Source organism: Polypterus senegalus, chromosome 4 (genome assembly GCF_016835505.1).
Source record: "Polypterus senegalus isolate Bchr_013 chromosome 4, ASM1683550v1, whole genome shotgun sequence".
Lineage (NCBI taxonomy): Eukaryota > Metazoa > Chordata > Cladistia > Polypteriformes > Polypteridae > Polypterus > Polypterus senegalus.
This window is the reverse complement of record NC_053157.1, coordinates 134,141,913-134,214,001: the sequence shown is the minus strand read 5'-3', so window position 1 is coordinate 134,214,001 and position 72,089 is coordinate 134,141,913.

Genomic DNA, 72,089 nt, shown 5'->3' with positions numbered 1-72,089 from the left:
ATTGTAGTTGAGTAAGTTTTCTTTAGTTAACTATTGTAAGTGTTATTAGCTTCAACTTTTATTCCAAAATTCTCTTCACAATTTTCTATTGCCTTTCTTTTATAAAGTTTGGACAGATTTCCATTATAGCACAAAATCTCATGATCATGTCATTCACTGAAACACTTTTTAAATATGCGTAACACCCTTCTACTACTCGACAAATAACGTGTCACACAGGCTCTGTCCAACTGAACATCTGTGGAATGATGTAAAATGAGCTCTTTGAAGTAGAGATACACTGTGTCACGAGGCAACGTCAGCTATGGGGAGAGAGTTAACTGAACCCAAGATTCATGTGCCACACTTTCTAGGTCTTGTTGAGTCTATGCCTTAGTTGTTCCAAAGGCAACATGGTTACTCAGTGCCTGTACTCTACTTTCCTCCTTTATTAGAGATCTTTGGTTCTTGACTGTTTTTTAATGTAGCAAGTGACACTTATTTCGACAAAAATATAATGTGTATGAAAACCTCAAGAGATAGCTTTGACCAGTGAACAATGTTTGATTACTAGCTGGGTCACCATCCATGGTGATTTATCACATTGTTAACACTTTAGTGTAGTTATGAAAATGCATCTATTACTTTTGTTACTTTTATGTAACAAAACCTTACATGCACTTCTTTGGGTCTTTATAACACTTACAAAGCATCAGTGAAGCATATATTTATCTCTGTAATGTGGCCTACTAACACAACTTTACTTTGGAGTGGACTCAAGTGGCTTAACTGACGCACATTTCTCTTGATATTACATATTTAGTATAAGACCTGTGAATCCTTCATATTGACAAATGATTTTACCATCATGCCAATATGCCACACTGCACTGAGATGAAGAACCTATCCACTGAGGTTTCAGAAGTGTCATGAAGACCAAAAGAAGTCGTTGTTAAGGTCTTATTACAGAAGAGAAAATGAGCAATAGACACCTTTTTGCAGTACCTAAAGTGTTACCAAAATGTTCTGCATGTGATCATTTTTGTTTTCTCTGTGTACTTCAGTTTCCTCTTAAAGTTAAAAGAAATGTATGTTAGTTTCATTGGCAGCTCTAAATCTATACTAATAAAAGGCAAAACCTCACTCACTCACTCATCACTAATTCTCCAACTTCCCGTGTAGGTAGAAGGCTGAAATTTGGCAGGCTCATTCCTTACACCTTACTTACAAAAGTAAAGCAGATTTCATTTCGAAATTCTATGCGTAACGGTCATAACAGTCGACAACGTCCGCCATGTTGAACTTTCTTATTTATGACCCCATCTTCACGAAATTTGGTAGGCGGCTTCCCTGCGCTAACCGAAACCAATGTACGTACTTATTTCAGTGGTATGATGCCACTGTCAGCCGCCATATTGAACTTTACAACGGTCTTTGTTACTTATGGGCCCATCTTCAAGAAATTTGGTACGTGGGTTCTCAGCGCTAACTGAATCCTACTTACGTACATATATATGTCCATAGCCTGCAGCTCGGTCACCATGTGAGACGGCCCACGTTGTTGGCTGCCTGCCTATATAAGGCCGTCTGTCGCTCTAGTCTCTACATTCCCTTCCTTTCTTCACCACAGGATTCATGTCTCCCTGCTGATAACTACAGCCTTTTTATTTAATCTACGGCTTCTCCGCTGATTTATTGTTTATTTATTACGATTATGGTTATGGTGTAGGTATTTTAGACTTACTTTACATTGTTCAGGTACCCATTTCCTTTATCGTTCCAACCATACCCCTATTAGCATGTCTATCGTGGTGATCACCATCGATCAAAGAACTGTCACTTACCGACTGGTTTCCATGCCCGGAGATGGCTCACTCTTGATATCCGAAGGAACATTGTGTCTTATGTATTGAATGACTGGGACAGGTTCAAAGTGTGAATTGATGACAGTACAGGAGATAATTATTCTACACAGGAGCACTATAAGAGTGAAATGCTTAAGCCCTTCACCTATGGTTCTGCATGTGAGTTGATGGCTGCCGCTGAATTGTTTGGTTGTCGCTTTCAAGTGTACTGAAATGGCCAAATATTTTACACCTTTGGACAACCACCAATGCCTCTTAAACATCTTAGATTCACAGGTGACGATTTCAGTAGTGGACACTTTGATGTTTATGAATGTTTAAACTCTCAAAAGCTGGATGTGAAGTTATCGATGAAACTGATTGTATACTTACAACTCTTGACAGATGCCGAATGTCACTTCAACACAAGTCCTACAAATACTGTCGTAATTGAAACAAACCATGAAACTCAAACCGATTATGACAGCAGCAATCCAAGCTGTGAGATCTGAAACAAGATTACTGTTCACATGGCCAACTGTACGTTGCATGCTCAAGAGTAAGCTCAGCGCACAGCTTGGTCATATTACAACCGGAGGGCCGAACTCACAATGTGGTATACAAAGAGATCCTTAACAAATAATTATTGGTATGTTTTCCCTCAGTTTAAAAAGGTTTAATTTTCTTCTTAATAAAAATTATTAAGGCAGTACTTTGCCACTGCGAAGCGCGGGTATTTTGCTAGTTAGCCTTATAAATGTGACTGCTACTGTGAAAAAAAAAAATCTGAGCACATTTCTCCGGTTTTAGCATTGTTAAATTGGTTAACTATGTCATGCAGAATTGACTTTAAAATACTACTAATGATTTATAAAGCCTTAAATAATCTGCCTATGTCCTATATCTTGGAGTATCTGTCCCCCTACACCCCAAATTTAAACCTTTAATCTTCAAATGGAGGTCTGGTTTAAAAGAAGTGGTTAGGCAGCCATTTGCTGTTATGCACCTAAAATCTGGAAAATTTTACCTACAAAAATTCACCAGGCTAATACTGTGAAACATTTTAAAAAACTGCTAAAGACCCATTATTTTAATATGGTATTTTCGTAGCAAACTTTCAGTTGTATTCCTAATTGACTCTATGGGTACAGAATTATCATATTCTTCAGGGATCCACAATCTGTACTAATCTCAACTATTCTCTGTTGCCTTTTCCGGTTGTTCTGTGGTGGCGATCTGCACCATCACCACCTGATTAAGGCACCTGCAGCCCCCTGAGATGAAGGAATGAAGGCGGGTGTCTCATATCTATGAGACCAATTTCATCAGAATCATATAGTATGAAGCACAAAAACAAATAGGATTGATTTAGGAACATATATAACTAGTTTCCAAATTTTTATATTATTTGAAATTTGGCAAAATAGTATGGATTTGCTACTTTTAACATTTTGTGTAGTACAGTTTCCTGTGTTCAATTCCAGATCATGTGCTGTGTATACTTTGGATGTTTTTCCTGTGTTCCAGTTTACTCTCACATCCTGCAGACATTCTAGTTAGTTGAATATGAGCTCTGTAAGGAAGTTTTTTCTATTAGTGAACCCTGCAGTGGAAGTTCCTATATTGCACAATTTGCTGTTGAAGTAAGTGCAAGCTTTCCAGAGAACATTGTATTTGAATAAATGGTGAGAGAAAGTAGATGGATGGATTTTGTAAAGGATTGTTTTGGTACTTTTGTCACTTTACAGTACACTCACTGTCATTGAGTATGCTGTTACTCTAATTCACTTTACTGAATTTCAATTTAGTTTATTCATACGTAGAGCATTAAAACCAATTTATACTTTGTGAAAAGATAGGTGCAAAGATAATATGTTGGGGTCCATTGTGAATTCCCTGTTTAATGATTTTACGAATGTTGTAACCAAAACAAGAGCAAGGATCCATCTCTTTCAGTTGCTGACGTCCAGTCTAAAATTTCTGTTTCTTAAATAATGGATGGGGCAGGACTTCAGAGGCTGAGGGGGAAATAATGCCTCGGGGGTCTGCTGGCCACCCTCCACTTTGGAATTAAAAAGGATGTTAACGATTTTGCCACCCCACTCTCTATTTCTGCATATTTTACCAGTGTGGAGCCTGCAAAAATCTCTCTGGGTGCATGTCTGACAACATATAACAAGTTATATAACAGTTATATAACATTGATATACCTTACTTTACTAGATTTGTAGTTAATAAACACTACAATGTCTTTGTTATAAAAAAATAAGTCCCAGTGCACAAAAAAAAGATATTACTAGTTGACAGCAGTAGAGAGCAAAACAAAACAGAGTTTCTAGAGAAAATAAACAATAAGAGGTGGCAGCCATCCATCTTCTGGTCTTTCAGCAACTTCTTACTGAAATCCAGCATACTGAAATTACTGTCAATAAGTATGCTGTTAGTCTAATTGACAATACTAAGTGTTCCTACGGTATAAACAGGAATAAAAGAAAGTGGTTTTGTGTGAGTACCTGATGATTCCTAAGGGTCCTAATCAATCTTATGCTTCAAGGGCAGGAAAGGTATCCTGGTCAAGGAAAAATGGCACCAAGTGCTTCTGACAAATGTTAACAGGAGAGAAGTTAAATTTAAAACAGCAGCAGTTCATGGTATTTACAGTGATTTTATTCTTTTGGAAAAATAACTAATCAGTGTTGTTGCAAAAGGAACAGTCTAATCAGCAGTGGTAATAAGGGAGTGTCAGGCAGTGTGGCACTTTGGTTAAAGCTTGGGACTTCAAACCCAGCAGTTGTGGGTTCAAATCCCACTGCTGACAGTGTGTAACCCTGAACAAATCACTTGACCTGCCTGTGCTCCTAATTGGAAACCCAAAAAGAAGTGTAACCAATTGTATCATAAATGGAAGTCATTCTTGATAAAGGTGTCAGCCAAATAAGTAAATGCATTGTTATATGAAAATGTACTATATTAATAAAAGATGATGTTTTATTATTTTATCATTTTTAAATTTTACTTTTGGTTTATAAGTCACTAAATGGTGTTGCCCCATCCTATTTGGTCGAGTTCCTGGTTCCATATACACCAGTCGGCTCTTTACGTTCCTCTCAACAGCAATTGTTGGTTGTGCCAAAGTCTAAAATGAAGACAAGGGGTGATCGTGCCTTTGTAGTACTAACACCAAAGTTATGGAATGCTCTGCCAATTGAAATTAGGTCAGCATCATCAACTGAAATGTTTAAATCAAGACTTAAAACACACTTGTTTTCGATTGCTTTTAACTGTATATGAGTAACTCTGGTATCAATTTTATTAATAATTTATCAATTTTTTTCATATCCATTGTTTTTCTGTAAATGTTTTATCTTCTAATCGGTTCTTTTAACTTATTTGTTTTAGTATTTATGTAATTTTTGTACTTTGTTTACTGATTTATTATTGATATTTTTGATTTTATTGTACAGCACATTGGTTTACACTTATGGTGTTTTACAATAGTGCTTTATAAATAAATTTTGATTTGATTATTTTTGCTCCTTTCTTTACATTTTTTGTTGTAAATGTCACAGTCTTTATTGTTATCATCATGCAAATGTACATATAGTTAAAGTGCATTTGCATTGACACTTGATGACACTTTTAGAAATGCTTGTATTGCATATTTCACTTATCTAAACTTTGTTTCAAAAGAAAGATAAATATTCTGTGAAATACCTAATTCTTCAGTGAATAAATGAACATTTCATTGTTTGACCTTCTAAAAATTCCTTTATTGACACAACTTACTTTACTTTTCACACTGCTGGACATATGTCTAACAACTTACTTATTAGTGTTTTATTAATAAAACTCTACAAAAATGATCAGTGCCATATTATTTTATTTTTGAGACAAAAACACTTTTACAAGGACAAACTGTTGAGATAGCAAAATTAAAACTGAAGCAAAACACAACAAAAATGAGAAGTCCAAACCAGAAATTAACATTTTATCAATTGCTGCAAGGCAGCAAACTATGAATGATAAAGTAAATAAAAAGCCAACACAACAGTAAGCATTGCGTTTAAATCCCGACATCTTTATGGTCACGACAAAGACTCTCAGCCCACATTTCTTTTGGAGTTTTGGTCCGAGTCTGTCTTTACTTGGTGCCTACATGATTCACATGCTTTTGTTATTTTACATTTCCGCTCCTGCCTTACCTTGGTTTTGAATGGACTTAATGTTCAAAAGCTCCTATACACACAAGTCTACTTTCCATCCCAGCGTTTTGTGTTAAATAACATTCTATTCTGCTAAGAGTTTCAATTGAGATGAAAATGTGTACTTTCTGTAAAATTGGAAAAATAGTGGAACTCCATGGTCCATCTAAACTTATGGTTACTATTGTAACTAAGTAATCAGCCTAATTTTATAAAAGCCATTTTGCATAGTTTGTACTTTAAGTTAGTGACTAATACAGTTATTTGTGTTGGAAAATAACCTATATATAATCATTAAAGACTTGCAAAACAAAACGTATGTAATTTGGATATTTTCATATTTAAGTATCTTGTATATGAATTCTAAAATCATTCTATTTCTATAAAACAAAGAAAAGGTGTCTCTTAGTCTGCTGAATGAGCCAAAATAGTTATATTATATTTAGCCTAAAATATCAACTTTGCTCACCCTTTTAACATTACTTCATTAAAAAGTCTACTAGAACTTAGTTAAAAATACATGATTTAAAGTCCGGTGCGTATGTACAAAAATGTTGCAAACGGCTCACATTGCCATGTATAAAAACTAAACTTGACGTAAAGCCATGCACATTTTCACGCCAACTCAATCCATTGAGTATGCAAGTTTTCGGCTTGGTTTTGCAAGTGCAGTGCTACTGTTCCTGTTTGGTTTCCCTTTATTTTAAAGATTCACATCTCTGATGTAGTTTTATCAAATACACTGAAATTAATCGCATATTGTTTATTAGTCTAAGGCATCCGATTGTAATCAACCTGTAACAATATAATGGTCCATGGAATGGCCAAACTATTCCAACTACCATAGCTGCTTTAGAGTTGTTACTCTCAGTGCACCACTCAGAGTATTTTAACGCACTGTATCTGAGTGTGGAATCACGGCTCTACAGCAACTGATTGGAAAGATGATTATTGGGGTACAGCATCTAGCACGCACTGCCTCAGCCATGAGTACAGTCTATTTGAACTGTTCTCATACTGCAAACGCTTCATAGCCTTTCCTGTAGGGATCTTGTGGTTTAGAAACAGTTTCATCACAAGAGCTCTAAACACACTCAATCATTCCATCAAGTGCTCCTGGTAGAACTGTTTGTACTTATAAGTACAATTACCACTGTAAACTTGCACTACACTTGTAATATTACATAGCCTGAGCCACTTTACGAACCATTTGCACTATATGCACTATATGTAAGTACTTATTGTACTTATGCTTTCATATTGTATGTTTTTCATTGTTTTTTATCCTATTATTATTATTATTATTGTTATTTTATTATTTGATAGGAAAAATTTGTTTATGGAGGATTTGCATATTAAATCTCATCGTACCATAGAATAACTATAAAGGAATTCAATGCAATTCAGTAGAAGAGAGTACGTTTTTACAGATCATGATGACTGGCTTCTAGGTCGATTTAGATTTCCAAGCGCTATCTTCTTGTAGCCCTTGATATATGAAATACAGTAACGTAGGTATAGTACATTATACAGATCAATTTTTAACTTCATTTCAATAATGTATAGTATTAATAAATAAACATGTGGGCAAGGTGGCGCAGTGGTAGCGATGAGCTGGAACCTTATACAGGAATTTTTCCTGCCTCGTGGTGTATTCTTGTTGGGACTGGCGCGCCTGTGAATGGATAGATGGATGGAATAATTAAAAAATGTACATTGAAGATATTTCTAAGCTTACAGATGGCTTGACATTTATTACAGAGCTGCTTGTGTGGCGATTGGTTACTTGGAGAAAGAAAAGTAAGGACAGGAATTGGGGGTTAGTACTTTGAAAGAGACAATACTGCTTCAATAAATTATTTCATCGAGGGTCGTAAGCCGTGCTGTTTCTTTGAAGGACAGGTGATTGGCAGGATGATGCCGGACTTCGTCTGGTATCCAAACAGTGCAATCTTTCGCCTTTACGCCTGGTGCAGCTGCGTTGTTCTTATATGTGAGTGGACGTTTCTTGCGGGGAGGGCTTCTGTTCTCTTTCTCCGATCTGAGTTCACCTCTGTTATAGCACATCTTTATTTGAAAACAGCAGTGTCAGAACAGGGTGAGTGTGAACGCGACTGAAAGAATAAAACTGAATAAAAAAAAAAACGCTAACCTTTACAAGTACCATACATTTACACTGTCTGTTACAGGCTCAAATCAAATGTATGCTTTTATTGTATAATAGTAACAATAAGAACAGCTCACTACTCAAAATGATTATTTTGGGAGACATTAAGACTTGAACCCAGAACCTTCTGAATTGGAGTCAGCAGCAGGACAACAAGCAACACTAACCTGATTTCTTTTTCTTCGGTTATAGTCTTGGAAAAAAAACGCATTTGTTGTGTTATACTTGTATCTTTTATGAAAATGCTTATTTGATATTTGGACTTCAGTCTTCACACATTATACACTTCATGTCTACATTTTGGCATTAGTACTAAAACATGGAAAAGGTTTGTATTTTAGGTATGTGTTCAACATTTTTGTCATCCTACACTTACACAGATCTTTGTGAACACGGAACACACGTGAAATGCATGTGTTCCAAATAACAATATATTTTTTAGCCTAGGTACCTGACTCACTGATAAACAAAGCTTCATTTGGGAGCGGTGTTTGCAGTTTCTCCTGTGGTGGGGGTCGGGGATGGTATAGCAGGCTGCTTGCTGCTTGAGATTATCAACACATTTACAAGAAAAAAGACGCTGAATGGAGATGTGTGAGTTGATTTAAGGTGGGCCAGATTTACGAGTTTTCTTGTAAGGTTTGGTAATTGTAGTGTTAAGAAAAAATTAAGACTTGGCCTTAAAAGGGCATAAGGCTGGTGAATCAGAGAAAAAGGGACTAAGCAGAAGTGCAGCCAAAAAATGGCAGAAAAAGTTCCAAACCAAAAGATCAGAAACCAAAAAACTAAACCAAAACTAAAGGCAAAAAAATCGAAGACAAAAGGTAAAGAGCGCGGGACAAAAAATCCAAATGTCCAAGATAACAAATAAAGCATGAAAATCAAGAAATTTATTGTTACCCCAAAGCTAGAATGCATGGAGCAGTGCATCAACATCCAATGGCTAATGGGATCACACCCATGCGACTAGCAATGGCCATCATAACTAAACTGTGTGGTGCCAAACATAAAAAATAAATTGCAGTGTTCTATCAGTGCAAATTATAAGCCAAAATTCATTTTCTAAACAGAATATAGTAGAAAATAATTAACGTATGAACAGTTAATAAAAGAAATTTACCCCCAAAAATTAAGATATGCTTATCAGGATTGTTGCAATTGGGTGCAACAATACTGGTTCACTGCATGCTCCCATTGTCCATCCGGGACCCCTTGAACCCTGCACCGTCGGTAATTTTACCGATGAGCACGACAATGTGGCACAACAAATGGAGCAAGGGGATGATGTAAAAAGTGTCAAGTGCTTTTATTTAAAACAACAACAAAACAGTGTCCAAATGAAATAAAGTGCAGTGCCTTTCAAAAATCTTCAATAAATAATCCATTAAAACAGAGGTGAAAAGTGGAGGTTAAAATCCATTTGAAAAAATCTTTAAAACAATGAGGTTAAAACAATGCTGGAAGCAGTCCTTTCAAATAAGCCCAGTGTCTTCTGTTTACCTGGCGGCTCTCCTGCTTCTCCCATCTGGGCGCTGCAACAAGAGAGTTGCCCTCTCAGCAGTTGACCTTCTCACTCACTCTACTGGTCTGGAGGCCTCCCGATCCTTGGCTTCGGTCGCGCACTCTCCAGACTGAGACTTTGCTTTTAACCCAATGGCCAGGACGCTCACATTGGGGCTTCTACTTCCATGTCTGCTGACTCCTGCTGCCTTCTCGGCCAGCTGTCCTTCTACCGGTCTCTCCTGTTCCTTCTTAAAATGCTCAGCGGGAGCGACCACTACCAACTGCCCTAGGTGTTGGCCAAACACCCTGCTAGGGCTCACTGTCCAGCTGTCTGCCTGTGAGCCTGCGTGCTCGCTTGCTCTCGCTCTCACACCAGCTCTCTCACCACACTGCTTCCTGCTCTCTTCCACACTCCTGCAACCTCTGTTTTCTTTCTCCCCAAACCACCTCACGCTTCTATTTATGAAGAGGATGTGGCAGCTGTAGCAATCAGCAGCTCCCTGGAACAATTACGGATGTGGACGGTTTCTCACCTGTGCACTTAGGTGAGAAATGCCCACACCATAAATCACCCTGGAACTTCTTCAGCCACTCAACCACCAAGCCCCCTCACTATGCTGTAAGCGCAGCGATTATTTATTTAAAACTGGCCTCTTGACGTGAGCTGTTGACCAGTTATACCACATTGGGTTGTATAAAATTCTGAAGCACAGACATGGGAATGATCTACTGATAACAACAAACTGATAGCCTATCTTTTCATAGAGTCTAAAATATGTTGAATTTCATATTCTAAATCCTCATTAACAACACAAGGAAGTGGAGGAGTCAAAAGTTGTCCACAAAAGACAACATGTGAACCACACACTTTGTAGTCTAACGGTATTTGTTGTTGTTTTACAGTATTTGAACAGTTTCTGGTAGAAAGTTTCCACCACCAGCATGTTCACACACACGATAAGCCACTTATCCTTAGAATATTTTAAATATTCTGTTAGGGTTGGTATAGAAGATGTCATGGTACCAAAGGCAAACGAAACTTTCTATCACCCATATAAACAGTCAAACAGATACATTCTGATGAGATAGAGGTGCAGTTTACATATTTTTCAAGATCCTGATTAATATGTTGAAATTGTCCATTACACTGAAAGGTAATAACAAAGTAAAGTTTAATTGTTAAATAAAATAGTTTCCAGAAATGGGAAACAAATTGAGGGCCTTGGTCTAAAATAATTGTTTTCAAAAACGTGTTTAACCTGACAATTTTTTCTGAAAATGGTTGTAAATTCTTTAGCAAAAGGTATCTTTTTCAGAGCAGCAACCCAGGCATGTTTAGTAAAGCAATCAGCTCTAAGAATTAAGGCATTTCCCGCAGGTGAAAGGCAAATAAGTGATAAAATCCCAAAGAAATTTCTTCCAGTGCTGAATTAGCTTGCAACAAATCAAGGGACAGCAAGTGGAAACATTTACTCTGCTATATTTCACAAGATTGCACATAATCTTTAGCATCTGAACTTAAAGATGGCCACCATAAATTAAGACTAATGATTTCATACATTTTCTTTTAATCTAGGATGTCGTGCCAAAAAGAAATCATGTTAACATAGAAGCACTTTGCCTATGTGTTGTTCTGGAAAAAAATTTAAATCAGAAGGCACTTAGTAACCATTGTTCCATTATTTGCATAGTTCTAATAAATATCCTTTATTAACCTGAATGGAAACTGTTGCAAACATTTTTAAAAGCAGGAAGTAAATCTGGCTCAGGGTTGTTTTCTGAATCTTCAAAGTACCTTGAAATATCATCTGCCTTTAAGTTTTTTGTTTTTTTTTTATCTCCAGCATGATATGAAAAAACAAAATGAAATTAACTAAAAAAATAAAGACCACCTAGCTTCACCATTTCTGCTTTTAAATAAGTAAGATTTTTACGATCGGTGAAAATAATAAATTGATGCTGGGCACCTTCCAATCAGTGCCGCCATTCTTTTAATGCAAGTTTAATTACTAGAGATTTCCAATATAAGACATCCTAGATTTGTTCTGCAGAATTTAATTAATGTGAATAAAATGTGCATGGATGAACTTTATTACTATCTGGAAATCATGAGACAAAGATAGCCTTAACCAAAATGCTTTCTGCATCTGCTTGGACTATAAAAGGCAAAGAACTATAATGAATGTCTACATATTGAAGCAATGGAGAAAGCCATCTTTATCTTTTACAATGCTTGATGTTCTTCACAGTTCTATTGAAGTTTTTGTATGGCCTTTTATTGAAGATATATAACCAAAATTAGAGAGAAACTCACAAAAGTAATTTGCAGAGCCTATGAGTATCTGGGCTTGACTCGCAGTATGTGGTTTGAGTTATCAGTAGTCAAGCATTGATGAGAAATGTCACAGGCTAAGAACTTTACCGAAGCTCAATAAATTTCACACTTCCAACTTTCATTAACACCTTTTTATGTCAAACCCTGAACAGTGCTTCACTCTGTTGTACATTATGAGACTTGAAGTTTAAAATAATTTAGTTAAAACTGTTGACTCAGATACCTTACTTAACAAAGAAGAAATCAAGGGCAGAGGATTATTTTTCTTTACAGTTACAGTATTTTAATAAGCTCCCCGTAATCAATACAGGACCTGAGTAAACCATGCTTCTTTTCTATAAAGAAAAACCCTACTGATCTGAAAAAAATGTTTAGATTTTATTTTATATATTTCTCCATTGTTAGACTCTCAGAATGTGAGAAAGGATGGATTTTTTTTTCCAAGAGATAGCACCTGACAAAAGTCAAATTGTGCAATAGCAGCTGCTATACGCAGGTACAATAGAAGAGCCCTGTTTACTTTAAAATCAAACAAAGCCTAATTTGTAAGACACATTTTTCTAAAAAACACTTTACCCAAGAATTAAGTCTTTGATTAGGCCTCTCCATTATTTTGCAACAAAGCTTGGATGCTTTTCTTACTGCGCTATTATATAATATGGTCACCACATGCATCATGTACCTAGCAAATATGCTGAATAGCAAACACACACATACAATATGGCGGCACCTGTAAAAATCAGAAACACAAAATGGTAAGAGTAAAAACAAATAAAAAAATACAAAATTATTCATGCATTCCTAATAGATGTGGAGTGTAAGACTTATGTTGAATATAAGCTATAGAGAATATTGCTATTGGATTATCAACCCTTGATTATATTATATAACTAAGCATTTCACTACATTTAGCATTATGTATACATTTTGTATGTGACAAAAACAATTTTATTTTAGTTTTGTGGAATAATAGAAATTTGTTTAAATTTAGTAATGGTTCTGTTTGTCTGTGCCTTCTATAATGTTCGAAATGTGTGACGACTAGTGATGAGCAAACTCCACACAGTCTGCTTAGCTGTGAGTTTGGAGAAATCACAGAGATGTTCATGAAATGCACTGAAGTCAATGGGGAAAGAAGAGCTGAACTAGTTTTTAGTGTATTTTAATGATAAAGTAGTCTTTAAAATCTTCCTGAGGTCCAGGAAAATGTATGCCAATTATGCTGAACCAGTCATTATGGCCAAAATGTGATCCAAGCTGTGAAGTAGCAATGCTAACCACTGTGCTTCCCTGCCTCAAATAATAAAGATGCAGAGAGAATGATAAACACTAACACAATACAACAAATGACCACAAACTAGCAATAAGTAAAAATAAATAAATAAAGAAATAAATATGTTGTGGTACATGGCCAGCCGTTCATCCCGGCCAATACCTGCAGGCCGCCAGATGGAGCCCTCCTTGCAGCATGGAGATGCCCTGAATGCCAGCAGGGAATTAAGGACAGTGGACTTTTAATGCACAGTCCTGCTGGATACCATGGGGGCCGCCAGGAGTCGCTGCAGGGAGGCGCAGGGACTATTTTCCCTACACCCCGGAAGTACGTCCCAGTCACATGGACAGAAGAAATGACGTGCTTCCAGGATAAAGAAAAGGAGTTTTTACCTGACCTGGAAGTGAAAGAAAGTCACGTGGACTGAGGGACAAACACTTCCGGGTCAAGGACTATAAAGAACTCTGGGAAATCCCAGACGGACGAGTGAGTTGGGAGGCAGGGTGGCTGTGTCTGGGAGATTGGAGGATTTGTTTATTGGAGTATTGTTTATTTATTGGAGTATTTGGGAGTGGAGGGTGCTTTGTGCACTTATTATTATAATAAATAATAACTATTTGGACTTTTACCTGGTGTCTGACGTGAGAGCCCTAATCTGTCACATATATATATATATATATATATATATATATATATATATATATATATATATATATATACACATACATACATACATAAGTATACTCACAGAGGTCTAGTCTTCAGAGCAATAAATAGTCATTCCCTTTACTTTGTAAATAATAGACCATAAGATTATTCAAGTAAATAAATCTCTAAAACCCTATAAGAAGCCTCAGACCATTAATTCAGATCAAAAAACAACTCTCATTTACATTAATTAACATTGATAATTTCAATTAAAAATAGTTGCCCATAAAATGTGAATTATAGGTTTGATTTACTGTACACCTTACCTTCTTGAAATGAATGCATTGAGTGATGATGCTACTTGAAAGAAAAATTGATTTAAAAATTAAAAGGAAGCTTATAAAATTTCATTTTAGGGGTGTTATCAGTTTGAATTTGTAATATCCATGTTTACATCAGTGCCATAAAATAAATATTCCATTAGTTGTTTAACTGTAGACAAATGTGTTGAAATGTCAGCTAAGAAGAAATGATTAAGATTTATAGCTGTTTACTTGAAAGCAGTGACAAGCCATACTCTGAAGGAACAGGAACAGGTTTATATACAGAGTATGTACTGCATTATTTTTAAATGGAAATTAATAGATTTTTGGGTTTGTGAGTGAGTGAAAACCAACAATATACATGTAGATAATAATTGTATCAGTGTATTTACAGCATATATTTGGCCTGAATGAGAAAATCCTAAACAGATTCAAAAAGCTCATCTTGTTTCTGCTCGCGTCCTTATCAATAGGCTTGGTTGTGACATGGATGCTTGATATATCTCTTTAGACTATCACTATCCTGTTAATACAGTATTCTGGGCTTGCTTTAAATAATACTGGAGCACATTAAATTTTACCTTGCAACTATACGATACGATTGCAATAATTTATACATTCCTAAACCCAGAATGATTGAAGCTATCACATTTGAACATAAAGAGTCTGTGACTGCTGGACAGATAAAAAGATATTGCTAGCTACATCCTTAGAAACATTAAAATGGATTGTGCCAAAGCACACTATAAGGCAGATCTAACAATCAATGATTCTGCACACAAAAGCATCACTAGTACAGCTGAGGTTTCAGTGCTATTTGGTATATTGATTCTTGTTACAAAGCCTAGCTACAGTGAGTGAAATCACAATAAATGGCTGCTTTGATGGATTTAGTTGTTTTGCTTTATTGATGGGGTTTTCATAACCAGTACGATTCCAGAGTCCTTTCTAAATACTTCATTGATGTAATAAGAATGAAAGGCAGGTTCCTAGAAAGAGTTTGTGCTGACCATAGTATTGAAAACAAGCAATAATTCTACATCTGTTAATTGGAAACTGATCTTCCCAATTCTTCAGCATAGTTTAGTACACTGATTAACACTACATTATCCACAAAAAGCCTTTTCAATGTAAACACAGCACATTTCTTTAAACTCATCAAATGGCACTGTAAGGCTAGCTCTCACATTCAGACTATTTATCCATTAAAACCTTTTAAGATTAAAGTCTTATTCAAAGCCTATTCAAACAACACTGGCCACAATTCAGCAGCCAAACCTTGATTGAGCACCAGTCTATCACAGAACATACACTCATACAACAGCTGCCAATTCACCAAGCATGAACATCTATGGGAGGAACAGACTACTTGAAGAAAGGCCTCATAAACACAAGAAAACACACAAACTTCACACAGGAAGTAATCTAACCAAGTTTCAAGTACAGTCTTCTAGAGCTACAAGACTCCGGTGCTAACCAACACACCACAATGACACCTCAATCTCTTGTAATAACTCAGATTAAGTGTTTCTTTACATACTTCATGCTGACTGATAAGAAATCAAGTTCAAGCTCCGAAACATTCATAACCAACAAGATGCTTTTGTGATTCTTTTTTTTTTCTTTCTTTCTGGACATTTGAAACAAGAGGATACTGAATTCATGTATGCACGCCATCTACAGCATAGACTGACTCCATTAGACAGTGTTGTGGGGAAAGAGCTCTACAGACTATGTGTTCTGGCATGTCATGAGGAACCACAACACCAGAGACACCCTGGAGGGAAAGACTTGCAGGGACAGTGACACCATTAGAGACCACCATTGAATAAAAGAACTGGCGATTTGCAATGGCATGTGCTACATGGCATCATTAACTCCTACGTCTCACTACTTGATCCTTCAGTCACGGACAAATGCCCCTTCCGTGAAGAGAGAGAGAGAGACCGTTTTTCACTGCTCTTTTGTTCTAGACTTCAGCCACTTTTAAATGTTCTTACCACTGTTTTTAATGTTCTTAACTTGCCTTTTAATGATTGTGTGTTTATTTATGGTATTAATGGAAATAAGAATAATTAAGATGAATGTCAGATTAGTAATTTCCTAATAAGACAGGCTAAGCTAGATATTTATAAATCCAAAAAAGAGAAAGTGAAGTTAAATACACAACGTGACATAAGAACATTTCATGTAATTGTGAAAGCCAGGGTATATTTGGAATATTAATTTTACAGAATGACTTCAAATGTGAATTATTTTGAAGAATAATGGTGTATTCATGACGCAATTTATAAACGTGAAGATAATAAGTTGATTTTTCTTATTTGACATATGAATTAAGTTTTTTTTTTTGGGTGAGTTGCGGTTTTCTTTGTTTGCTTTATTTACGATATTGTAAATGATTTATTGAGTATCGATTAATAAAGATCAATTCAAAATTCAGAAAAATTCTTTCTTTCTATCTTTCACTCATCATTCCTTTCAGAAATAAAGGCATAAGTCATATAAATATATACTCTAACTGACATTTGGAAAAGTATTTTAATTAGTCTTGGAGTTCATTTCAAATGAAATTTAGGATATTTTCTATAAACACTGAAATTATAGTAAAGCATAAACATGTTCACAATTGCTGATGTTTTGGAAATTGTGCTTTTTATGAAAATGTTACTATGTAATGTAAACTGATAGAGTTTGATATGAAAAGGACTGTTTATGATGAACCAGTTCTATTTACCTGTAAAATGATTTAGTTTGGAATGTTTATCATATTTTTATGTATATCTATATGCAATAAAAGTCTTATTCTGGAGTGGTAAAGTGTCCATATTAAAAGGGTCACGTGTAATAATGTCCTAATGTGAAACGCAATAGAGCACCTACATGAATGAAAATTGTGTATTGGAAAGAGCAGAGATCAATTTGTGCTTTCTAAATACTTATAATTATTAAACAGAATTGTTGTACAAAAGTTAATATTGCTGCCTGGCAACTCCAGAGACAAAGATTTGCATGTGTAATCTGGGTGCAAGTGATTCTTTTTAAGTGCTTTGTTTTTCTCTCAAATTCCATGCATGTCACACTCATTTTTCATAAACTGGCCAAGTGCGAGTCAATGAGAGTCAATAGTGAAGGGTGTGTTGAAGTGCCCCACAAAAAAAAAAAAAATTCCTGTCTGAGGCTGGATATTTGCTTGTGCCAGTGTTCCCAGAAAATACCAGTATTATCAAAAACTGAACAAATTTGCAAACTTTATCCACAAACATACCTTTGGGTCAAACCAACTGTGGCCAATCATACAGATTATAATCAACGTTTCAAACCTTGCTGTAGAATCATTTGAAAGCTCTTATTGTTCTAATGTTTTGCACCTGAACTAAACTAAAACTAAGAAATGATGGATTCATGCACCATGTTTCAGAGGTCCAGTAGAGTGTTACCAGAGCTTGTTCTATTATCACTGAGTGCAAAACAGGAACAAACAATGCAGTGGGTTACGTATGATTCAATTTTATTTGGAACTGCAAGTTAACCAAATAGGAGATGTGGAAGGAACACCCTCGCGGACACGGGGAGACTATGGAAACTCCACATAAACAAAACGCTGGTTTGGGTTATGAACTCACTACCCACTGCACAACATTTGCTGGTGGATTCATTTAGGCTGCATAAACTGTAGTTGGAATGTATGATGACTTACTTTTAAAAGAAAGCACATCTTCAGCCTACCTGGCTATTTCCATTTAGGCACTAAGTGCTCTCCAGATGCTTTTGCGATTCTTTCTTTCTTTCTTTCTGGACATTTGAAACAAGAGGATACTGAAGTCATGTATGCACGCCATCTACAGCATAGACTGACTCCATTAGACAGTGTTGTGGGGAAAGAGCTCTACAGACTGTGTGTTCTGGCATGTCACGAGGAACCACAACACCAGAGACACCCTGGAGGAGCAGACTTTCAGGGACAGTGACACCATTATAGACCACCATTGAATAAAAGAACTGGCGATTTGCAATGGCGTGTGCTACATGGCATCATTGCTGTTAATTCCTATGTCTCACTACTTGATCCCTCGGTCATTGACTCTCCCAGACTCATTTTGTATTCCACAGTTTAAACTTTCAAATGCGTACTTTTACAGAAATAAACTTGTTATATAAATAAGTTCATTTTCTTAACAAACATCCTGCTTACATGATGTAAACATGTTTACAGGTCCATTCTCTTTTCATTTGTGCTTTTTCAGGGAAGTTTAAGTGGTGAAACAGCAAGCCCCATTACCTAACCAATATTTTAATTTTGGCTTGGTTATGAGCTTTTATTGTTTTAATACAGTATATAGAAATGATGCATTGTTGCATCTGGTTTTTCAAAACTATGTGATTTCAAAGACATTGTGCCTTATCTGAAAAATCATCTAAAATTATCTAAAATCACTGAAAATATTTCAATGTGCATTTTAAATTAAAAAAATATGAATCAATGACGGTTTTGCATATTATATAATTCAGCGAGTTTAGAAAAATATCATTTTTCGGCTTGTTTTTAAAGCTAAAATCAGTGAATTTAACTTGGCAACTATCATGCACACAAGCCTCTCAAGGCTGTTGGAAATCCCCAGGGCACGTGTCACACAATAAACATTTCAGAGGCTTTCTCAAGGTTAAATTTAGCTGTTTAAAGACAGAATTTGTGAAACTACCCAATGGAACAAATTCATGAAATGTTTGTTTCAGGTTTTTTGCGACCCTCAGTCTAATAAGGGTGAAGCAAGGATGAATTATTCTGGTATTTAACTGAAACAGTAAAAAACTACTGTGCTGCTTTTCTTACGTTTTAAAATAGTCACTGGTACTGAAGCAAAATATTACAGCGTTTAATGTGTTTATCATGAAGGTGTTAGAATTTAGGCATAAAAATAAAATGATCAAATATTCAGTGGATTCTTTTATCCAAATAAACCATAATATATAGAGTATGAGTAATTGAAAAGTATACATTTAACAAGTAAAAGATAACAAATGTAAAAATAGAGCACAAGAGTTGTAATACAACAGTTAGTCCTAAGGCTAGATGAAAAATAGAACTGACACAAAACCAAAGTTGTCACCAAAAGCAATATGATGGCATTGAAATCTCTTCTGTGCATGACCAACGATCACTTCAGAAGTGTGCATTGAATTCCATAACTGCCCACAGAGATAACAGATTCTTCAAGAAGCAATGCTTGTTTTTCCCCCACTGTAACTCTATCTACTTGGGAAATACCCTCTAGTGCGCACACTTTTATGACAGAATTCAAAGCATTCTTATGAAATCAGAGCTCTTGAGTATCTTCGCCTCTTTTCCTATACCCACACCAGCCCCAACAGTATACAGTAATAAGAAGTGGCATTGCTGCAGGTTGGAATTACTACTTATGTTAAGCATGAAAAAAACTGTCATCTTCAATCTTCATCACCCAGACAGGGGCTGCTGCTGCTCTTTATATGAAAGATTTTCTTGGCCTTGTGCTATTCTGAAAATATCTGCTACCTTCAGGGTATCAGAATGAGTCACAATTGTGCCTGTAAGTAAGTGGTGAAACTTCCTTCAAATGAAGACTAATATTAGTAAGCTTATGCATTAATCCAGGAGCAGATGAAGATGTCCAAGACTGGTACTAATTAAGATATATGGATATCAATAAGGTAGGAGCGTATATTTAATTGGTGAAAAAAACATTTTAACTAGGTTTCATAGTACTTAGTAGATGATGCAAATTGGCAAACCTGTCAGGTCATTTTGCATAGCATATTTGACAATTTGTAAAAGTAAATTATGCTGATTTTTTATTGTTTTATTATATTATGAAAAATAATCCTGAAACTGTCAAGTGATTTGTATAGCTAATAAGACAAGATCTGAAGGTCCATGTAAAACATGTGAACCTATATTTATAATTTACAAGATATAATACGTGCACTGAGGTCATTGCCCTTGAGCAAAACACTTGCAAGTAAGATTAAATTAACAATAAGAAAAATCTATATTCAATTTTATTTAAATTTGCTTATATTGTTAAACAGTTACTTTCAGTTTAGGTGATGCATTTTTTTCAATACAAGCATCATCTTTATATTAATAAAAATTATGTGTGTATACCTTTGTTTATTGATATTCATTTCCAAAACTTAGATTTCAGAGTGTACCCTTGAGAATGCGGGAAAGAAGAATGTCACAGCCAAACCATGTAAAAATTAATTCTCGAAAGAAAGACAAAAAAGAAAAAGCAGCTCATTCAACCTCTTGGGCTTTACCGGCAATTTTATCTTTTCACAAAAAAAAATGTATAAAAGTCCATGTTGAATCAGTTTCTCCCAGACTATTTTATCTTTATGGGCCTAGTCCAACAACAGACACATTAAAAGATGAAGTTCCTGGGCTCTCAGAAGCCAAATGAAAACTGACTAGTCATCTTCCAGTGCATCCTTTTTACAGCTACCCTAGGTAAAAATGTCCTGAAGAAGTAGCACTGTCTGCTACTGGGGTCCTCAGGGTACAAGTGGCTCTTTTGACTCACTTAGGCATGGACGCCTTTGCCAGTTAATCTGCAAAAAAATAGGAAATATACTTTGGAATGCTGGAGAATTTCTATATGAGCCTAGACCCCATCTCCAATGCTGGGCCTCACAGGGAGATGGAAGGAATTGTGGCAGGAGCTGGCAGTACCAAGTACAGCTCTCAAGAGTGGGCACCAGTTTTAACCAAACAAAAAAAATACACAAAACAAAAATAAATACTTAAAATACAACGAATTAGCATGCTGAAGTGCAGACAAAATACTGAACGCTACTAAGAAAAGAAAATGGCAGAGTGTAGCTTTTCAAAAATAATCAGAAGAGCTGCCAATCTTACAGTGCTTTCAGGGCTGCTTTTTCAGTGGAGGGAAATAACCTCTGTGACATCATATGGACATTAATGTGGTCACAGCCACTGTGTCACATATCCACACCCTTCCATGGTGACTGTCTTTGATCCCTGGAGACAACAGGAGGATACTTGTCTACAAACAAGCGGAAAATAAATGATAATCAATGCATGTCAGTTTGTGGTAGACTTGACCCAGGGATGGCTTTGACACTCCACACATTTCACATTGAACATTACTGTAATGGTACCTTCCCATGTGTTCTTGATGTAGCTATGATGATACTTCGCAATGTCTTTCACATTTATAATTTTCTCTTTGTAATTAAGCTGCAGCACCAAACTTCAAAAAAAAGCATGAAAATGCTTCCAAATACCATCAGCGAGACAAGGGGTCTCAATATAAAACCTAGGATACATTCCATACTAAACAGCAAAAGCAACAAAAAAATGGATCTACAAAACCATACATATGCCACATCCCACATCAAGTCCCACAATAAATCTCAAATTAACTTAAAGCTATGCACATGTGCACACCTTTTTAGCTAGTCCCTCTCACCTCCCACCAATAACTACAGTATGTATTTCTTAAAAAATATATTTTCTGACTATTCATGATCTAATCACCCTATTAATTTGTCCATGTTCCTCAGTGACATCTATGTTTCAAACCATAGAAAGATGAAGGAAAAAGACAGAAAAAGAAACTTCCATAAATATGAACTTGAGGTATTACTGACCAAACTATAAAAACATCCTTTTTTCTGGTTTCTCTGAAAATGAAGAATCAACAGTAGTACCAAGTGCCAGCAGACAAAAATGCAACATCAGTTATATAGTATTCTGTTACAAAAATTACAAAAAAAAGTGGTCAGATAAAAAAGGAGAATTATGGGACACCGACAGAGCATATTTGCTAGTGGTGGGAGCACCAGTTCACCAAATCACCAAAGAAAGATTATACAAGTTACGCAATTAACTAAAATCAATATAAATCCTATCAATTAGCTTTATTTACCAATAATCCAACCATCAGAAACAGCATGACCCTGAAGTCTATGTCCCACACTACTATCTGAAAAAAATAAAGGAATTGTGGGTTGAGCTGGGCCACCTTGTAACAATGTTAGTCAGGCACATTTGTGCATCATATTTTAGTTAGATACCGTTGGAATGAACGTGCTGTTTACAAAAGCAAATTAATTCTGTGATGGTACCTTTATCACAACATGTGTGCTGTCAGTTCAGCAAATCAGCAATCGCTGCAAATTGCTTTTTGATCTTGGCCTGCTCATCCTAACCATAAAGAAACTGACCATTTCTGGGTAACATCTTAATTATATCATTCCATACAGAGGGCATGACATGGTTCAGAGATGACTGTGAGATTCCTGACTGGTCAACAAGTTCATGCTGAAAAGTGCCCTTAATCAAATACACTATGGTTGTTAAAGCCTGTAGCAGAATACAAATTGCATGATTTCTGTATGATGGTCTCTGTTATGTTGACTCCAATTCAGCACATGACCCCAAGAGCATAACTCTACAAAGTCTAAATCGGCTTATAAGCCAGTGATCATCATGAGCCAAAAAAAAAATCATTGCAATCCCTAAAAACTCGCTCCTTGCAAAGACTGCCATTGGCAGTATCCTAGAAAATAACTAATGTTGTACTTCCTAAGGAGACTCGGGTCTTCTGATATACTGTGTGAAGTAAGCTGCTAGAAATGTTGTATCAGTCCATATTAGCAAGTATGGTGTACTATACTGCAGATTCCTGGGTAAGCAATGTCAGCACAGAAGAAGCACAATGTCTGATCAAACTTATCAAGGAAAGCCTGCTCCATCACAGGGTGAACCATGTACACACTGGAAGTTGTTGTAGTAAAGAGGATGGTGGCAAAATTGGATGGCATCATGAAAAATCCCCTCAATCCCCTCCAGGAGACACTCTCTTGGAGTACTTTTAGCCACAGGCTCATTTCAGCATGGTGTACTAATAGGCAATTCAATGTTTCCTCCCAACGTACACTTTAAGTTTTGAAATATCAGCACAACATACATTTATTTATCAACTGATTGATTGTTTGACTGAATTATTTGTTCTGTGAGTCTGTGTCCTTGTTTTATATGTTTCTGCTGCTGTATTCATCTGAATTTCCAATTTGTATTAATACAGTTTATCTAATTTAATTGCCTTTGCCAGTTATGTAGTACAACACACTGCACACCCATTTTACAGACAAAATCAACAGGTTACACAAGGCAATTACTGTTAAGTGTATGTATTAAGTGTTATTGCCAACATTACAGACAACTCAATTGACAGAATATATCATATAATTTTGAAATATACTATAATAATTTACAGAACATTGTATTGTGACTGACAAGTCATTAGAATGTGCAGTTAAAGAAGATTTTCTGTTGACTTCATCTTTGTGATGCCTGGTGTCACAAATGCCAACACCAAAAAGGTCTGCGTAGGACTTAGAGATGGTTAAAACTTGCCTTAATGTTAAGCCAATTTTTTTTTTGCCAGTTTTAGGTTTAATAAATCTCATCTTTTGCTTAAGAAATGGCTTACAAATGTTACTGAGCATAAGTAAGTTTTATATATGAGACCATTGGAGCTTTATTAAGTCTGAACCCAAAATGGGACTCACCCCAGGTCGTCTGACCCTTAACTCAAAAGACAGACTTCAAAGCTTGCACAGGCCCAGAATGGGACTTGGGCATTTAAAAACTCAAAACTCTCAAAATACTTAAAAGTATCCTTCAAAAGAGAGGATAACTAAAAAACCCCTGACATGAGTAAACAGAGACAAACTAAAAATCTTTATAAATGAAGAATTCATATAAACAAAAGAAGAACAAAGAAAGGGAAAAGGCAACAAGTAGATGAAAGGGTATAGCTTAATAGGCAATACAAAGCTAACAAATCCAGTTCATAATCTAAAGGCAGAAGTCCAAATGCAAAGCAAAAATCCACAATAAACCAGAAAAATCAAAAAATAGTACTAGAAAGATGAAAGTACTCTACAACAGGCAATGATGCTCTGCTGGAATCATCTCCTCTTTCTCAGTATAAATGCTGAGGGTGGTCCCACAGACATGATATTATGGTGGTCGCACATCTTGGGGGATCCACCCAAAAAACACAAGGAATAAAGAAAAAAAAAACAGAAAAGGGCATTGCATCATGAGTAAGCAATATTTACAAAAATATTAACATAAAAATTAAAAACATAAAAAATCAAAACATCAAACAGAAAATAAACATACAGGTTTATAAACAGCCAGGGAAGATCCCCTAGGTGAAACATAACATTATTACAGTAGGCTAAATCAGCCAAGGAGTTCTCACTTAAAGGACACAAAGCAGGGTATAAGCTAATTTGGGATCATTTTAAAAATGCAAAAACTGAGAGATTTCCCTTCATAAAAAAACAGTTAAGAAGATGGTACACATTAATGGGGCCTAAAATATTTAATGGTGGCATTGGGTTGGGCATATTGTGATGGCAAATTCTTAAGTATTGTTCTGTTTAAATAAGATACAGTAACTGCTGGAACTGTCTGTCAGTATTCTGCATATGACCACTGACTGGAAATAAAAAGATCATTAAGCCAGGAAAGAGAAATGGGAAAATGTTTGTTTGCTTGCCAAGTAAAAACACCACAAAGGCCATTGGAACAAGCCCAGTTTTAGATTTGCTCACTTTGTTAAGTGTTTGAGCTGTAATTTTCCTCTTGTTATCATCTGTATGTGATTGCAATAGAAAAAAATAAGGAAATATCAAGCTGGCAGAGTGCTCTCAGCCACAACGTATTAATTTAGATTTCTAACCTAGGACAAGGATGACTGGGGAAAAAAAAAGGCAAATGTGTGCAGAGTCACACGAAGAGACAAATTCTGAAAGTGAAATTATTGAAAGGATCACAGCTCATGCTGAAAAATCAGATCGGGGCACTGAGGCAATTTTGGCTTTAATACAAAATAATGTAGTTGAAGTCAGGGCTAGGATTTAATGGAAACAGAGTTAAGGTTCAGACTACAGTCATTCACTTGATTTTTAGCTTGTTCTGCTAGTAGTAACAAATAAAAGCACAAGCAATGCTAATGTATACGCAAACTTTGTGACGCCGTCATGCAATCCAGCTCAAGTACAGTCATTTTTTCATCCTGACTAATCTTAGCAGTGATTTTTTTTTCTGATTAAGATACTGACTTTATTATTGATATATGTATGACTTGTGGCATGGAGCCCCTTTTCCCTATAAGACACAGTAACTGACCCACACATAAAAAAGATACCCCTGTATTCCTTACAAAACCCAGCTTCATAATGTTCTGTGCCCTTTATTGAGTTAAAAATTTAATCTGGCACCTCATCCAGTATTGGTTCCTGCTTTGTACACAGTGCTGCTAGTAATGGCTAAGGTTTCAGCAATCTTGTTTTAAGTAGGTGGAGGAATAGAAGTGTCTCAAGCCTTATCAAGGCCTATGCACCTTTTCGTTGCTCCCTTATCAAGAACCTGTCATTCTGTTTTACCTGTGAAAGAAAAAAAAGTTTCAATCTGTTCTAGCAGTCAAATTCAGGAAGCACATTGTTCAAATATTGGCACTTGTGGAGAGCAACAGCACCGTACGTATATTAATGGCTCTGCTAAGGCAACGTAATATGCGGATGAAATACCTTTAGACCTTGGTCTTTTATTGTCCTCTTTGAGAGATTACTATGTAAGCTAGATGTGATGGCACTTCTCAGACACAAGCAAGTGATTATATTTGAAAATAACCACATTCGTATTTTCCCTGATTTCTCCCCCGCAACAGCTGCTTAACGTGCAGCCTTCTACAGCATTAAACAGTAGTTACAGAAAGCAGATATCAAATACAGCCTCTTGTATCCTGCCAAACTGAAAGTGGATGTTCAAGGCCAATATTACATCTTCTCCAGCAAGGAGGAAGCAGAAAAGGAATTAAGAAAGCTGATCCAGACACTATTCTGAAACACAATAATGAGTTGCATCCTGTCATGGCATGGCAAGGAGATATCACCTGCTGTCTGATCCACTTGTAATGATACGGGTAATATAATTATACATCCTTTTCATTACTTGGACGCTTTCTGTTTATGTTTTAATTACAGTTACAGACGTGTGTGGAAGAAATTATTTTTTTCTACTACCCTAAAGGAGACTGTTTAACATCATACCCTTGGTTTATTGTTATTGGCATTATTGCATTAGGATTTACTATGCTTATCCTGGACCACTTTTTAACACCACTCCTTGGGTTTATTATCTTAATACTTTAAGATTGCTGAAGATTATATTTTATTCTTATAATTTGTTAATGATTGTATTTTAGGCATATAATATTTAGACTTTATTGGCAAAAGATATCTCTACTTTTTAATCCTCAAACACCACTGCGTGAGGGCTTGTCTTGTTTTGGACGTGCTCTGTCTCTAGGTATGTCAGAGGACCAGGACTCTGAAATGGGGCCCATCCTCACGTGGGGAGGCAAAATGCGGGGGTAGAGGAATAAGGATGGAAGAGAAAGAGAGCTGGCTATATCTAATCTATCCTTTTAATCCTTATAGTTATAACTACCGACGTAACAATAGGCTGCATGGCAATAAATCGTGGGGAAATTCGAATTTAAGGTTAAAGCTGTTTCACTTCCAGTTAAGACTATAAAATGACATCAAAAATTCAGAATCAATGTCTCCATGATAGGACAGTTAACTTTGAGAGCTGTAATGTCAAAGGCCTGAATCACGAATTAATAAGAAAGTATTCTCTCAGGTTTGAAGACTAAAATAGTATTTTTACAGGAGACCCACTTACTAAGCAAGGATCAGTTCCGGCTGCAAAAAGACTGGACTGGCCAAATGTTCCATTCTAGCTTTACAAAGAAAACTAGAGGTGTGGGAATTCTCATACATAGAACAGTCTCATTTGTAGCATTAGATGTAGTATCTGATCCTGAAGGGAGATATGTGATTGTCATGGGCAATTTATTTAACTATAAAATGATTTTGATAAATGTTTATGCACCTAATGTCGATGATAAGGAATTCATGCAAAATGTATTTGCATCCATTCCCAATGTAAACACTCATAAAATTAGAAGGGCTGGGGACTTTAGTTGTGTTTTAAATCCACTCTTGGATAGGACTCCTGTCACAGGGTGGATGACATCTAACACTGCAAAGACAATTACACAGTTTGTAACTTACCAAAACTTATCAGACCCCTGGAGGTTTCTAAACCCAAACTCAAGAACATATTCGTTCTACTCACCAGTACATCATTGCTACTCAAGAATTGATTATTTCTTTATAGATAACAATTTCTTGCCTACGATTACATCTTGCAAGTACGATGCTATTGTTATTTCCGACCATGCACCTCTGATCTTGGAGCTAAAGTCATTATGCCCCATACACTCACCTCGCAAATGGCGTCTTAACCCGCTTCTATTAGCAGACGAGAACTGTACAGAATTTATATACAAACAAATCAGTTTCTTCCTAGAGACAAATACATCCTCGGAGGTGTCTGGGAAACTCTAAAGGCCTGCTTAAGAGGACAGATTATTTCATATCTTTCCCACAGGAATAAATTAGAAACCAAGAAAGCATCAGAGCTTAGAAGAGAAATTACTAGAATAGATAAAGAATATGCCAGGCGTCCAAGCGAGGCTCTACATAGGAAAAGACAGGCTCTGCATTCAGACCTCAACCTCTTGACAACTAAAGAAGCTGAACAACTAATTTATAAATCAAGACATTATTACTATGAACACAGGGAGAAAGCTAATAAGCTTTTGGCTCAACAAATCCACAAGAAAGAAGTTCACAATGCAATCCCAGTGATCACCAACACGAACGGTGATTAAGTCATTGACCATAAATATATAATGCACACATTTAGAGACTACTATAAATCCTTATAGTCTACTGAGTTTAACGAAGACAACACACAATCTAATGCATTCCTGGATACATTACAGATACCACAAATAGATACTTTTAGTGTGTAGGAGCTGGATAAACCTCTGGCACTATCAAAATTACTAGATGGGGTAGGAACGATCTCCTCAGTCTGTCAGTGAAGCAGGACAGTGACAGCACTCTGTCACTGAAGCTGCTCCTCTGTCTGGAGATGATCCTGTTCAGTAGATGCAGTGGATTCTCCATCATTGACAGGAGCTTGCTTAGTGCCCGTCGCTCTGCCACAGATGTTAAACTGTCTAGCTTTATTCCTACAATAGAGCCTGCTTTCCTAACAAGTGTGTCCAAGTGTGAAGCGTCCATCTTTATGCTGCCTCCCCAGCACACCACTGCGTAAAAGAGGGCACTCGCCACAACCGTCTGGTAGAACATCTGCAGCATCTTATTGCAGATGTTGAAGGACGCCAAACTTCTAAGGAAGTATAGTCGGCTCTGACCTTTCTTACACAGTGCATCAGTCTGTTGGCTACCCTGTAGAATTTTATAAGAAACTAGCAAAATACCTGTGCTTCGCAGCGGAGAAGTAGTGCGTTAAAGAAGTAATAAAAAGGAAAAGGAAACATCTTGAAAATAACGTAACATGATCATCAATGTAATTGTTTTCTCACTGTTATGAGTGTTGCTGTCATATATATATATATACTAGCAGAATACCCGCGCTTCGCAGTGGAGAAGTACTGTGTTAAAGAAGTTATGAAAAAGAAAAGTAAAAATTTTAAAAAATAACGTAACTTGATTGTTAATGTAATTGTTTTGTCATTTATATGAGTGTTGCTGGCATATATATATATATATATATATATATATTGTAAAGGACCGAGAGAGACAGTAGCAAGGGTTGGGGTTTTTCCGGCCCCGTATATTGTACAGACAACAAAAAAACAGGTCAAAATCATAAACTAAACAGTTCATAATGCGCGACGCCGACTCCTGGCGTCGCGGCCATTTTATTGGGGAGGAGCGGAAGTGGAGGAATGTCGGGAAGGACCGCAAGGGAGGATGGGAAGGATGACGTCAGGGCAAGATGGCGGAGGAAGGGCGGAAGTATCGTACTGCGGTCATCCATGCCTATGGTGCAGGACGGTCTTTTTTCCTATGAGGAAGCAGAGGGAGAAAGTTAATACCCACCATTCCCTGGCGAGTGGTTTCCCAGGTGCTGTCGAATCAATCCGCGGCCTCCTACTCGCGCGTGCGTGACAATATATACACAGACACACACATATATAAACATATATATACACATCATATATATATATATATATACATATATACATATATGATGATGTTACAGTTAAAAGGTTGTCCAAAGGTGTAAAATATTTGGCCATTTTGGTACACTTGAAAGCGACAACCGAACAATTCAGCGGCAGCCATCAACTCACATGCAGATGCATAGGTGAAGGGCTTAAGCATTTCACTCTTCTAGTGCTCCTGTGTAGTATAATTATCTCCTGTACCGTTATCAGTCCACACCTTGAACCTGTCCCAGTCATTCAATACATAAGACACAATGTTTCTCCAGACATCAAGAGTGAGCCTGATATGGCCGTGCAATATGTAACAAAGAGAATGGAAAAGGTAGGTGCCATCTCCGGTCATGGAAACACTCGGTAAGTGACAGTTCTTTGATCGATGGTGATCACCTCGATAGACATGTTAATGTGGGTATGGTTGGAATGATAAAGGAAATGGGTACCTGAACAATGTAAAGTAAGTCTAAAATAACTACACAATAACTATAATCGTAATAAATGAACAATAAAACAGCGGAGAAGCTGTGGATTAAATAAAAAGGCTGTAGCTATCAGCAGGGAGACGTGAATCCCGTGGTGAAGCAAGGAAGGGAATGTAGAGACTGAAGCGACGGACGGCCTTATATAGGCAGGCAGTCAACAACGTGGGAGGCGTTGGGATGGGGGAGCCAATGCCGCCTCACACGGTGACTGAGCTGCAGGCTATGGACGTATATATGTACGTAAGTAGGATTCAGTTAGCATTGGGAACCCGCGTACCAAATTTCTTGAAGATGGGCCCATAAGTAACAAAAACTGTTGAAAAGTTCAATATGGCGGCCGACAGTGGCATCATACCACCGAAATAAGTTCCAAATTTCAGCCTTCTACCTACACGGGAATTTGGAGAATTAGTGACGTTGGAAAGTTTAATATGGCGGCTGACAGTGGCGTCATACCACCGAAATAAGTATGTACATTGGTTTTGGTTAGCGCAGGGAAGCCGCCTACCAAATTTCGTGAAGATGGGGCCATAAATAAGAAAGTTCAACATGGCGGACGTTGTTGACCGTTATGACCGTTACGCGTAGAATTTGGAAATGAAACCTGCTTAACTTTTGTAAGTAAGCTGTAAGGAATGAGCATGCCAAATTTAAGCCTTCCACCTACATGGGAAGTTGGAAAGTTAGTGATGACTCAGTGAGTGAGTGAGTGAGTGAGTGAGTCAGTGAGGGCTTTGCCTTTTATTAGTATAGATTCTCCGCTCAGCTAGCTCCCCTCTTATTAGCAACATTTACAGATGCTAGAGACAATCAAATTCTACCTTAAACCTTTCGCCAAGCATTAATCACCCTCTTTTCTAAACAAAATAAAGACTTATTACAATGTGCATCATACAGACCAATTTCACTTATGAATAATGATGTTAAGATACTCTCAAAAATCATAGCTAGAAGGATGGAGAAAGTGCTGCCTTCGGTAATATCACAAGATCAAACTGGATTTATCAAGGGTCGACACATCTTCCAATCTTCGACGCCTGTTTAATGTAATATATTCACCAGCAAAGTCAAACACCCCAGAAATATTATTATCATTGGATGAAGAAAAATCATTTGACATGACTGAATGGAAATACCTTTTTACTACATTAGAGAAATTTGGGTTTGGCCCGAATGTTTGTGCATGGATCAAACTACTGTATACCAATCCAGAAGCTTCAGTTTGTATTAATAACAATTGTTCAGACTACTTTAAACTAGAACGAGGTACCAGACAAGGATGCTCCTTGTCACCACTGCTATTTGCAATTGCCATTTGAACCACTGGCGGTTCACTGTCAAAATGCTTATCACATAAAGGGGATTATCAGATAACTGGAACAGAACATTTCTCTATATGCAGATGATATGGTACTGCATATATCAGACCCACAAACTTCTGTGCCTGCAGTCTTAACAACACTTACATAATTTCAAAAGATCTCTGGTATCAGAATTAATTTGAATAAAAGTGTACTCTTTCCAGTGAATTCTCAAGCATATAATATTAGATTGGACACCCTAGCTTTTATCTTTGCAGATCAGTTTAAATACCTAGGGGTAAATATCACAAGTAAACACAAAGCACTTTATCAACAAAATTTTGCCATCTGTATGGAAAAAATGAAGCCAGACTTACATAGATGGTCAACCCTTCATCTCACTCTAGCTGGAATAATTAACATTGTTAAGATGAATATTCTTCCTAAGCTTCAGAAGGTGGTATTGCTCTACCCAACTTTCAGTTTTATTACTGGGCAGCAAACATACAAGCTATAAAAACCTGGACACAAATAGATGAACATACACAGGATTGGTCTGCAATAGAAGTAAAATCCTGAAGTACTTCTTTGTATTCCCTGCTTTGTGTCCCAATAAATGCAAGTTATCGTCAATATACTAAACCCAATTGTGCTTCACTCACTCAGAACATGGAACCAATGTAGAAAGCACTTTAAGATGGAGAATCTTTTATCTGTGGCACCTCTGCAAGTGAACCACCTCTTTCAACCCTCGCAAACATATGCAGTTTTTGATATCTGGAAAAAAATTAGGATTAACTTGCTCAGAGATCTTTATATAGACAGCATTTTTGCATCCTATGAACAATTACATTCCAAATTTAACTCTACAGCTACACATTTCTTTCACTATCTTCAAATTAGGAACTTTGTTAAACAGAACCTGCCCGATTTTCCTCATCTTGCACCCTCCTCCATGCTGGAAATAATATTGCTCAATTTCAAGGATTTAGACACCATCTCTGCAATATATAAAATTATCTTAAAGTCCCTACCTTTCAAAGATCCAAGAGGACAATGGGGAAAAGATCTCTCAATCAATATATCAGAAAAGGAGTGGAAAATAGCAATGCAGAGAATTCACTCGAGCTCCATATGCACAAAGCATACAATTATTCAACTCAAAATTATATATCGAGCACATCTGTCTCACTTAAAACTGTCCAAAATGTTTCCAGGGCAAGATCTAACCTGTGAACGCTACAATCAAGTCCCAGCCTCACTGAGTCACATGTTTTGGACCTGCACCAAATTAACATCATTTTGGACCAAAATTTTTTTTAAGTGCCTTTCAGACAGCCTTGGTGTCACAATCCCTTCTAACAGCTGTGTTTGGGGTTCTTCCAGATGGGTTTAAAATGGAGAAAGACAAACAAACTGTGATTGCATTCACTACACTTTTGCCACGCAGACGTATTTTGCTAAACTGGAAGAATCCTAACTCTCCTCTTTTAAGTCAGTGGGAAACCGATATTTTATACTGTTTGAAATTGGAAAAAATATAATTCTTAGTTCGAAGATCTGTACAGAACTTTTCAAAACCTGGCAGTACCTAATCAATAATATTTTAGAATAAGCTCTTAAAGCACAGAGAAAGCAATTCTCTCTGCATTTCTTTCTCGTCTCCATTCATCTCTATTGCCCTGTTAAACTAATCAATTTAGGTATGTTTACAAGCTTTAAGTTTTACTTCGTTGGCCATATTTTCTTTCTCAGGGGTGGGGGACAATTTATTTTCAATCCTATTTTTTGTAACAATTGATATATTTGTATGGAATGATTACAATAAAATTAATAAAATATATAAAAAAATAAAATAAAGGTTCAGCTTAGTGCAGTATTTACAATGCAGTACAGTACAGTTTGTGAGAGGCAGGAGGATAAAGGCCAGGCAGGAATATCAAAGAGTGTTGGGAACATGGCAGCATTTGTACAATGTGTGCCTCATCACTTTACCAGTGGTTCTCAAGTTCAGCTTTCAGAGCCCCTTCGAGGTTAACAGATTTTATTTTCAATCAGTTTTCACAATCAGTGAGACTAATTTTACCTTTAATTAATCTCATTGTTAAATCACAACTTTTTTGAGATATATATTTGTAAGATGCTAAGCAGTATTTGTTTTTTGTCATATTAAATGTTTTCTTTTTACTTTTTCTGTGGAGTTTACTTGCTTGTTTGAATCCAAATACAGTCAACTAATGTCATACCTACTTTTATGCTTATTAACAAATGTATGGGCATAGAAAAGAATATATGAAGAATAAATGGCCAATAACAGAAACTTGAGAATTATGAATTAAACAATTTATAAAATAGGAACTTGGGCTGCAAATATTTAATACAAGTCAAACTTCTGAGCTGTGTGAGCTAACAGCCGAATAAACAGCCATTACTCAGGACCTGAACAAAAGAAAAAAGCAAAGTAAAATCTAAAGTAGATGTGTACCCAGACTTGAAAGGACTTTTCTTCCATCATGTGTATTTTTAAGTATTTTTATAAGACTATTTTCAAATATGTTACCTGACCACTGGTTTTATTTTATTTTATTAATCTTTCTTTATAATAATATTGATTTTATACTATTTGATTGGGTCAAGGTATATTGTTATGAGCAGCTGAGGCAGAAAGCAGTGTGACGAGTGATTGGCACAGGTATATCTCAGTTCTGAAGAAAACTATTTGGTCTTCTTATGTAGAGCTAGTAAGTCTCTGTGCTTGAAGCAGCTGTCCATGTACAGGTAAGGCTGTACATGTGAGACGCTATGAAGTAGATATATCTAACATTCAACAATATACCTGACAACATGGGTGAACCAAATTAATGAACATAAGAATTTCCATGGTAATATACTCAAGAAATAGCAAAAGAGCACCTGTTGTGGGTGACTGCCATATTCCCAAGTGGGTCAGCAACTGAGGAGGAACACCTCCGATAGAAAGTAGTGCAGAGAGTGGGCACCTGCTTTAGTGATTGGCACAGGCATTGCTTAACTGTTTGGTTTGCTTCTACTGAGTTAGCAAATCTCTTTGTTTAAAGCCTTTGTTCATGTGCAGATAAGGCTGTGCATTTTGGGTGATACACAGCAGATATATTAAAGTATACATGTATTTCCACACTGCAGTGGGTTGGCGCCCTGCCCAGGGTTTGCTTCCTGCCTTGCGCCCTGTGTTAGCTGGGTTTGGCTCCAGAAGACCTCTGTGACCCTGTAGTTAGGATATAGCGGGTTGGATAATGGATGGATGGAGAGAAAATAAAAAAAAAACTAAAAGAATGAGTTCTAACCCAACTAACATGCATGAATTCTTGTTTCAAGATGTAAACATTTATTAGCATAATCAGTTTGTGATTTCTGGACTGATATAAAAACAGAAACTAGGAAATAACCAGTTTTGCTTAGTAAAGATCGGAATCCAATTGGATGGGATAAAAACCTGCAGCCAGGCTGGGTTGAGTTAAGGGGAGCCAAAGATAGATGATGCCAAAGGGATTGTTGTGGGACAGTCTGTGCAACTGTCCATAACAAGCTGTTGATTTCAGTCCATCCTGACATAAATCCTGAAATCACAATTGCAATTGCAACAGTTTTATGACACGCAGATTATCCTCTGCCATTTTAGCTTCAAGTGGATGGCTCTAATGTTGAGATGTATGAAGTTTTACCACAATGACTTTTGGATACAGGCAAACTGCACCCATATGTGTTTTTTTTGTCTATGAAGCTGTCCCCACCTAAACAAAAATTATGATGTAGGAAAGCAGGAAATATTAGCCATTAATTTCGCTTCTGAACACTGCTGGTTATAGGATAAAGGGTTGCTGTTCTTGAACTTTACTGATTATAAAAATGTAAAACATTTTAAGATGGCCAAATGCCTCAATGTTAGGCATGCATGGTGGACATTATGTTTAAGTCATTTTAACTTTGTAATTTCTTACTTGAGCCATTGATAATAATGCAAATTTGGGAAGTTTTTACTCTCTGACTGAAGTTTTGCTTTTTTTCAATTCTCTGTTGTCAACTGGCCATAACTCAAAGGTAATATTAAAGGACATGCATAATTAAGTTCCATTTATATCAATCAGTTTGGAACTACTTTGTTTTGTTTAATGTTTATGCATTATGTAATTAGTATTTTGTAGATTGGTAATTGCATTTTACCTGCAAACATGTTACAGAGCTTTAAGCCTGCACTCATTAAAGATTGCTATACAAAAATGAGTTGAATAAATATCTGTTGGGCAATTCTTTCTACACCAGAGTTCTCCAAAAACATACATGAGGGTGTTTTCTGTTTTGAATGGATTCAGGGTTATAAGCCCCCTAATATCTAATATTTCATCAAGGTCTTCAATATCCAGCACATCTGGTTTTATAAGCAACTTCAGCACTGTTTATGACCATGTATGTTGAAAACTGATGCCGCTATTAAGAATTTGCTAGCCATAGTTGAAATATCCCCTAAACACCGGAACGGAGAGACGAACAAAAGGTGTGACCTCCAGTTGAGTGTTCTGTCTCAGAAAGTGGCTCCTAGATACATTCTCTCTTTTAAACTAATAAAACAGATAGGGTCATTTTCTTCTAAAAAGGTCATTCCAATACACTACAAAATTTCTAACTGTTTCGATAAAGCATATCAGAATAAGATATTTAAGAATTTACTGATTCCCACTAATTGGGTTCTCACATGTGGTATTTAGCTCATTGGGAAAGTCCATTCCTGGGTTCCTACCAGAGATATCTATGTTCCCAAATTATATTGATGTTTTATAGGCATTCATCTAAATCTGAGTGGTTTGATGCCTGCACCTTAGGAGGAAGCCTTGATAGGAATACATAATTTAATGATAAAACAAAAGAAAAGCATTATTATTTTTTCCATTTCATTTTGTTTCTTGTTATGGACAGTTTTGAAAGAACAGAATGCCCTATGACAGTGGTTATTAAACTTTTGTTTTCACAATCCAATTTTGCCTTTTGTGTGTCTTTACGACTGGCAATTGCCACAGAACATCATCCATGGGATCCATCACCCTTGAGAAACTGTTGCCAATTGATGACTGGGGGAGGGGGGATTCCCCTTTGAAGAATGGTCAACATTGCCATCCCAGGGTTGGGCTCTTTGGAGGGTCCTCTCTCCCCAGATAGTAAGAGTCATTTGCAACCTGGGCTTATATGAATCCAAAATCCAAGTTGCTATCAGCTCATTGCAGGCGAGCTAACTCCATCTGGATGGCAGTCTTTGCTTCTTCCATGTTTGATGCAGCATTGCACTCACCCCCCCACTGCTACGTGTTTGATGCAACATCGCACTCACCTTCCATTGCTACTTCTTTTTCATCTGGGTCCATACTGAGCGTCTGGTCTGGGGAGGCTATTGGAGCATGTGACGACATGAAAAAGTCCGACAACTGTTCTGGGTCTTCACCTGAGGATATGTCCCCCACCTTGCTGGACAATTCTGGTTCAATTTCAAACCTGGTTCCTCGACTGACATTGTCTGTGATGAGCCCCACTCTATCCACTGGGGAAGGTGCTCTGCAGGTGGCCAAGACCTATGGGAAGAGGGCATTCCTTTTTCCTATTAGGAGTGGCCAGGGTGAGGTGTCTGATATGGTAGTCCAAACCATGTCCCCATGGATGCAGTAGATGTTCACTTTGTCTGTGGCCTTATAAGGGGTGTGCAGGATCAAGTCACAGTGGACTACACAGAGATTGCTACCAGAGTCGAACAGTGCTGAGAATTCCTGTCCGGCCAAAAAAATAGAGACCTTAAAATTGCCCTCCTTTAACATCTTGCGGGAAACTTGTGAGCCGCATACCTGGGCCAGACCGATAGCCATTGTTTGTGCAGGTGGGAGGTGGCACTCCAGCCAGTTGTCCCGGTTGATCACAGCAAAAGCAGCAGTGTTATGTCCGCACTATGGTGTTCCCACTATAGTTGTTTCTGCGGCGTTCTGCTGCTGAGCTGCAAACCTTTTGTTGTCTCAGCAATGGGCAAGCAGGCCGCCTCCTCCACAGATACGGCAGGCATGCTTTGGTTTGCCGTTCCATTGTGGGGGTCCAAAAAGAGTTCAGAAATCTCACAATATGTATAAATAAATACACACAAACACATATATGTTTAATGTTGATAATGATATTAGATGGCAGAGATACGGGGAGATAGTTAACTGGAATGGAAACAAAATGAATTGGGCTTGAATTTAAGTTTAATATTAATTCATTCAAGATTAGTTATCTGATTTATAAGTAATTTATAAGACTTCTTGACAGATTTTTGTATCTGAAGCACTTAATACATGTTTGTTGTCATTCTATTTCTCATTAAGTCTTTTCACTTTTACCAACTGAAATAAATAATTTTTTATTAAATATCCTTCTTATGCTTGATTCTTTTCAATTAAGAGAAATTTTTACTTTTATACTCAAAAATAAATTTAAGAACATGTACTTTTATATTTTTACTTGAGTAAATATGATTAACACATTGTAAATAAGGAGGGTAGTAGTAGTTGGGGCAAATTAAGAAAGAACCATGGACAGGGTGCCAGTTTGAAAAAATGCTATTTGTCAAAACACCATCAAATGTTTTTTAGAAAACACTATGCCTTTTAGCATTAATGTACACTGCATTATTTAAATCAATCCATCATTCCAACATGTAAAAATTTAATCAGTTATTTGTGAATATCAATATTAAAATATGACATGGATGAAATTAAACCTATTTGTCTGCTGTACTGAAGTACATGATTTAAAACAAGTGATAGAGTACAAATTATTTTGTCTATTCTTTCAGTCTCATTTTTACAGAGAGCAGTAAGTCCCTTTGCTTGAGGCACATTTTTCACAAGCAGCAATAGAAACATGGCAAAGTGAAAAAAAGAAGCACCAAAAATGAAATTAAGAACATTCTATAATGGTTCTACAATATGTAATGACGTTTTTGCAATGGAGAAATTTTCATTTTCTTCAAAACAATATAGTATTCAGATGGACGTGGTAATTTGTTGTTCTTCTATTTGCAATAGCAGGAGGGAGAGTGATAGTGCATTGTTTACTAAATGATAGTCCTCCATTAGACACATACCTCTGTTCTAATGAATCTTGGTATTATTTTATTACATTACCACCAAAGGGCAACACACATATTATATATATGAAACGTTGAATGGTAAGCAGCATGTCTATCTATCTATATTATATATAGCAAAATACCCGCGCTTCGCAGCGGAGAAGTAGTGTGTTAAAGAAGTAATGAAAAAGAAAAGGAAACATTTTAATAATAACGTAACATGATTGACAATGTAATGGTTTTGTCACTGCTATGAGTATTGCTGTCATATATATATATATATACACACACAGACACACACACACACATATAAACATATATACATATACATATATACATATAAACATATCTACATATACACATATCTACACATACACATATCTATATATATGCATATACACATCTACATATATACACATATCAACATATATATATACACATACATATATATACATACATAAACAGTATATATATACAGTATATATATATATATATACACACAGACACATACAGTACAGGCCAAAAGTTTGGACACACCTCCTCATTCAATGTGTTTTCTTTATTTTCATGACCATTTACAGCACTCCATCACTCTCCTTCTTGGTCAAATAGCCCTTACACAGCCTGGAGGTGTGTTTGGGGTCATTGTCCTGTTGAAAAATAAATGATCGTCCAACTAACCTGACTTCTGCACAACACAACTGCTGGTCCCAACCCCATTGATAAAGCAAGAAATTCCACTAAATAACCCTGATAAGGCACACCTGTGAAGTGAAAACCATTTCAGGTGACTACCTGTTGAAGCTCATCGAGAGAATGCCAAGAGTGTGCAAAGCAGTAATAAGAGCAAAGGGTGGCTATTTTGAAGAAACTAGAATATAAAACATGTTTTCAGTTATTTCACCTTTTTTTAAGTACATAACTCCACATGTGTTCATTCATAGTTTTGATGTCTTCAGTAAGAATCTACCAATGTAAATGGTCATGAAAGTAAAGAAAACACATTGAATGAGGAGGTATGTCCAAACTTTTGGCCTGTACTCTATATACATATATATACAGATCTACATATATATACATATCTACATATATACACACATATATATACATATCCACATATATATATAAATATATATATATATATATATATATATATACACATATATATACATATTTACATATATATATATATACACACATACATACATATGTATGTATGTATGTATGTATGTATGTATGTATTGTAATAATCTCAAGAGGAGACAGCACAAAGATTTGGGGTTTTCTGGCCTCATATATTGTAGACAATCCACAATAAATCAAAAAGAAAAGCAGGTCAAAATATAAACTAAACAGTTCATATGCGCGACGCCGAAACATGGCGTTGGCGGCCATTTTATGAGGGAGGAGCCGGAAGTAGAGGAATGCTGGGAAGGAACCGTGAGGGATGCTGGGATCAATGACGTCAAGACAAGATGGCGGAGGAAGGGCGGAAGTAACGTACTGTGGGCAAAGCCGGCTTATGGTGGCGGAGCGTCTTTTTTTCTGCAAGAAAGCACAGGGAGAAAGTTAGTACCCCGCCATTCTCTGCCGGCGAATGTCTTCCCAGGTGTGTTAAAATCCGTCCGCGGTCTCCTACTCGCGCGTGCGTGACAGTATATATGTATCTACATATATATATACTGTATATAGCAAAATCCCAGCGCTTCGCCGCGACTAAGAACTGCTTTTAAATTTTTATTAAGAAGAAAAGAAAACCTTTTTAAACTGAGGGAAAATATACCAATAACTATCTGTTAAGGATCTCTTTGTATACCACGTTGTCAGTTCAGCAGTCCGGTTGTAATATGACCAAGCTGTGCACTGAGATTACTTTTGAGAATGCAACGTATAGTTTTGTCCAGGAGAAAAGCAATGTTGCCTCAAATCAGTGGCAACCTTTTGTAGGGTGTGTCCCTGAGACTTATTAATTGTCATCGCGAAGCAGAGCCTTACTGGAAATTTGAGGCATTTGAATTGAAATGGGAGATCAGAGGGTATAACGGTGATGTGAGGAATAAATTCAGAGTGTGGCGCCCTGCTGTTTTTTTGTGTAGCTGCCTTCACACAGCTTCTCTGCTGCTTTATAAACGAACGCCATATAAGACCGCCGTTTCTCCTTGCTTCGCAGTTCTGTACTGTTTTATTGTTCGTTTATTATGATTCTTATAGTTATTGTGTAGCTATTCGAAACTTACTTTACTGTTCAGGTACCCATTTCCTTTATTTAATCCGCGGCTTGTACGCTATTTTTTGTTCGTTTATTACGATTATAGATATTTATTGATTCAAATAAGGCGCTCCGCTGATTTTTTGTGAAGCAGCCTTTACACAGCTTCTCCGCTGTTTTATAAACGAACGACATATCAAGCCATCCTTTTTCCTTGCTTTGTCAAGGAAGCTGCCTTTTTATTTAATCCACGGGTTCTCCGCTGTTTTATTGTTTGTTTATTACGATTATTATAGTTCTCTTCATATATCACGTTGTCAGTTCAGCACTCTGGTTGTAATATGACGAAGCTGCGCAAGCTCACTCTTAAGAATGCAACATATAGTTGTCCAGGAGAAAAGCAAGCTTGCCTGAAATCAATGGCATCCTTTTGTAGAGTCTGTCCCTGAGACTTATTACTTCTCATCGCGCAGCAGAGCCTTACTGGAAATTGGAGGCATTTGAATTGAAATGGGAGATCAGAGGGTATAACGGGGATGTGAGGAATACATTGAGTGTGGAGAAACTCTAGAGACAGCGTGTGTATTAACTTGTGGATTTTTGTGAGTATTTGGTGGCAGCGTGACTAAGTTGCTTCCACAAGACCGCGTTAGCTGTGGAGCTCAGCTCAGAGCATATTCTTTTCCTACCTTGTCAATTGTGTAATGCGTTTTTTGAACAGGTTTGATGCATGGAAGTGATCACTCGTACTGCATTCAGTCAGTTCACGTGAGCTGCTCTCTTGTGTGATGTTGCGATGTCCACGGCTTTATTTAATGTTAGCTAAGACCCGGCACTTAAAAGTTTCTCAATACAGCAATTTTAACTCCGTTAATAAGTGATCCAAAGTCTCGTTTATACCTCGTGTCTTCTCATTAAACTTGTATCTCGCGAATAAAGTATTCAGCGTTTTTCTTCAGCGCTCTTTGGGAGCTCTTCCTGCTTTTCTACGTACTGCGGTCACAGTCAGTTCACGTGATTACGTGGGAGGTGTGATGATGTCACACGCAGCTCCACCCCCCACAGCCATCGAGCTAACGTCCATTACAGTATATGAAGAAAAATAGGTTCCAGTTATGACCATTACGCATAGAATTTCGAAATGAAACCTGCCCAGCTTTTGTAAGTAAGCTGTAAGGAATGAGCCAGCCAAATTTCAGCCTTCTACATACACGAGATATATATGCATACACACACAAACACACACACACATATATATGTAACATATAATACAATATATATATTGTGACCAGTAGGGGACAATGCAGCCTCCTAAACGTCGGACACAATAACACCTAAACACACTTTATGCTCAAGTAAAGTCTTTTATTTAACCTCAAAACCTTCTCTACAAGAATAACAACCAAAACAAAACAAGCACAATAGCCCACTGCCTACCGACTATGACTCAATCCAAATGAGACAGTGGACTCTCTTTTAAAGTCAACCAGGGAACTATTTCCAGTCTCCTCTCCAAGTCATCCTAAGCAGTTGCGGGTCATGCAAAAACCAGAGCATTCCTCCCCCAGCAGGGTTGCGTTTCTGGACTCCATTCCCCATGCAAACCTATGAATGTCCCAATTGGGTTTAGTCCTGAGTAACACTGCCACCTGCCATGTGAGGAAATGACCTGCTCCCGGTGAGCCTGTTATCTCGGTCTTTCCATTATGGCCTCCTAACAAGGTGTGAAACCAGTCCTTCCTTACGTACAGTATATATTATATGTTGGTGGATGGCTAGTGCCCTTTCCTGGTCGATTTACCTTTGGAGTGAAAGGACAGGGAGAAAGAGCTTGTACACTGTAGCTAGATGGCAGTGTCTTAAATTCCCACAGGGCACCATGGGACATAGAGTTCTGCAACTCAGTCCTGTTGGCTCTGTGGTTGTCACCAGGGGGTTGCTGCAGGGATTGTGGAACCCCAACTTTGTTGGGCTTCTGCCTCACCCAAAAGTTCTTCCAGACCACACTGACAGGCCAACAGAAGTACTCCCGGGTGCAGCATAAAAGGAGGAAGCTGCCACTGCTCCATGAGCCAGAGTAGGGAGGAAGCAGGACAAAGCTTGTTGGAGTAGAAGTGGACGCAGAAGGAGAGAGAGAGAGAGAGAGAGAAAGAGAGAGAGAGAAAGAAGACAAAGTGTGACAGTGGTCTGCTTTGTGCTTACTATATTGTGTTTATTTGTATTGTACTTTGGTGGTGGGAAACAATAGGGAAGTGCTTCCAGCAACAGAATTAAAGCCTGTGTTTAGTGCTGAACTGTCTGTGTCAGATGTGAATATATGAAGCCATATTAAATTATTAAACACAAGGAAAAGGACTGAAAGTAACTTAACAGTAGAATCCCTGAAGCCTGATAAAAGTGGAGATGTGGTGATTGACACATTTGCAAAACAAAGACACTGATTAAGAGGTACGAAGGAATTTAATGTGGCCCGGCATTACAACTTTTTTCGTAGGCTTTAGGGATTCTAGTGTTAAGGGTTAACTAAATGCAACTTAAAGCTGAAAGTGCAAGAGGTCTTGTCTTAGTGAAGCTGCCAACATAATTTTCCAAGGTTAGAATGAGATAAAGAAGTAACAAACACCTCTCCAGAAAGCAGGGATAATCTGATATGAAAGCCCAAAAACCCATCCATCTTAAGTAGTGGTGCTAAGATCAATAGGACAATCTGCAAAACATCCATCTTAACAAAGCAGTTTTCAGAATAATGGGATAATTGACATGATTCAGAAATTACTGGTGATATTAGTTAATTAGAGGAGGTAATAAAATTATGCATATTAAGACTTAGATGATATATTAGATGAGGTAATGGTAACTAGAAAAAGTATAAAAGTAGATGAATTGTTGAATTGATTGCTCACTCCATGGACTGAGACATTTGTGCACAACTCTCTACATATAAAGAAATATTCTGCATTCACATCTGGGCTCCGTAACTGTCATCTTTGAAGTTGGAGGAAAGATTTTCACAACAAGCATGAGCAAATTTTATATATGAGGCACTTGGTCTATATAAATATTCAGCCGCACATACGAATGAATGGCAACAATGTTTCATTAGTTAAGAGAGTTTATGTGTGCCTTTTTCATTACCTGTAGGGAGCTCACCTTAAGTTCTCCTGTATTATATTTCTCATGGAACTTACAAAGAACAGCTAGGTCATTACTCTTTGGTCTTTATGAAAAATTGAATGGTCTTTTGAAAATATGGCTGCTTTGGACTCCAAGGTAAGATGATAAACATGCTTTTGCCTGTAAGTCTGTGCTTTGTTCCTCTACCTTGATCATGCTGAAAATGTTTCAGAAGTTGAGAGCCAAAAAATGTTAAAAGGCTAGCCACAAAACCCAAACATTGTTGAAAAAGTTGAAGTCTAACTTTTCCCTAACAATGATACATCTTTACAGTCTTTAGATTTTTTATAAGAATCCAAAAGCTTGGACATCAAGTGCTGTGTGCTGCCATTTTAAATAGACTCAGTATAATTAATTCACATGCAACGTAACAGCAAAACCTGTGATGAGCAACAAAATTGCTGTCAACCATGATAGCCACACTTTCATGATGTCCTCAAGAAACAAAATGACATTGTGATAATGAAAAAATAACCATTAAAATAAACATTCGTAAGCTCAAAATAACAATGCAGAGTGAAATAAAATCATTTTTCAAAACTTTTAGATTCCTTCAGATAAAGTGAAAGAGCTCAGTTCTCACCTATTTTATATATTAATGAGTACACACACTCAGTTCGGTATAGAGAAAAGTTTAAAAATTGAAAATAACGAAGTGAAGATGCATTTGGTCACTTTCACATCTTATCACACATGCTGAAAATAAAACAAAGGCTTGAATATGAATGCAGTGAACTGAATAAAATATATTCTTAACATGAATAATGAATAATTTAGGCAACATTCTATTGTTATAATGTGACTGCTAATACTAGAAAAAATAGTTTTATAATAGAGTCTGTGTAATAAAGTGAAATGTTAAGATAAGAAATCAGACTTTAATTTTTTCAAAGAATAATGCTGAATGCGGTTGGGCCTAAATTAGGTCATTGTATAATAGGTTTAACTTATTTTTTCAGAATACTAACAACTAATGATTATAACAATAGTCCCATTAAACTGTCGTGTATTTGGAGAACAAATTAATAGCAGGGCTCATAAATATTGACAAGAACATAGAATAAAACATACAAAAGAGGCTAATAGGTAGTGTCATCCATCCATCCATCCATTTTCCAAACCCACTTACGTTCCCTTAATTTAACAGTATTTGTTTGACTTGTATGAGCAGCATGGTGGTGCAGTAGCTGGTTCTGCTGCCACATGAAAACTGGATTTGAATTCCATGCCCAGTTGTCATCTGTGTCTTCACATTCTTCCCTTATCTGCATGTAATTTTCTCTGGTTTTGATTTTCCATCAATGTCCATTATTCAAAGACTTGTCTTAAGTTAATCAGTGATTCTAAATTGCTCCTATATGGGTGTATGCATAGGTAGGCCTCTGTGATTGACTGGTGTTTTGTCCATGGCTGGTTCCTGTCTTGCACCTAATGCTGTCAGGACAGGTGCCAACCTTTAATGACCCTAAATTTGATTAAAAGAATGTTATGCATCAATTATGCTTATTTAGTCAACATTGAACACTAGCCCGCTCTATTTTTCACAAAGACAAGTGCATAAGCAGAAATAATGGCACCCTTCTAAGCAATCAATATTACCTGAGTGGTGTGGTACAGTAGATTCTCTCTTGCTACTATCCTAAATGCACCACACATTACAAAAAAATAACACAAGTGTTGATTACCTTTCTAATATTCATTAAAACATGAGGATCCTTAAAATCCAGTTAAAGTATTCTGGCACATCCTGAGATCAAATTTAATTTGCAAAACTGCAAGAGCCTTTTAACTAAGGAACCTAAAATTAAGAAAAGACTTTTTAGCAAGTCCAATATAGGAAGTACTCTGTGTTTTTTTTATTTGAACTGCTACATGATACCACAAAAAGACTTCACTTATTTTGCAAAGAGAACATTAAAGCATAATTATTATTTGAAGTATGTGCCCAGGATCATTTTTTGAATCTGGTAATCCATGTTATGCTTCTTAAAGGTCCTCCAAATTTCAGTGTCATCTTGTGTTGTGTTAACTGTATGTAACAAATAAGATTTGAAAAGATTAATAAACTACTTCAATGATAGACCTGCTTGCCTATGACAATCCAAAAGTCTTCAGAAAGAGAAGAGAATGTTTTTCAATATATCCAAATCTCTCACAACATGTTGTTTTTTTCAATGTTGTTCTTCATACATTTCACCTTTATTGTAGTTTTTGTGCCTGAAATAACAAAAACAACAACAACATTTATTTATATAGCACATTTTCATACAAAAAATGTAGCTCAAAGTGCTTTACAAAATGAAGAATAGAAAAATAGAAGACACAATAAAAGATAAAAATAAGTCAACATTAATTAACATAGAATAGGTAAGGTCCGATGGCCAGGGTGGACAGAAAAAACAAAAAAAAAACTCCAGACGGCTGGAGAAAAAAAATAAAATCTGCAGGGATTTCAGACCAAGAGACCGCCCAGTCCCCTCTCGGCAAATGTTTTCCTTTTACATCATGAAGGAATCTCTCTACAGGCCTCACCTCTCTTCACTGTCAAATTGCAGAAGATGCAGTATGAAATCATAACAATCTTAAACACCTTACTGCTGTGTTTAAGTTTAACTTAGGAAAGGGCAATAATTTTCTCTTCCTGCCTTTAGAAGCTCAAAGTATATACTAAAATGATCCCTAAAAAAACAATAGAAACTTCAAAGAGCTATAGCTTATTAACAACAGATAATACAAATGCATTTACTGTACATATACAAAAAATAATGTTTAATGATAATAAAAGTGACTTAAAATAAGAATCAAAGGTTTTCATTAACGTTTTCAGTTGCAAAACTAACAAGTTACTTTTAATTCACTAGTGTCCAATACATGAAATTGCAAAACCACAATATCCACCATATACAGTAAATCCTCGATATCTGCAAATTCCATTCCACTAATTCACTTATCCGCTGTCAGAAAGGTGTAACCCATTTTGCAACACCCGTGACCTAATTGTGCCTGTCTGTGGATAAAGTCTTCTCAGTGAGCTGCATCAAAAGGTTGTATTCATGGCCATACACAACAGAACAACAAAACCCAAGAGGCGTGTCACACACAAGCAACACACGGGATAGAGCAATAACAGGTGTGTGAGTTTCAGAGTTCCACACGGGCTACACTGAATGGGTCAATGTGTGTCTACCTGGTCTAGAGAGGGGCGAGTAAGCTGTTGAATCCTTAAGGCTTGCAATTGTTCCCAGTGAAATTATTGCTGTGCTGACAATACAAATAATTCGAGTGCTATTTTCAACAATCAGAAGTCTACTCAACTTTTCTCAACCTGTGATAGAAAGTGCATCTGTTGAGAAATTCAAAGAATTTTCACAGACTTTTAAAAATAAAATTACAGATATCTAAGGTCTATAGTGCCATCTTCTAGTGCATCTAGCTGTAATAACGATGCCTCTGTCTTGATGGATGTATTTAATGAGATAGGCATGGAATGTTTCGAAAAAGTTGTCACACATTTAAATCCTCCCACATGTGGTGCAGATCCCATTCCCTCCATAATATTTAAGCATTGTGGAATGGTCCCTACACATTGTAAATATGTCACCTTTAACAGGTTCAATTTGAAGTGTCTTGTGGTTGAACTACTTTTCTAATAGCCAATATTAAATAATAATGCTTTTAGTAATTCTAGGCCTATTTCAAAAATTTTTTAAGAGCAAAATTTCAGAGAAGGCTACCTACCGTCAGATTATGCAATTTCTCTATAGTAATAATATATTTTAAAAATTCCAAGCAGGTTTTACGACACATCATAGCTCTTAGGTTGCATTGTTGAAGGTAGTTTATAATCTCAGACTCAACCTAGATTCAAATAAGGTAACCATTTCAATTTTATTAGATTTAAGTGCTGCTTTTGGCATCATTGATCATTCCATCCTGTTGCACTACCTTGAATCAATAGGGTTCACTGGTACTGTGCTAAACTGGTTCAAGACATACTGTATAAAAAAGGGAGCTTTCAGATTAAACTAAGTGAATTTGTATCATCATTATTAAGAGCTGAGTGAAAGCAGCACAAGGTAGTATCCCTTAGTCCACCGCTTTTCTCTCTTTATAGGATTCCACTTGGCAACATTTTTAGAAAATATGCTGTAGAATTTTTTATTGTTACCCTGATGATACACAGTTGTATGTAGCAGGAAAACCAGATGAAGTTCACATAACAAATAATCTCTGTGCATGTGTAAATGAGTAGATGCATAATAATTTTTAATAGTCAGTGAAGAAAAGACAGAATGATAATTAGTATGGGCCACAAAGGAATGAAGGAAAAGGTAGAATCATGAATTGGTAGTTCAGTTGACTCAAATTAAAACACAGGTTAGGACTGTGATCTTAATTTTAAAACTCGCATCCAATATGTTACCAAGATAGATTCCTTTCATTTAAGGAACATTGCTAAAGTCAGACTTTTTTATCACAAAAGGATGCTAAGAAGTGGTATGCCTTTTTAACAAGTTGTCTTGATTACTGCAATTCTCTTTTTACTGGTCTACCGAATACAAATTACAGATTGTTCAAAATGCTGAAACCAGAGCACTTATGAAAGCAAAAAAACATTTTTACATGAACGTTATTGGTTACCTGTATCTTTTAGAATAGATTTTTAAAATCTTTTACTCGTTTACAAATCACCTAACAGCCTTTTACCTTCATACTGTACATATATCACTGATCTTTTAACTAATTATATTCCTTCTAGTTCTCTAAGATCCTTCAGTTCTAAGATGCTCCACATATCCAGAGTTATTAAATACCAAGAGTTAACAAGAAATATAGTGGCAAGGCAGCATTTAGTCATTATGCCCCAAAACTATGGAATGCACTACCAGTAGTGATTAGAGAAGCTGAATCACTTTTCTGTTTTAAAAAGCCATTAAACACAAAGCTTTGTTTTTATAGTTACATTTTATTTATTTTAGGGGGCCTCCAATATCTTAGTCTCACTTAGTTTATTTTATATAAATGTATTTTAACTATATATGTTCAATAGCCTACTATGTATGCTGCTTTTTTCTTTCTTTTTTGATTTTATTCTATATGTACAGAACTTTCAGCTGCATTTCATGGTATGAAAGATGCTACATAATAAAGTTTGACTTGCTTTAATAAGTGTAGGTCATATGCTTGCACTGATTAATCTCCTGTTCTTTGCAAACACATTGCTACTAGTGATTGGATGCCTATGACGGAAGTAAAAGTTGTAGCAAGTTTTCTGTAGATGAATCAGTGGAAGGATCATTACCAAACCTTGAAGGATAACATCTGCCTGACCCAGTCTCCCACCTCGAGCATCCCAGTGGAACTTCATGCCATTTTTCTCCATAGGATCAATGCTTCAGTATCTGCATTTCCCATATACACTACGTTTTTCAGGAACGTAACCCCCACAGATAAAGAGAATTGATTGTATATTATTCCTATCAGAGATGATTAATCCATTAGGAGACATAGGTTGCCCCCTAGAGCACAGTCATCTGAGGAACGGCATTTATAAAAGTTAAGGAAAATGTGATCCAGATACCTAGGTCATCAAAGTCTGAGGATACTTAGGCCGATTTTACCTGCTGGGCGCCGTTTCTGAAAGTAAAAGTGAGCATGATCCATACACCAAAGGGTGTGTGCTCCTTCAAGTTCACAGTATATACATAAAGTGCTGCCGTTTGTGTTACTGAAGGGCTGCATGCTGTGGACTCCATGGTGGTCCCCCAACCTCATGTCAGCGTCAACTGGCACAGACTTCTATGAAGTAACTTGTTGAATTAATGTATACAACTTATATTAAGCAACTGGTTCATATATCATACATAAACAACTTAGATAACTTAAATGCCCTGACAATAAGCAGTCCTTTCTGAAATGCATTAGATAAATCAACAATTGTCATAACGATCCCTTGGCTACTCTGCACCCGAACGTGTGAACTCACACACATGCACAAGCACACAGAGGGTGCAGGCCTGTGGAAATGTTTTTGATTAATGCAGCCAAGAAATTAAACTGGAGGCTTTGCTCAAGCATAAGTAAACACTGTAAGTGACACAGTCCAGACTGTTCACAATCTCATGTATAGTTTGTCCATCAATAACGTCTGCTCTGTACGGTCTGAAGGACTAAGCATACATCATTGTTAAATTACTTTGGCAATAAAAACACACCACCAAACTAACTCTTGCACACTAGCAAAATGTATATGCAACAGTGCTTTTTTTAACCAGTTTCCAAGTAACTTAACCAAAGACTTATCTGCTTTGTCATATATACAGTATTGTGCAATTGGTTTAACTATCTTTTTCTTTTTTTTTGTTTCCTTCCTAATTTTCTCTTCTAACAAGTTCAGAAATACTCACACTTTCCCCCTCACCTTCTCTGGCACACCTCTGGATATGCATTCACCCATCCGTGTTCTTGCGACTAGCCTCACATGTTTCTCTCGACACGTGCTCACCTGTCCATCTCTCCTCACATATCTTTCTCTTTGTTTTCCCTTCAGACTTCCTCTTCTAAACCAGTGCTGGAGTTATCATGACTTTTGAGTTTTTTTTACCCATTTTAGTCTTGCTTCCTTCCAGGAATCGGCTGATTTTTCCTAAAGCCCGCAATTATAGCAAGTAATTGGTTACAGCTGCCCAATTGACCAATTAAGTAAATGTCAGTTAATCTTACTGCATCTATTTGCACCTTGGCTAAATGCATGACTACTCATTACACAGATTAGAGAGCCCTTAAAAGGAGCAGAGGTATGCTGATTGTATACAAAGGTAGTCCCTAACATTCACCTGAGCTACTAAAGTACAATGCTCTAAGTTTATCTGCACTCACAGGTAAAAGTTCATTTAATTACTAGGACATAGCTTCGGGCAGGATATTCAGTAGTCAGGGTTAAATCAGTGATCTTCACAACACATTTTGGGATTAGTAGTGTTTGAGGATGGGATTAGTATTCATTGGGGATGGGATGTTTGACACTGAGGCTTCAAAGCTTAGATCAGTTAAATGAAACTCACTGTTTCGAAGCAGTGTATCGAAGCTTTACAACAACGTAACTGATGACATCCGAAGCATCAAATGTCACTGAAGCACTGGCAGCACTCTGCCTGCTTCAAAGCTTTGCTCTGTCCCACATGCTATGAAAGGGAATTACTGCTTGAATCATGTACTCAGAAGATGCTGAATTAAATTAGGAGCCCAGAAGCCCATAAATTATTCTTCTGTACTGCAACTTATAAAGTGTGTGGGGTACAGCCCGGACACAGACAGGTAGACATGATGTTTTTCACCACACACGTTTATTTACACTCTATTATTTACAAGTTCAAGTGCACGAACCCAGTGCCTCAGCACCAATCACCCCTTAAATCCTGGCCTTTCACAATGCCTTTACTACTCTCTGGTCTGCCGCCACTCCTCTCGTCCGAGCTCTGTCCTCTTCCGCCCAACTCCTGCTATCGAATGGAGGGAGGCGGCCCCATTTAACCACGCCCGGACAAGCTCCAGGTTCTTCCTGATAAGCCTCCATTGACATTCCCCTGTTTGGCGGAAGCACCGGCTGTGTACCTGGAAGCACTCCAGGTGTCCCCGATCCTCTTCCCCCCAGCACTTCCGGGTGTGGCGGAAGTGCTGAGGTCCAGGGCTCTCTAGGCATTGGAGTGGTCCCCAAAGCAACCAGGGCGGTCGCCCCTACATGGTCTGGGGAAGGCGTAAGCCCTTCTCCGGTCTTCCTGGGCATCCCAGCTGGATCGCCACCGCAGCCATCTCCGACAAGTGTCATTAACACTCTATCCTACTTCAGGCACATTGTCTAAACTTTGTGTGCACAGTTCTATAAAGACATTCCCTAAGCCCTGTTTTGATTCTCTTTGCCCTTTAGGGCAATAATACCAGAATTGGTAATGGAAAAAATATTAATCTTTCCAATTGAATCACAGCAAAAAAAATGCCCTGACGTGATAATGTCATCACATAATTACGAATGAGTGGTGGCTTATAATGTATGGTGGCGTATCTCGCTGGTGCTTGCTAGCTTTAAGTGCCAATGTGTTTTTGTTATTTACATTGCTATAGTAACAGTGCTGTCAAGCCGCATCAGCCTGGTAACAAGTCACCAGCAGTATTAGCTGGACTTCCTTCATAAAAATATGCAGTTAAGTGTAACCTGCAGGAGACCCAATAAAAACAGCAAGCTTGCCAACATCTCAAAGTAATTTAAACTAGTGCGGCAGCAGCAAGCGGTCCTTCTAAGCATAATGATCTACCTAAAGCAGTTATGTGAAAAGGGAGAAGCACTTGACGCAGGTGAGCACTGGTGTGGTACTACAAATACAGTGTTCATAATGGCAGCAAAGCACAACTTTAGGGCTAATGATAACAGGATCATCATAAGATCAACTGAATACGCAGAGTCTTTGTGGGCTTTTAGTGTTTTAGTGCACCTGTCAGATAGTAACTACGTGATTAACAAGATCGAGGAGGCTGTGTTGAGCTCATGGCTGCTATAATTTCTGTAACCCACCACTTCAGAAAGAAGCTTCAAATATTTCACGTAGGCTTCATCCAACCATCACTAGTAATCATTAATGCTGCTAGAGATACAGTAGGTTACCAAGTAAGATCTGCTGCAATGAGGCCTGGGGAAAACTTGACACTTTGACTCAACTGACCAAATTTTTGTTGTCAACCATATGAGAAAGCCTTAAAATAAAGATGATTTAACGTTTGTATATGTTCATCATCACTATAGATAATTTACACCAGTTATTAATGTTTGTATTTAAAGGTTAAGGTTGAACATTATAAAAAACCACTAATTTAATGGGTTTTTAAACATTATACCGCTTTTGTGGTTGGCAGAATCAGCCTCAGAAGGAAGTAGAAAAAAGTTGGATTTAAAATTAAACATGATGTTAATTCGTCAAGATGCAAACCACCTATAAATTCTAAACATATGGAAAACTGTTCTAGAAGGACAGGCCTTTAAGTAGAAGCCCTGAAACTGAGAAAAGGTTGTCTATGAGTGTAAAGTAAAGGTTCACCATTTCTCACCATTTAAATCCAGACTGAAGACTTTACATTTACTTATTTGGCTTACGCCTTTATCCAAGGCAACATTTATGATACAATTGGTTGCACTTCTTTTTGGTTTTCCAATTGGAGCACAGGCAGGCCATGTTACTTGCTTATGGTCACACAATGTCAGTAGCAGGATTTGAACCCAAAACCTCAGGGTTTGAGGTCCAAAGCCTTAACCACTACACCACACTGCCTGCCATTGCCTTCTTACCACTGGTGATTAGGCTGTTCCTTTTGCAACAACACTCATTAGTTATTTTTCCAAACGAATAAAATCTCTGCAAACAACATGAACAGCTACTGACTGTTTTAAATTTAATTTCTCTCCTGTTAACATTTGTCAGAAGCACTTGGTGCCATTTTTACTTGGCCAAGCTGCTTTTCCTGCCCTTGAATTCAGGCATGAGATTGGTTAAGACCCTTATGAACCATCAGACACTCACACAAAACCAACTTCTTTTATTCCAATTTATATAGTAGTAAGGTTTAGCAGTATCAAATAGAGTAACATCATACTCACAGACAGTAAGTGTACTGTAAAGTGACAAAAGTGGTGAGGTACTAAAACTGTCCATGAAGACAACCCTTTAAAAAATCCATCCATCTACTTTCTCTCACCATTTATTCAAATACAATGTTCTCTGGAAAAATTGCACTTACTTCAACAGCACTGTGTCCAAAATAGGAACTTCCACTGCAGGTGTCACTAATGGACAAACACATACTTCCTTAGACAGCTCCAATTCAACTAACTAGAATGTCTGCAAGATGTGAGAGTTTAACTGGAACACGGGAAAAATATCCAAAGTATACACAGCACCTGACCTTGGGATTGAACACTGTGGTAGAAATGTAACATCTCATTAAAGAAAGAAACATCCTCTAACAGGACAAATCAATTATCAGGCAGGAGAAAAGCTGTTTATTGTATCTTTTAATTGCTCCTCAGCAAAATGCCTTAGAGGGAGCATTCTTTACAGCATAGTCAGAATGATCAGAGAAACAAACAATAGAGGTTCATTTGATAAACTATTGAATTTACATACAGTGTCAATCAATGCATACAGTTGCTCTGGTTGGTTCGTTGGTTTACATCCAAATGAGTATTATATTATACTCTGGTTCTTATACCTTTGAGTTGAGTCATCACCCTTGACATTTCTGTGCATATAACTGTCCATTCTGGTTCTTTACAGGACATCTGCTGATTTCTTAGTCATCTTTTAGCACATTTTGTTGTTCACTTGACCTTTATCTGGTTTCCTGATATGCCTGTAAAGATTTCTGACATTTATTAACCCTTTATGCTATTTCTTTAAGATGAAAGCTATGTTACCCTAAAAATGTTCTTACACAACACAGAACTCTGTGTCACAGAACATGTTAAAAGAAATACATGTTCACTATTTTTCCACATTTAAAATATTTTCAAAATGTGGGAAGTAATCATGATATATAGCAAACCAAGATAAATATTAATAAAAACAAGAATCAAAGCTCATGTTGTCAACAACTCTCCCATTTTTATAAATCTTATTTGCAGGTGTATCTAAACTTAGTACTAAATTTATGTTGCTCTCACAGCAGAAGTTTAGAAAAACACTTACAATTGCAGTTTTCATTAGTAGCATCATAATTCAGCTTTAGCAAACACACTCATGAGAAATGGAGAATCATTGCTAGAATGTTCTTGCTTAGATATTTCTGGGGGGTGTAAATGTAAAATAAGGGTTCCTTTTTGATGCAGTGTATTTGAGCGCAATAACAATCATTTTACTGCAGGTCTAATTTTGTTTACAATAGGATGAGAAGTATTGCTTTCTTCTCATTAATTATTTTGCCAAGCACTTTACATTTGTTTTATAGGTGAGACTGAAAGATTTTCCCTTGGGGATATCTTTAAAGCTCTGTCGTAAGTACAACTTCTTCATGAGCTTGCAATGCATGTGGATATGCCATGTGTGGAAATGGTTAGATTTTTTGTAGGTGCTTTTTGGAAGAGATTACAGCTATCAGTTTTGTCTGTATTTTCATACTTAATATTACAAAATTAGTTGAAGCAACATATTAAAAATGTTGCCACGTCTAAGCCCATTCACAAAATGCTACCACACTCACACTGTAGCTTCTAAAGAGATCTATATGTGGCATAACACAAGTTCCAGTGCAGCTTCTGAATTAATAGATGCTTCATTTTACTTGACTATATCTAATTGCAAAGAAAAGTATGTGTAATTGGAGCCACATTATAATTCAAAGAAACATACATGGAATAAGTCACAGAAATTGAAATGATTTAGCAATGCAAAAACTTTTTAACAATGCACATTAATGCACATACAATTCCTACAATAAAGGTGATGAAAGAGGTCTGTGGTGGTGCAAGTTTTAACACTAGAATTACCAAAGCCTACGAAAAAACTTATAGATCCGTCCCACCTTAAATTCCTTCCCACTTCTCCGGCAGCATCTTTTGTCCTGTAAATGTGTCGATAAGCACCAAGCAGCCTGCTATCACATCCCCCCCACCCCACACAGTTTTCTCAGCTCAAGTCTGTTTACCTGCGTGTCAGTTGCTTAGAGTTGTATAGAGTGAGAAGTCAAGCAAAATGACACCTTTTATAAATACTATATGGTTATTTGGAACACATGCATTTCATGTGTGTTCCGTGTCTACAACTATCTATGTAAACACATCATTAAAACAGAAATGTTTTTCATGTTTTAGTAATAATTGACAAAATGTAGATATGAAGTGTTTAATGTATTAAGCCTGAAATCCAAATATCAAATAAACACCTTCACAAAAGGTACAAATATAACAGAACAAGTGCACTTCTATTGAAGAATATACATTAACAAACCATGAACATTTATATGTTACGTACATTAAAGCTAGATCGAATGTTATTTACCTTGATTTATTTACTTACTTCCTACAGGATAAAGTCACAAGTAGACTGCAGAGCTTCCTGTGTTTGATCGACACGGGCATGTTCAAAAAATACACGTGTAATGCCATGAAAAGTGCACGCTGACACTTCAGTATGCGAGCAATGGTGCGAGAATTCAGTCAGACTTCTTGTTTGGGCACATGCACCGTCCACATCTAAACACTAGAGTGCAGAGTCGCTCGTGTACTGAAGAGTCTATAGCTGAAGGTGGAAGCTGCCGTTCGCAGCGACGGCAAAAGTGCAACGTGCATTCTTTCTCTTATGTAGAGCCGTCATCATCATCTGAGTTCACCTCTGTTATAGCGCATCTTTATGTGAAAACAGCAGTGTAAGATCGGGGGGTGGGAGGGTGGTATCGTGAACGCGACTGAGAGAATAAAACTGAATAAAAAAAACAATAAAGCTAACCTTTACAAAGTATCATAAATTTACACACTCAATTACAGTTACAGACTCAAATCAAATGTATGTTTTTATTCTAAAATAGTAAGAATAAGAGCAGCTCACTTCTCATAACTGACTTATCCGGGGTCGAACCTGTGAAGTTTTGATTACCAGTCAACAGTTGACACCGTTGCACCACCAAAGCAATCGTATCAAAGGGGTGTGAATGTCGCACCCTAACGCGGGTTCTTTTTCTGCAGTTATATTCTTGAATAGAAGTGCATTTGTTCTGTTATATTTGTACCTTTTGTGAAAGTGTTTATTTGATATTTGAATTTCAGGCTTAACACATTATACACTTCATGTCTACATTTTGTCAATTATTACTAAAACATGAAAAATGTTTCTGTTTTAACGATGTGTTTACATAGATTGTTGTAGACATGGAACACACATGAAATGCATGTGTTCCAAATAACCATATACTGTAGTATTCATAAAAGGTGTCATTTTGCTTGACTTCTCACTCTATACAACTCTAAGCAACTGACACGCTGGTAAACAGACTTGAGCTGAGAAAACTATGCAGCGGTGGGGGGAATGTGATAGCAGGCTGCTTGGTGCTTATCGACACATTTACAGGACAAAAGACACTGGCGGAGAAGTGTGAAGGATTTTAAGGTGAAACGGATCTTCAAGTTTTTTTGTAGGCTTTGGTAATTCTAGTGTTAAATAAATAAATGTGTGCTCAGGCTCTGAGATGGTGTGGGTGTGTGTAGTATCGTGGTGGAGAGACTCTGGAGGTTGATGGGGCAATCAGACCATCATGCATTCACGTACCGACATGGACAGTTTGGTCGACTGCCTGAGCAAGAAAGTGGGAGTTGGAAGAGAAATGAAAACAGGAAGAGACAGGATGTCAAAACAAAAGTGAAAGGAAAAGGAGTAAGGAAGAATCAGAGAGTGATATGGAGATAAGACAGACGTTCAGGAAAGTGAGCTCCACGGAGAAGTGTGTGGTCAACACATGAGGCGGCAAAAGAACTAGCAATGAGTATCCAAGCCAGATTTGAGGAGATCATGAAGTTAAAGTATAGGAGATCTCTGTTGTAGAGAAAAGCACCGTGGCATATGGGAGATTTTAAAAGAATGGACAGATTCTTCCTGGAAGTTTAACCTAGTTTTTATCTGGATTATTTACTGTTTGTTTATTGTTATTTTAACCTCCACCCAAACACCTGTTTTTTTTTAGAATATTTATTTTTTTGAAGATTGAACTGCACTTTGCTTATTGGTGAATACTGGAAACATAAGCAGTATCACTTTTTGCACCATCTCTTGCTGTTTTGTGTCCTCATTGCATGGCTTGTCCCCAGATAGTTCCAAGTCTGAGAACTGCCAAGGGTTGTGAAGCTAACCCAAACCATCTCATACCTCCACACTTGAAATTCACTTATGTCATTTTAATGACATTTATATGATTTATACACATTCAGCAGTGCAGAGAAAATAATTTCATCATGTATTTCATGATGCATCATCATCACCATCTTTATGTACATACTCTACAACCCCAAAAACATCTCTGCCACTTACAAGAACATTTGACAGCAATTAAAACTTCAAGTCTTGCTTAGATAATTTCTGTGTGGGTTTTGTAAATCTCAAATCAGGAATTTTAGCTTATTCTTTATTATAGAATTTGTAGAGCTTGCTTTATTTGGGTAGGTGACTTCAGTGAAAAAACAATATTCTAAAGTCTTCTACTGATTTCCAAAGATATTTAAGTTGACATTTGGCTACACCACTAAAGTACATATAGTATAATGAGTATGACCATTTTAAAAGACAGAGTACATATGAGGTTCATAAATTAATGCTGACATTTGCATAGATTTGCATATTTAAAGCAATTAGGATCCAGTGTGCAAACAAATTAACTAAAGATGGACACAAGTAGAGATTTAAGAGTATATATGACATGGGAGTGGGCATAAGACATGCTAGCATAGTGTATATAGGAACAGCAACCTTGGGATTTTCATGCTTTAACTCTCCGTCAGGCACAACTGATCTGACAGGCACATAAATGACAAAATTTCAGATGTCTCATGTTCTGATTGGTGGAGCTGGACTCACCTCTAAACCAACCTCACACATCACGTGCCTGTGAACAATGTGATGAGTAATTGCAGATTCAACATCGTGGAAGGCAGATATGGAGTCAGAGATTCTGCAGGCACATTGTGCCCAAATATGTCATTAGTGACAAAACAGGGTTTTTTAATTTTTTACTTTTGCTTTACTTGTCTGAGTTTCTCTAATACCATATGTCGCAATACTGCACTGTTATATAAAGTATTACTTTATATTTTGTCACCGCTCCTATTAGGCACATAGCGCCCAATAGTGCAATTTCACTCCATATGTACGTGAGAGCATTAAGATGCTCTCCAAAGAACTTGTTGTAGGAGACCTATAAGACGGAGTGTAAAAACAGTGGGAATGCCAAGGCATCTTCAACCAAGATTGCAAAAATATCGCCCGCCCAGAGAAGAGGCAGAAGGTGAAGATGAAGAAAACACTCCAGGACCATTAGCAAAAAGAAGAAGGTGCTCTCCATGTACCAGAGACAGCGGTCACAGAAGGCTTTCAAGATACAAATGCAAAAAATGTCACACTGCTCTTTGTTTGGAATATGCCATGTTGGTCTGCAAGTCATGCTTTGAAAATGAACCAACAGAGTAAACAAGAGGAGTTTTGTTCAGTTACATGAAGATAACATACTTCTTACATAAACATTTGTTTCAAAGAACATTCTCTGTGTCATGTACATAATACTTTGCACAATGTACTCAGATATTTTGTCTTTTGTTAAAAGTGGAATAAAGAGATAAAATTATTGCTAATCAAATCATGTGTAGTATGTACAGGTTGTATTTTTAAAGCATTACACTAAACTGTTGATATTTGTAAGCACTCACATTTTGAATTCCTATTTTACAATAGTATTTCTGACTTGTGCCTGATAGACACCTTGCGCCCGTACGTGTGACAAATTGCATTGCGTCTGACGGAGGGTTAAAGAGTCAAACATGTATCAGGAGTGGGCCATCATGTAAAGAACATTCACCCACAACCGGTACTATGCCACTAATAAAAGGGACCTAATTAGAATAGAGTAACAATCAAGCTACAGTCTGGCAACTAATAGCTGAGTACAACAGTGGTGCCTAAACAGATAATTCAGAAAGGCAATCAAGTTTCATTCCCCTCTGTGACAAACAAGATCTGGTTTTGATAGTGTAGGAACAGAATGAAGATGGCAGAAGCTACAAACACTGACAACCCTTTAAAACCATAGATCCATCCTGCCACGTTTCAGCACTGCAGTCTAGTGGTGTAATATCATTAGGTGAGGATCCATATAGGTGACCTAGGCAATTTCCCATAGTAGTACATGAACAAGGATGACAGTTAAATGCACCAATTTAATCTATTATTCATCCTATAAGATACTTTATATTAAAGCACAGCATTCTACAAAACTTTCTCCAATCATGATGAACCCCAACTCCATGGCACTGCTGCCTGTTCTGATTAGCAGGATAAGAGACTGTTAACTGACAGCTAAATGCAGCATGTTAAAATGATCAAAACTGTATGGCTGTGAAGACAAAGGGATGAGGCACTCCAAAAACACAGACGCTCTTTGTAAAACAGATAGTAGCATTTAGAGTGCCCCTTCAATCTCAGTGGGTTCAGGAGAACACAGCCTCTTAAAGTCTTAATGGACTGCCTGCAATTTCTATAAAGTATGAAATGACACAGAGAATTGAAAGAGAAGATCTTTGAAGTCACAAAGGTCTGGTGTGCATACTTCTGAAAGGCAAGTGTAATTAATATCATTAATGTAATCTTTTTTTTTAGTTGTTTAAATACGCTCATTAAGCTTTAGAAACTGCACATGTCTCAAGCTCTCCTTAATAAGTCTTTAAAATGGAAATGCCATAGCTCTACAATATTTATATTTTATGTGTTATTCCCTTTTGGTTGTAATCTTGCTAATTCAAAGAGGCAACACTTTAGATCTTACAATGGCAGAATAAGATGAAGTATATTTTTGTGGAACACTTGTGTCCCTTGATAGGAGTAGAGTAATTTGTGAACTTCACCAGATACCTGAATATTTGTATAAATGCCCTTGTGACAGTACTGTATAAATTTACAAATTGAGGTTTTCAGCCAGATAATGCTCTATACCTCAGGGCTAGGAAACCCTTGAAATTATGCCAGTTACATGACAGCAAACTCATCATAATACAGTAGACTATGTAGTTTCCAGATTTTAATGTAGATCATTTGTGAGGTCCGACACAACAAGCTTTGTGACACATTTGAGCTGGCTTGTACTTTTAACACTCTGTTCACTCCATGTCATCAAAAGTAAAGATAGCTAATGGGGGATTATGCTTAAAATTGGATAGCTGTACATAAAGAAGTAACTACTCGATGCAAATTCTTGTTCTGAAACTGATCTGGCTGAATGTGTGGACTTGTGGTCCTGTTGGAATGTGCAGACTGAAAACAGACCCTTTAAAAAACTTGTCTTTATTTTCCTGCATTCCTTGCTATTGCTATACAATATTTCCCATCCACTGGAAAATCCCCGATTTGATCTAAGCATGTCACCATCATGTATGTAAAGTGTTAAAGATGATGAGCTGTGTTCAATGTGCACTCAGGACAGATCTCTGTATTGGAGCCAGTAAGATAAACTGGTGTCATCAGACCAGGTATTTGTTTGCCATATGGCTTCCGAGTGTAACTTGTGCTTTTTTCTTTGAAAATAATTCCTTAGTAGTGGTTTCCTAATTGACAGTCTCTCTCACACAGATGACATCTGTAAAGTGCTGCAGAGATTATTGTCCACTAAAAAGTGTCTCCTGCTGACAACTGTCAATTAATTAAAAATTAAAAATTGTCCAAAAATTAAAAATGTATAATAACCTTTGAGGGATATTGAAAGCAGTCACATTCACACCGATTTTCAAGCCGTTATTCCAATACCAAGTTGCAGCATTGGGTGAAAGCCTGGACTGAGCACCAGTCCATTTCAAATCACTTATACACACTCCCATACTAACTCATGAAGGCCCAATCTGCAGTTGCAAATCATCCTAGCCTGCATGTCTTCGGAATTTATTAGAAAACTAGAGTTCCCAGAGAAAATATTATATTCCGTGCACCCAACATGGACAGTACCAGGCAGGATGTGAACCCAGGGTGCTGGAGCTTTGTGAACCACCCTTTAACAAGGGAAGCAGCTCTTGTCTTAACTAGTTACAGTACATGTTCAAGAATTAGTTATTGTACGTATCCTTAAAATTGTTGTTGCAGAAAACAAGATGTTTTAATATTTAATATAGATGAAGAAATCTAGAAAGATGATATTTTGAAGGCATTGTTTGTTTCGATTAGCTTTTCCTGCTTAATACATTAGCATAATATATTCACATGGGATTCTAAAAATAAACTGATGGGAAGAAATTAATACAAATATTACAGTAGTTGAGAAAGTGCCCATTAAATTTTTTTCTCTAATTTGTGCCGGTCTTTCAGTATAGTGTAATTCTGTTGGAAAATGAAAAATGTAAAAATACTGGTGTTTAAAATCAATGCAATTATATGTATGTACTTTGTTACACACTGAAAAAAGGTTAATAAAAAATTCATTTAACTAATTTTTTTATAATTCACATTATATGAATAGAATGATAAATAACCCAAATAAAGAACATCAGAAGCAATTAATTACAATGATTTTGATGAGAAGAGTCCATTAAACCCAACACAGCCCACCAAGATGACCCCAAGATCGTGGCATTTGCAAAGACAACAAGAAGAACCCCAACTTTATCTCCAGTACTAAAATTGCTGGTAGATGCAGTATTTCACAAGAGTTAAATGAGACTTCCACAGCACAGTATGACTTGCACAGTTATAGATGTTAATATTAACTATCTTTACATATAATATGCTACCGTGGCTGTTCGTTCATCTATCCAGGATTTTAAATCACCTGTAGCTCGCAAACCGTTTGACCTAACACATATACACATATACTATGTGATGTCTACCATCCGTTTTGGGGTGATGATTGACCTTAAAGGTTATTCCTCTATTTATTTCTATTTTATTGCAGAATTAATACTTGGCAGCAGCTAGCAGGGCAGCCGTGCGGCGTACCACCTTCACCGTCACTTCACCTACCTCTTCATATCTTAAATCATTGTTGAGGCAGATTGAAGATTTAAGTGCCATCCATTCATACATTATCCAACCCGCTATATCCTAACTACAGGGACACAGGGGTCTGCTGGAGTCAATCCCAGCCAACACAGAACGCAAGGCTGGAAACAAACCCTGGGAAGGGCGCCAGCCCACTGCAGGGCGCGTGCACACACACACACACACACACCAAGCACACACTAGGGACAATTTAGACTTGCCAATATACCTAACCTGCATGTCTTTGGACTGTGGGAGGAAACTGGAGTACCCAAAGCAAACCCACGCAGACACAGGGAAAACATGCAAACTCTTCACGCAGGGAGGATCCGGGAAGCAAACCAGGGTCTCCTAACTGCGAGACAGCAGCGCTACCCACTGCACCACCCACTTAAGTGCCAGCTTAAGTGAAAAATGAACGAAAACGTACTAAGTAATTGCAACACAAACACTGACTTAATTAGTTTTAACGTGAAAAGATGCAGATGAAAGAAGAGAAGAAGCGGGCTGCTAGGGTGGAGAAAAGAAGAGCTGCTCAGGAAGCAGCAAGCGCATCAACCTTTGAACAAATGAATGCTGAATGTACAGAAAAAGAGTATAAAAACTGGGAATGCTCAAGTCAAGTGTATTCACTGTACATTATTGTGCAGTATGCCGTTACTGGTATAACTATAATACTAACTTATGTTAAAACTACCTAGCTATAATATGATCAGGCTATAAATTTCTTTCCTTTAATATGTGGTCTATCTAAAGGATACAGGGTATTATCCTTCTGCATAATCTATGTATATAATTCACTAAGGCAAGACAACCATGGAAAGCACGCTGGAAGGGGTGTGGATTCCCCAAGCCACCGACAAGTAAGACACCTATGGTGCACGCAGGAAGGAGCCACGCCCACCAACTCCAAGACCATTGGATACGACGACAACTCGCAGGGCCACACCCACCAACTCGAACGCGACGACACTGAAAAAATGGCATCATTTATATTCGTCTGTTGTAGAGGCCACATGCAGTGTAGGTCAGGTTACTGTCATGTACCTCTGAGCTACGTTGACTGTTTATAGAGACATGTTTCTCGCAGAGGTGAATCGCCATATGCAGCGTGTGAAACAGTTTGCGAGGGGTATCCCATGGGATCCTTAAAACAATCCTTTACAACTGAGGTTAAAGCACAATGAAGTAAGCAGTCTTTAAAAAATGAGTTTTCGGTTACGATGCACAACTGCGTGCACCATAGCAAACTGTTTTACACGCTACATACAACTATTCGCATCCGCGACAAACATGCGTCTTCTTAGATGCTCTTGCAGGAACATGGAAGACATTTCCCTGCCCACCAACACTGCTTTTTCACCGGCCGGCGTCTACCCTCACTCTCTAGGCATTCACACTGCCTGCCCATTTGCCCGGACGCAAAAACTCACCAACCACCCAGTTAGTCCCTTTCGTCTGTGCTAAGAGTCCATATGCACGTCTGAGCTACGCGGCGTTTGTTATGCCGTGGGTTCACTATTGTGTTGTATTTTGCTCTCTCCAGAGTTCCATCTTTTCATTCACTTACTGTTGTATTCTCACACCAACCCGTTTTAGACATCCGTGTCTTTCCAGAAGTGCTTAGCATTCAATAAATAATTATGCATGACATTGAGCGTATATCTACCTGGCGCAGAGAGGTGTGGGTAAGACGTTGAGCCCCATTCGAGCTGCAAACCGTGGAATTCCCACTAAATGCGACTCATACGCTCCCACTGGTTACGTCCCTACCCTTTGTACACACCCCCCTCCCACCTTGCTACTACCGTGGTCGGGTGTCTTGGTGGATTATATATAGAAAAGCAGCCAAAACCACACAGAGCAATGAAACGTCTACGTCAGTCACAGGTGCAACAAGACAGTGTAAAGACGACGACTCGAGTGACGAGTTGGAGGTGGGCACATGAGCGGGCAGTGCATACTGAATGAGAAATCAGCAGACTAGCAGAACTGCTCCTTCCTTGGAGGATGTCTGTATTTACCTGACTTGGAAATTAACATGTTTGACAATATTGGTTGCTAATCAGCAGATCTGTACTCATTAATGGTTGGTAACAATACATTTTGTTAACCTGTGTTTTCATCAATTGTTAAACCCAGGAAATTTAGATGTGCCATCTGTTTGTCCAGAACTGATAATGGCAGGGACTGAAGGAGATTTAAGCTTCTGGGCAGGAGAAGGCAAAAGAGGGACAGTCCACAGAGAACGCTGCCAAGACTCGCAGAGAGCACAGGGGCTCACTGGCAGACTGGGGTATGTGGCTGGAACGACGTGAGGGACACGGACGGCAACACTTACCCCAAGGAAGGAAGAGACAGCTCCACAAGAAGACGTTTGTGGGTCCAGCGAGTGAGGGAAGCTGCATGAAAGGACCGAGGAAAGCTGGCAGATGAGAAGTGAGGCGTGCCTAGGTCATAGCAACACAAGGAGCCCAGAGTGGAGAAAAAGAACAATGAGGAGACGCTGACAGGGATTCCACGATTGGCCAAAAATTCTGTTGGGAAACGAGTGTCCAGTGAACAGAGTGCATCGGTGGACAGTTGGACGATTAATTATTGGGGTAACAGTGCATAGACTGGATTCTGCACCACTAAACGTTGTATCTTCTAATTCTATTTTTGATGGACTTTTAGAGTGTGGACTTTAAAAAAAGGAAATTCGTTCTTGATATTGATAGATTTTGTTTATGTTCATTTATTTTTTTCATGTACTTATTATTGTCTACTGTAATAGAACTTACTGTTGCTTTTCCTGAAATTACTGTTGTGTCTTTCATTGTGTGTTTACTCACCACCCAATTTAAAGAAACCTGTGTGCTATTATTGGTAAATTTCAGGAGTTCCCAATCTCTTAATAAAACTGGGTGGCGTAGTAGGATATTTAAATGGTGTCTAAGTTAGATTACCTGTAAGTGTGACCAGACACCTGTCACATATGACAATTAAAAATGAGCAGAGCAGACACGCTGAATAATCAAAAGCTGCAAGTACTTTAGCAGCAGACCCACTAATCAGTAAATAATGGATTAATTAAACAATTAGAACACCTAGAAAAGTATAATGAAAATCAAGTTGAAAATATTGTTAAAAAGAAAAAAATACATTAGTCCCATATAACTGATTGGTACATTTTAATATATATATATATATATATATATATATATATATATATATATATATATATATATATATATATATATATATATATAGATATATTTACCAAACCTTGGAAAATAACACAGCACTTAATTAGCCCAGGAGTCCAATTAAAAACAGAAGCTGGTTGGAACAAAAACCTGCAGCGACAGGGGTTCCGCAGGACTGAGGCTGGGAAGCATAGCCCTAGACCTTGGGCTGACACTGACTTTCTCCCAATCTTTCCCAATCATCATTTTTCTACCTTTCACAATAATCATTGGGTGACCTGTATGCACCCTTACAATCTGCTATTCTTTACATGTCATTGTGAATATTAATAAAGTTCATTTGCAGCATTACAACATCCAGAAAAGCTCCAGTGAGAGGATAGAGTAGAAAATACACAAATAGGTGGATTACCATTAATTTTATTTAAAAAAAAAATGAGAACCACTGACCTAAGGATTTTGTCTCTAACATCTATAAAATAAGTCTAATAACAGCAGGCTGTACTAAAGATTGAATCTGTCCTCCAAATGTGGTGGCAAGCGAGCTTTTGACAAGTAGAATCCAATGTAACATTCACAATCCTGCTTAATTCAGTTCTGGGTTGTGGGGGGCCAGAACAAATCTCAGAAAAGTGTCTCGCAGCAGGGGGCTCATGCTCCCTGGGAATGTGTTCTTTTTTAAGAAATGCAGGACATACTTGAAGTTGTATATACCTGTATATCACTTCAGTAGCAATTGAAAAATAATTAGACGAGGAAAGGAAAGATATATGCATGTGTGTGGGAAAGCTGCTATATAAATAAAATGTATTATTATAAAATTTGACTTGCTTTAAAATGCAGCTTTCCCTCCCAATATTCAATGGAATATAATCATTTTAAGATACAAATCAATGCAGAACTGAAGCCATTGAAACAGCACAATCACTGTCAAGTTTTTCAATTGGAAATGATGCTAATTGTACTTTCAGTTTGACAAAGTGAAGGAAGCATTCTTCTTGCACACAGCTTCAAACTAGTTGTTCCTTAACATGAAATAAATATCCACACATGTTGCCTATTCAGTGAGTTATTTAAGAAAATTACCAGGTTTGAGTAACTGCCATCTGAGCTATTTGAATATGTTGTACCATACATGGACTGCATTCTTCAAAGACCCCAACACAGCACAGCTTTTTCACTCTCTGTGAACAGTACACCTGACTACATTTCACTGATGCCTGCAATCATGATAACCATTTCATGTGTAATCAGGTTTAATTAATTGTGCTTAAAATTGTCTTGCAGAATCTTCTTTATACTGAAATTCTCCTACCCAGGGTCAGTTTACTTCTTCTTCACAATATCATCAGATATCTGTGTTTTCTCACTGAAACCTGGCTTAGTAAATGTGACACTGTTCCCCTAGCTGAGGCGTCACCTGATGGATACTCGTTCCTTCGTAAGTCTAGAGATTCTGGTCGAGGAGGAGGCCTTGGAATAATTATTGTAACAAAATACAAATCATGTCTGAAAATCTAGGCAACTTTACATCCTTTGAGGCATTCATTTTAAATGTTAAAACCGATTTCAACACAATTATAGTGCTAGTCTACAGACCATCAGGGCCATATTCATTGTTCATGGCTGAATTTAGCAACTATCTGTCTGATTTGGCTATAAATTATGATCACGTAGTACTGATGGGTAATTTTAATATACACATTGCTGTGGAAACTGACACTTTTAGCAAATGTTTTACTTATTTGTTAAATTCAGTAGGATTTTGTCAGATTGTCAAAGATCCAACTCATAATCATAACCACACATTAGATTTAATTATAAATTATAAAGTTGAAATTCGAAATTTAAATATTACTCCATTAAATTAAGTTATTTCTGATTACTACTGTGGTGTCCCTGTTGTGTGCAGTAGAGGGCAGTAGGCATGGAGGAGTAAAGGAGATTGGGGGAGAGAATCGTGGAGTTCGGGTTGGAGTTGAGATTAAAGAGGATTGTGATAAATATGACTACGTGCTGTATTTACTGTCATAATACACAACATATTTACTATCCCTGCAGCAGCCAGCACCTTTCCTTCCACACCCGGGTGAGCCTACAGTTACTTTCACTGCTTGGCTACGCATTTTTGAGAATTACATGCTTGCCGCTAATCAGGTCGATCTACCCGACACGAGAAAACGTGCTTTGCTTATTCATTGTCTCGGAGCAGAAGGACAACGTATTTTTTACACATTACCATCTGAAGACGATACATACAACACTGCGGTAGCGGTTCCAAAAAAGTTTTTTGTGCCGAAAGTTAATGCTGTCGCTGAGCGTTACAAGTTCCGCCAACGCAGCCAAAGGGCTGGCGAATCGATCGAGCAATATGTTGCAGCTTTACGAGAACTGGTGGTTACGTCTGGGTTTGGAGAACTGACAGATGAAATGATACGGGATCAGGTTGTGGAAAAGCCTAGTTCTTCTCGTATAAGAGAAAGGCTACTTCTGGAGTCGGATTTAACTTTGTCGAAAACAATTACAATTGCAAGTCAGATTGAATACGCCATGGCTGAGGCCAAAACACTTAGCCAAGGGGCTGCTGCTGGTGTGCACGCTGTTCTTACAACGCAAAAAGTGGACAAAACGCCGCTGCACAAAAGCAGTACAGTAAGACGTAGAGCGCCGGCACAACTGACCAGACAGTTAACTGACATGCAGTAAAAGACGTGTTTTAGGTGTGGATCAGCGCAACACACAGCGAATCATGCGGGGTGTCCTGCTAAAGATGCAGAGTGCCGTAAATGTAAAAAGCATGGTCATTTTGCGAAGGTTTGTCGCAGTGCAAGATATACAGATGTCCATGAAGTAACTACTCCTGAAGTTACGGTGCTGCATGTAGAAAACAATAATATTAATACCTCGGACAAGATCCTGTGCACTGTCTCCATCACTACTGTATCAAATAGAGAAGTGATTCCAATTAGCTTGATGCCTGATACTGGTTCAGCTGTTTCGATTTTACCTGAAGCAATTTATGCTACTTATTTCACAAAGGAATCACTTACAGCTCCTAAACTGCGACTGGTTAGTTACCTTAAAGAACAAATTCCTGTTCTGGGATGCCTGCCTGTGACTGTAACATATCAGTCCAACAGTGTGGATGCAGAGTTTTATATAGTACAGGAAGGAACATCTATACTGGGTAGAGATCTATTTGCTGCACTTAAATTGCAATTACTGGATGGCTATATTACTACATTGGCCTTTACCACAGTGCAACCAGTGTCAGCACTCACACCATCAGTCAACAACAGTGCTCTGGGTTGTGCAAAAGACTTTGTGCATAAAATAAAAATACGAACAGAGGTGAAGCCTGTCCAACAGAAATTGCGACGATTACCTTTCTCAATAAGAGATGCTGTTTCAGAGGAGTTAAAAAAACAAGATGTTATTGAAAAAGTGGAGTCATCTGAATGGGTTTCGCCAATTGTAGTAACCATAAAGAAAACAGGAGGGATTTGTTTGTGTGTTGATCTGCGTGAACCTAACAAAGCAGTTGTAATTGATAGTTATCCATTACCAATTATAGAAGAAATATTTGCAGAACTAAGAGATGCAAAGGTATTTTCAACACTGGACCTTCAAAGTGCCTATCATCAAGTACTTCTTCATGAGGACAGTCGAGATATCACTACATTTACCACCCATGACGGTTTATTCCGCTTCAAACGTGTTCCTTATGGACTTGCATCGGCACCTGCTTGTTTTCAGAGGATGATGGCGTCAATTTTAAGAAACCAGCAAGGTGTACAGTGTTATTTGGATGATATTATTGTGTATGGGTCAACTCCTGACCTTCATGAAAAACACCTTAAAGCTGTCTTGCACCACATTAATGCAGCAGAATTAAAACTGAATTTTTCAAAATGTCAGCTTAGACAGAACAAATTGTCATTCTTAGGTCATATAATTTCTCAAGAAGGCTTAAAACCAGATCCAGAACATGTCAAAGCAGTTACGCAAGCCCCTGCACCCTCTGACCTACAGGCATTACGTTCTTTTTTGGGTCTCACTTCTTGGTATGCTAAATTTATACCTAACTACGCATCAGTGATTGAACCATTGAGAGCATTACTGCGTGGAACTTCAGTGCTTACGTGGTCTGATGGAGCTCAACACAGTTTTGATATTGTCAAACAATTAATTGTAAATAGCCCAGCACTAACCTTGTTTGACCCTACATTACCTACTGTGGTCACTACAGATGCTTCAGACTATGGCTTTCACAGATTCACTCAGATAATAAGGAGAGAACTGTATCATTTGCATCCAGAACACTCAGCGAAACAGAACAGAAATACTCAACAGTAGAGAAAGAGGCTCTGGCATGCGTATGGGCTACAGAATAGTGGAGAACGTATCTGTGGGGAAGTCACTTTACCTTACGGACAGATCATAGCCCACTGACGACATTACTGACAAGTAAAGGACTAGGAAGAGCGGGAATGCGCATAGCTAGATGGTCAGTCAGACTTCTAAATTTCAATTACACCATTCAGTACAAACCAGGTTCAGAGAATATTACAGCTGATTGCTTGTCGCGACTACCTTTACTTAGCACAGATAAAATACTTGATGAGGACGTTGAGGTGGTTGCACTTATAAAGGCATTGCCTTCCATTATTACTCCCGAAGAATTTAAAAATGCCTGTCTTAAATGTCCAGTACATATTAAGCTGAAAGAGCTTTTACAAAAGAAATGGCCAAAATCAGAAAAAAACCTAGATCCAAATATTCGAGCATATTACAGAGTGAGGCATGAATTGTCTTTAATGGATGGCTATATCATTCGCGGATCTCACCGCTTGTTGGTGCCTCTGAACTTACAGGATAAACTAGTACATATTGCACATGAGAGTCATCAAGGTATCGTCAGAACCAAACAAAGATTGAGAGATCTGTTTTGGTGGCCTGGAATGGATGCCCTGGTGGAAGTGGCAATTCGTTCATGTGTAACCTGTCAACTCCATGACAAAACAGTAATTGTACACACTCCTCCACTTCAGCCAGTCGGTGGGGGGATGGAATAGCCGGCTACTTGCAGCTTTTCTTTTATCAGCACATTTAGATTAACAAAAGACGCTGGCAGAGAGGTGAGAACGGTTTTAAGAAGCAATTTAAGGTGGGACGGATTTACGAGTTTTTTCGTAGGCTCTGGTAATTCTAGTGTTAAATTTGACTGTCAAAAACTGGAGCGCAGAAGGAGAACAACAAAAGTACATGTCTTTGAAATTGCATGGACAGAGAGTGTTAATAAATATAAAAAAGCCCTCTTTAAAGCTCGCTCAGAATACTATTCTACAATAATAGATAGCAATAATAAAAATCCTCAGGTACTGTTTAGAACAGTGACTAAATTAACAAATGGGAATTCAGATCTACAGTGCAAAATACCAACAGACATTAGCAGTACAGACTTTATGAACTTCTTCAATGAGAAAATTAAAAATACCGTCTTTCGCGGCTTTACTCCATCGCGGATTTTAAATGTAAGCATATCTAAATATATATCACGGATTTTTTGCTGGTTCACGGATTTCTGCGGACAATGGTTCTTTTAATTTATGGTACATGCTTCCTCAGTTTGTTTGCCCAGTTGATTTCATACAAGGGACGCTATTGGTGGATGGCTTAGAAGCTACCCAATCAGAGCATGTATTACGTATCAAATAAAACTCCTCAATGGTATACTGTACGGTATGCTTCCCGCGCAGTGCTTGATTGTTTGCTTTTCTCTGTCTCTCTCACTCTCTCTGCCTGACGGAGGGGGTGTGAGCAGAGGGGCTGTTTGCACAGAGGCTGTTTGCCTAGAGGATACGGACGCTCCTCTAAAAAATGCTGCTTTATTGCGGTGCTTCGGCATACTTAAAAGCGCAAAAGCACATATTGATTTTTTGATTGTTTGCTTTTCTCTTGCTCTCTCTCTCTCTCTGACATTCTCTGCTCCTGATACGCATTCTTTGAAGAGGAAGATATGTTTGCATTCTTTTAATTGTGAGAAAGAACTGTCATCTCTGTCTTGTCATGGAGCACAGTTTAAACTTTTGACTAAAGGGTGTTATTTCATGTCTAGAGGGCTCTAATAATGTTAACATTGTGGGAGAGTTTATAAGGGCTTAAAATATATAAAAATAACCAAACAAACATATGGTTTCTACTTTGCGGATTTTCATGTATCGTGGGGGGTTCTGGAACGCAACCCGCGCGATCAAGGAGAGATTACTGTATAAGATCCCAGATCTCAGCATCACAGTAGAAACCAAATACTAGCTTAGCAGATCCTTGCATTCAGCACTTTAGTCATTTTAATCCTGTAACTGAGCAAGAAGTCTTAACTTTAATTTCTA